This window comes from Medicago sativa, chromosome 6 (assembly GCF_051527215.1).
Source record: "Medicago sativa cultivar Bolivia chromosome 6, Bolivia_mono, whole genome shotgun sequence".
In the NCBI taxonomy this organism is placed as follows: domain Eukaryota; kingdom Viridiplantae; phylum Streptophyta; class Magnoliopsida; order Fabales; family Fabaceae; genus Medicago; species Medicago sativa.
Window position 1 is genome coordinate 59,192,838 of NC_140754.1, and position 72,089 is coordinate 59,264,926.

At 33.0% G+C, this 72,089-nt stretch overlaps 6 protein-coding genes and 1 long non-coding RNA gene across 7 annotated transcripts; 4 read left to right on the top strand and 3 right to left on the bottom strand.

Annotated features, from left to right (window-relative positions):
- Positions 1-888: 888 nt before the first annotated feature.
- Positions 889-2,315, bottom strand: LOC146915959 (uncharacterized). The gene is made up of 3 exons (XR_015013635.1): positions 2,277-2,315; positions 2,107-2,183; positions 889-1,541 (listed from the first exon to the last, which is right to left on the bottom strand). It is a non-coding gene; the product is annotated as an uncharacterized LOC146915959 (long non-coding RNA).
- Positions 2,316-19,272: 16,957 nt separating this feature from the next.
- On the top strand, positions 19,273-20,167 carry LOC146915960 (heavy metal-associated isoprenylated plant protein 39-like). Its single transcript, XM_085718179.1, has 3 exons — positions 19,273-19,411; positions 19,604-19,682; positions 19,788-20,167. The coding sequence occupies exons 1-3, from the start codon at positions 19,403-19,405 to the stop codon at positions 20,027-20,029; spliced, it is 330 nt and encodes a 109-aa protein (XP_085574305.1). The 5' UTR covers positions 19,273-19,402; the 3' UTR covers positions 20,030-20,167.
- A 4,392-nt stretch (positions 20,168-24,559) lies between these two features.
- LOC146915961 (uncharacterized) lies at positions 24,560-28,908 on the bottom strand. Its single transcript, XM_085718178.1, has 2 exons — positions 26,878-28,908; positions 24,560-25,432 (listed from the first exon to the last, which is right to left on the bottom strand). Exon 1 carries the CDS (start codon positions 28,596-28,598, stop codon positions 26,994-26,996), a length of 1,605 nt encoding a protein of 534 aa, XP_085574304.1. The 5' UTR covers positions 28,599-28,908; the 3' UTR covers positions 24,560-25,432; positions 26,878-26,993.
- A 1,483-nt stretch (positions 28,909-30,391) lies between these two features.
- Positions 30,392-33,343, top strand: LOC146915962 (uncharacterized). Its single transcript, XM_085718180.1, has 3 exons — positions 30,392-30,521; positions 32,746-32,932; positions 33,019-33,343. Exons 2-3 carry the CDS (start codon positions 32,834-32,836, stop codon positions 33,241-33,243), a joined length of 324 nt encoding a protein of 107 aa, XP_085574306.1. The 5' UTR covers positions 30,392-30,521; positions 32,746-32,833; the 3' UTR covers positions 33,244-33,343.
- A 5,679-nt stretch (positions 33,344-39,022) lies between these two features.
- LOC146915963 (uncharacterized) lies at positions 39,023-41,334 on the top strand. Its single transcript, XM_085721501.1, has 7 exons — positions 39,023-39,085; positions 39,139-39,406; positions 39,540-39,636; positions 40,574-40,640; positions 40,778-40,830; positions 40,901-40,967; positions 41,050-41,334. Exons 1-7 carry the CDS (start codon positions 39,023-39,025, stop codon positions 41,332-41,334), a joined length of 900 nt encoding a protein of 299 aa, XP_085577627.1.
- A 4,030-nt stretch (positions 41,335-45,364) lies between these two features.
- Positions 45,365-46,123, top strand: LOC146915964 (uncharacterized). Its single transcript, XM_085721502.1, has one exon. It carries the CDS (start codon positions 45,365-45,367, stop codon positions 46,121-46,123), a length of 759 nt encoding a protein of 252 aa, XP_085577628.1.
- Positions 46,124-55,430: 9,307 nt separating this feature from the next.
- On the bottom strand, positions 55,431-64,359 carry LOC146915965 (uncharacterized). Its single transcript, XM_085718181.1, has 5 exons — positions 64,192-64,359; positions 63,610-63,843; positions 59,850-60,146; positions 56,421-59,036; positions 55,431-55,749 (listed from the first exon to the last, which is right to left on the bottom strand). The coding sequence occupies exons 1-5, from the start codon at positions 64,235-64,237 to the stop codon at positions 55,658-55,660; spliced, it is 3,285 nt and encodes a 1,094-aa protein (XP_085574307.1). The 5' UTR covers positions 64,238-64,359; the 3' UTR covers positions 55,431-55,657.
- Between the last annotated feature and the right edge of the window lie 7,730 nt (positions 64,360-72,089).

The following is a 72,089-nucleotide window of genomic DNA, read 5'->3' on the forward strand; positions in this document are numbered from 1 at the left end:
GTCCCTTTTTAATCAAATTGAGATTCTAATCTTGGACAGAATTCACTTTTATTTAATTGGGATTGAATTGTGATAATTGGCTTTGATGATGATGAAGAGGGAAAATATGCAGAGATTGATGAACATGATGATTTTTTTTTTCTTCATGTTTTTAATAATTTCAAATTATTTTTCAATAATAGAAAATACAAGTGGGACCAAAGTTAACGTTTTTTTTAAATCTAACGGAAGGGACCATTTTGGTAAACGGAGAATTACTTATGGGACCAAATTGAGACAGTTTAAAGTTAAGGGACCAAAATGAAACGCAAAAATAAGTTAAGGGACCAAAGTCTGTATTTACCCTTTCTTTTTAGGATAAACAGGTTCTAAGTCCAGAAAATGATCCCTCTATTTCCATATTTCTAACCATTGGTAAAATGATTTACTCCCAAATATTAAGCATCCTTAATAAGCATGATTGCGGAAATCGATAGGAAAAATAACATTGACAGTCCTAAATGTGTAAAACAATTTATGTATTTATTTTGTCAAATAGTCTAATGACTTGAACATCATATTTAAAGATGAATAAGTGGGGAGTCTCGAATCAAAGCCCGAACTCTCCATATATATTTCAATACATTGTCCTTATAACTTAGTTGTGCTCAGGGCATACACTAATTTCTATTAAGCAACACTATGCCTATATACACAATAAAAGCACATAGAACCTACAATTTCCATATTCTCACCAAATAAACAAAACTAAAGAAATTCATATTGTATCCTTGAAATCAAATAAACAAAACTAGGAAAATTTCTGGAAAGATTGTGACCACTGTCAAACCAGTACACCTTTTTTTTTCTTTTCCAAATGCCACAATTCAGGCATTTAATAAACTGAAATGAATTTAATGCAAAAATATTTCTAACTAACAAAACTAATAACGTTAAAAAAAAAAGAGATAATTCTTTCCTGGCCTACTCTTCATCTTATTCCTTAAACAGACAATTAAAGAACTCATCACCTGGATTCATGTTGGACTGATCAGTAAAATTATTGGCGAATGTCGATGAATGTTGTGGTGCATGAGAATTATTGTCACATTGTATGACTGAATTCATAACATTAGACTGAGCAGTAAAATTGTTGGTAAATGTCGGTGAATGTTGTAGTGCATGATAATTATTGTCACATTGTATGATCAAATTCAAAACATTAGACTGATCAGGAAAAATGTTGGCCAATTTTGATGAATGTTGTGGAGCATGAGAGTTATTGTCACATTGTATGATTGAATTCTGAACATCAGACTGATCAGTAAAAAGGTTTGCAAATATCGATGAATGTTGTGGTGAATGGAAATTATTGTCACATTGTATGACAGGATTTTTAACATTTTGATCAAGTTCTGGCGTTGACTTAACAGCTTCAAGACCTAATTGTGTTTCAGTAGGAAGATGACATTGATCCTGATTTGATTTTTTCCACTTACCTTTTGGCTTTTCATTCTTTAATTGTGTCACTTTATCTGCCTCTTTAAAGTAAGTCTCAATTTCTGCGAATCAATATTCAAATCATAATATTAAATATAAATTACAATTTAAAATCACACAAAATAAATTACTATATAATAATCTACAAATATTCTTAAAAAAAAAAAAAAAAACAGTACGGGTTAGTAAATTGCATTATTTAAAAAAATATCATAAACCTCTCTTTATCAATATATGAGCCACCAATTCTTTTGGTGTATCAAATTTTCCAATCAATATTTCCTAGACTGATTGATGTGCATTCTTATTTTATTTTTTTACATTAATAAAAGAATGTAGAGTGCCTTAGTACACAACTAAATCATGTTTTAAATATTTTGGTAAAAAAATATATTTTTTAACAAATTTATCCTTTGCTAATAACATACATTCATGATATTTCAAACATAAAAACATACATTCATGATTGAATGCAAACATTTGTGTATAATAAGTATATGCATAATTTTTTACACCCAAAATCTATCAAATTTTCAATTAGTAAACTATATGTTATAAGAAAATTTATCACATCTTCAATCATGAGAAAGTATAACAGAATCAACCAAATTAATCTAAAAAACAAACCTGTAAATGGCTAGCAATATGCTCTCTTGTCAAACCAGGAACATTCATCACTTGAATAATTTTTTTTGGTTTTGCATCTGAAATATAAGGGAGGGGGAAAAATGCACACAAGTTGAGTTTCTTGAATTATACAATAAAAGAAAAGAAAAATAAGTGGCAAAGAATCTTACTATCAAGGCCAAACTGATTCACAGCCCTTAGAAATTCTTAAACGGTTCTTTTTTGTTGGGGGTTCATAATTATTCTCTTCAACCATATCAACATGAGTTTCTTTTGTGCCATTATCAACATGAATTTGATCTTGTTTATTTTCATTCAAAACTTTCCTTGGAACATGTTTGCACATGTTTTTGATTAGGTCATCACTCAAAGGCTTAACACAATACTCACAAGCCCCGTTTGCAATAGCCTTCATAGCTGCACTTGTTGATCCATCAACACCCATCACTGCATATGACACATATATTTATAATTTATATATATAATGTTACACATAAGTGTGTGTATAATAATATAATTAATTATGTATATATGTTCTTACTAATGACAGGAATATTGATTTGTTGGGTAATTTGTTGGAGAAAATCATAGGAATTCATGTCTGAGATTTGTTCTTCAATTAGTATCACATCAAAACAACCCTTTGCTTCCCTCAAAAGAGTCAATGCAAAAGAAGCATTAGAGCATGTGGTAACTGGAACAAACAAGCATAAAAAAAATTACATAAAATTAAGAATTGTTACAAAAAGTTAAAGACTTTCACATGTTAACAAAATTTAATTTATAATTGAGTATGTATCATAAATTAATTTACAAATCTTTGAAATCCCATCCAATTGATTTTTCAACGATGGCATTATGGATAGTGGCGTCATGATCAATCACAAGAACCTTTAGGCCGTCTAAGAATTGTTGGGGAAGTGCCTCCATCTCAGTTGAAAGAGCCAAAGGGAAGAAAGCAAGAGTGAAACTCAAGAAACTAAAAAGGTTATATAGAAACCAAAGCTTGAATAAAAAAAAAAAAAAAAAAACGATATCAATTATGATTGATTGTAAATCTTTTTTAAGATATTATCACAAAAAATTCAATTTAAGATATCTATTTTTTTTCCTTGAAATTTGATTAAGTAAAAAAAAGTAATGAGGGGAAAAATATTATTCTATCTTTAATTTGGAGAACGTTTGTAATAAAAAAAAAAACTTTATTTTGGAGTACAATTGAATAATCCTCTTAAATTTTAAAATTAATGGAATGAAAATTTGCTATTATAGTTATATATATTTTTTGAAGAATAAAATAGCTATATTAGATAAATGGAACCTTACACTACCAAAAAAAGATAAATGGAACCTTGAGTCATGACTGAAATAAATCTATTATTTTGTTAAACGTCATGAACATAAATCTACATTTGCAATTGAGTATGAAACTTATATTACTTGAATAACATATTAGTGGAGGACACATTTCGTACACTTGTCAAAAGTTCCATAATTTTTTTTTTACGCTGCTAACGGGGATTGTTCATCTTTTTCAACAAGTAAATTTCACTTTACTTAATTTCAATATATATATATATATATATATATATATATATATATATATATATATATATATTATTTTTAAGTAATTTATTTCTATCAAATATTATAAAAATACCAAAAAGATTTTAAATTTTTATATTTGTTGATTTATTTTTCTATCAAATATTCTCAAAATTCCATATATATATATATATATATATATATATATATATATATATATATATATATTGCACTCAAATATTCTCAAAACACGAAAAATATTTCTTTTTATTTTGGTTTCAGCACTATGATGATAGATTATTGTAATAGCCCGTTTTTCGCTAGAATTACTTATTTATTATGTGTGTTTATATGTGCATGTATGTGATTATTTGTCTCTGTGTGTATTTTATTCGGGATTAGTGGATTTTGACTTGAGAAGGGTATTTTAGTCATATTAGACTCAGGAGTATTTTGGTCATTTGACAAGCAAGGATTATTTATATAGTGCTTTAAGTGGGAATAATTATTTTTTTCACTAAGTTACTAGTGAGTGGTTGTAATTATTTTAGAGACGGTAACTATTCGTTATTTTGACACTTTAAGTGAGTAGTAACTATGGTGAATTAGTCTATCATATATTTCACTCAATTATTCTCAAAACACGAAAAAGATTTCTTTTTATTTTGGTTTCAGCACTATGATGATAGACTATTTTAACAGCCCGTTTATCGCTAGAATTACTTTATTTATTTATTATGTGCGTCTATATGTGTTTGTATGTGATTATTTGACTCTGTGTGTATTTTATTCGGGATTAGTGGATTTTGACTTAAGAAGGGTATTTTAGTCATTTTAGACTCAGGAGTATTTTGGTCATTTGACAAGCAAGGGTAAATTATGTCATTTGGTTATGAGAGTTATTTATATAGTGCTTCAAGTGGGAATAATTTTTTTTTGACTAAGTTACTAGTGAGTGGTGGTTATTATTTTAGAGACGGTAACTATTCGTTATTTTGACGGTTTAAGTGAGTAGTAACTATGGTGAATTAGTTGGTAAGAATATTTAGTAGATTAGGACAACTTGGGACTAAACTCATTTGTGTCGTGACTATATAAACACTAGTCTTAGGAGAAATTTAGGTCATTACCTTCATTCACTCATTTTTACAAAACATTTTGAGATAGAGATAGAGAGAAAGGGGATCTAGAGGAGAAAGAAATAGTTAGAGAGAGAAAGCCTAGGATTGGTGGCTAGGAGCTAAATTGAAGCTAGGAATTGGATTCTTGAATATTATAGTAAGGGTGATAGTCTCCGTTCACTAAGTAAGTTATAATCTCTTAATTTCACTTATGGGTTTAAGTGCTTTTGTGATAATTGTAACTTTTTGTGGTTTTGAATGATAAAATCAATGCTCCTATTTCATGTGAAATTATGTTTATGATAAACTTCATGAAATTGATGTGTTATGTGCTTAAAACTCATAGTTGTTGTTCTTGATAAGTTACTTTGATGTTTTTTACTTAAAATGGTGAAAATGAAGTTGTTGTTGTTGATTGTTAATGAATTCATGAAATTATGCTTTGAGTGATGTTGTGTTGTGTTGTTGATGAAGATTTATGCCTTGGGTGTCTCTAATGGTGTTGTTGTGATGAAAGTTGTTGTTGTTTGTTGAGTTTAGTGAAAATGGGTAAAAATAGAGAAAATGTGATTTTGATGATGATGTTGTTAGCTTGAGTTAGAGTACTTAAAATTTCTGTTTTTCACTATAAGTTTTGGGTGTTGGATCAATTGGGATAAAATGGGATTTTTGGATCAAACACTAACCTTTTCTTCTTTGTCCTTTTCCTCAAACCACCGTTCTCAACCCTGTCTTTCACCATGTCCGCCGCTCCACCACCAATCAAAACCGTCATTAACAATTGGCCATGCCTTCAATCTCCACCAAATTCACCATCCAAATCTTCTCCCAAGACTGCTTTCAATCAAACCAAACAACAAAAAACTTTTGCACAGGCTGTTAACAATATCTGTGATATTCCTCTGAGTCAGTTACCTAAACCATGTCTCAAAGGTGAGGATAGAGCTATTCAGATTCCTGATGATGAGTATGAAGCTGGATTAGAGACATGTAAGCATAACCTACAAGGCAGAATCATTTGGCCAAAGGGCTCAAACCCTGTTACGGTTGATTCCTTGAGATCTAAACTCGCTGCCCTGTGGAAAACCATAGGAAGGTGGGGTGTCACTTCGATTGGGAAAGGATTCTATGAGTTTTCTTTCTCCTCAGTGGAAGATATGAGAAGAGTCAGAACAATTGGCTCGTGGAATTTGAACCCGGGTATTTTGAAGCTGTTTGCTTGGAATAAAGACTTCAATCCTAATTATCAGTATCAAACTACAACCCAGGTCTGGATCAGAATCTATGGCCTTTCACAAGAGTATTGGCGACAGAAAATTCTCTTTGCTATAGCTAATGGGGTTGGAACTCCAATTTGTACTGATAGCATCACAGGTAAATCTATGATTGAGAGATCTTTTGGACACTATGCTAGGGTGTTAATAGATTTAAATCTTAATGAAGCCCTGTGTCATAGAATTCTAGTTGAAAGAACAGGCTTTGCATTCTTTGTTGACATTGAATATGAGAATTTACCTGACTTTTGTAGCTATTGTAAGTGTACTGGCCATTATTATGAGATTTGTAAAAGAAAACCGGTGATGAAAAAAGCAGAGGAGCAGAATGTTAAGAAAAATGGACCGGTTGCTCAGGTTTATGCGCCTAAGAAAAGCAAGGTACCTGAAGTGGTGAATTTATCAGATACTGGTACTAAGGGTCAGATTCAAAACGATGTTAATTTGGAAATAGAAATTAATGTTGAAAATTCAAAAAACCAAGAAGTTCAAACAACTCAGATTGGAGGGAATAATGAAGAGGAGATCAAGACACCAGAGATTAATCAATCAGTGGATGAAGAGGTTAGTAGTGATTCTGGTTCTTTTGTTGCGGCAACACAAGCTAATAATGAAGATTCTGCCGGTCAGAATTTGCAGCAGAACAATGATTCTCAATATTGTAGCAGCGAAACTGGAAATGACATTGTGAAACAAGACATTCGTTTTTTGAAACAATCTTGGGCCAATCATGATGAACTGGAGCCTAATGATGGAAGGATGGAGCGTAATGTGCAACCTGAAGTTAACTTGCTTATTAATGATGGTCATGAAGTGTTAGGATCAGATGCTCCTACTGCTCCTATTGTTAATGTGATCACTAATCAAGCAGAAGCTGCTAATCCTTTCGTTGATGATCAAGGTTTTCAAATGGTTACCAGCAAAGCTACAAAGAAGAACGTGAAGAAAGCTAGCTCTCCTTCAAAGCAGAAACCATATACCAGATCAAAGGTTGGCTCTTCCACACCTTTGAAATGAAGTGCTTCTTCTGGAATCTTAGAGGTTTGGCTAATTCTCCTACAAAATTAGCGTTAAAAAAGTTAATTCTCAAGTTTAAACCTGATTTATGTTTTATTGCTGAACCATGGATGTCTATCTCAAACCTTTCCTCTAGGTGGTTACATAACCTTGGTCTTAAAGTTTGTGCAGTTAATAATAGAGGGAGCCTCACTCCTAACTTGTGGTGTCTTTGTTCCATTAATATTTCACCCATAGTAATTAACATTGATAACCAGCAAATTTCTCTTCAAATTGATGTTAATAATAAACCTTTTGGTATCACAGCAGTGTATGCTTCTACTTGTTATATTACTAGACGTCACCTGTGGTCAGCCTTATCCCTTATCCAGTCCCAGCACATTATGCCTTGGAGTTGCATTGGTGACTTTAATACTATTTTAGGGTCCCATGAACATCAGGGCCAGCATGAACCAGCCAGATTACCTATGTCTGATTTTCAAACCTGGTCAGATTCCAATAACCTTATTCACTTGCATACTAAAGGTTCTTTCTTAACTTGGTCAAATGGTAGAAGAGGTAGGAAAAACACCCAAAAAAGATTAGATAGAGTCATTGTTAATCATGATTGGATAAATGCTTGTGGTTCCATTAATGTTTGTACCTTAACCAAGTTAAGATCTGATCATTTTCCTATCCTTTTTGAATTCCAAACCCATAACCCTCAGTTCACATCATCTTTCAAATTCATGAAAATGTGGATCTCCCACCCGGATTGCATTAACATAGTGAAACAAGCTTGGAACAATCATATTTCTGGCTGCCCAATGTTTGTTTTATCTCAAAAGTTGAAGCTTCTAAAGGAGGCCCTGAAACTGTGGAACAAAAATACTTTTGGTAATGTGCATTCTCAAGTTACATCTGCTTACAAAGAACTGGATGAAATTCAAATGAAAATCGATAACTCTGGCATCTCTGATTTGCTTATGGATCAAGAAAAAGCTGCTCAGATAAATTTAGAAAATTCTTTGAATGTTGAAGAAATGTTTTGGCATGAAAAATCTAAAGTGAAGTGGCATTGTGAAGGTGATAGAAATACATCTTATTTCCATAGAGTTGCCAAAATTAGAAATGTCTCCAGTCACATTACAACCATGAAGAGTGGTGATATCACACTGAATGATCCTGATCTAATTTCAGCACATGTTGTTAACCATTTCACAAATATGTTTACTAGTAACTCAAACACCATTCAAAATGGCTTGATTGAAGAAGTGGTTCCAAATTTGATCACAGATAGAATCAACAATATGTTGACTTTGTTACCAACTCATGAAGAGATTTCAAAAGCTGTTTTTGATTTAAACAAAAATAGTGCTCCAGGGCCTGATGGTTTTGGAGCAATCTTTTTTCAAACATATTGGGAAATAATCAAACATGATGTGTTTAAGGCTGTTATACAGTTTTTTACTTTTGGTTGGTTATTGCCCAATTATAATGCTAATATTATTGCTCTTATTCCAAAAGCTAACAATGCAGATTCAGTGGAGCAGTTCAGACCAATTGCCATTGCTAATTTCAAATTCAAGGTGATTACAAAAATTTTAGCTGACAGGCTCTCAGCTATAATGCCAGCTATCACATCTATTCAACAAAGAGGCTTCATAAAAGGGAGGAGTATTAAAGATTGCATTTGTCTCACCTCTGAGGTCATTAATGTGTTGCATAAGAAGACTTTTGGTGGTAATTTGGCTATGAAAGTTGATATGGCTAAAGCTTTTGACACTATTGATTGGAATTTCCTGCTGAAGGTGTTGAAGACTTTTGGTTTTAATGATTTGTTCTGCAGTTGGATAAAAACCATTTTAGAATCTGCCAAGATGTCTATTGCTATCAATGGGAAACTTCATGGTTATTTCTCTTGTTCTAGAGGAGTCAGACAAGGTGACCCATTGTCTCCTCTTCTCTTTTATCTTGCAGAAAAAGTTTTAAGCAGAAGCCTCACAAAATTGGTCCGAGATGGGGACCTTACTCTCATTCAAGGCTCTAGAAATAATCCAGCACCTTCTCATATATTGTACGCAGATGACATTATGGTGTTCTGCAAGGGATCTTCCTCCAACATCAACAACCTCATTGATATCTTTTTAAGATATGCTCAGGAATCTGGCCAACATGTTAATCCTCAGAAATCCTCTATTTTTTCTGGTTCCATTTCTCATCAGAGGTTAACTCAAATTTCCAATTTGACTGGTTTTAACATTGGTTCATTGCCTTTCACTTATTTAGGGGTGCCAATTTTCAAAGGGAAAGCAAAGTCAGCTTACTTTCAACCGATTGCAGATAAAGTGAAACTTAAGCTTTCAGCTTGGAAAGCTTCTCTCCTCTCTCTTGCTGGAAGAGTGCAATTAGTAAAGAGCGTGATCCAGAGCATGCTTATTCATTGTATTTCAATATACTCATGGCCAGTACAGCTGATTAAGGACTTAGAAAGATTTATGAGGAACTTTATTTGGAGTGGTGATGTTAATAAGAGAAAGCTGGTTACAGTTTCTTGGCATACGGTGTGCACTCCTGTTAAGGAGGGGGGACTGGGCATTCGATCTCTTTCAATGATCAATGAAGGGGCAAATCTGAAACTTTGCTGGGAAATGACTCAATCAAATCTTCCTTGGGCTCTTTTCTTGAGGAATAGAGTGTTGAAACATAAAACTCCAATCAAGTACCATATCACATCTTCAGTTTGGAGTAGTATCAAGCACAAATTCAATGAGGTTTCTTCTAATTCTACCTGGTTGTTAGGTAATGGCTTGGACATTAATTTCTGGCTAGATTCTTGGAGTGGTGACCCTTTGGTGAAATCCTTGAACATTCCAGATTACATTCATTCTTCCCTAAAAGCTACAGTCAATCTTTTCATCAACAACAAAGCTTGGAGTATTCCTCAAACTCTGCAGCAATTATTTCCAACATTACAAGGTATCATTCAGTCTATCTCAATTCCTGTGGTTGAAAAAGATGATCAATTTATTTGGGCAAAATCTCATGATGGCAGTCTCTCTTTTAAAGAGGCATTTCAGCATCACTGTCACATAGGCCAAAACTTTTCTTGGGCAAGCTATATTTGGAACCCATCCATTCCACCCTCGAAATCAATGTTGATTTGGAGAGGCTTGCACAACAAATTACCAACTGATGATAATATGATTTTAAGAGGTTGCCAAATCCCCTCTATGTGCAGCATTTGTTGTTTGAGCCATGAATCAGCCAGACATTTATTCATAGATGTCCTTTTGCTATATCTTTATGGAACTGGTTACAGTCAATTGTGCATTTGCAATGTAATTTTACTTCAATTGAAGAAGCCATTCAGTTAAGCAACAGAGGCTGGTCTCCTCTCTGCAAAGTGGTGATTGTAGCGGCAGTGATTAATATTATCAATACCATATGGTATTGTAGGAATCAGCAAAGGTTCAACAACAAGAAGATCTCTGTGAGATCAGCCATAAATCTCATTATCTCTGGCACAGCAATGACAGGTAATCACTCAAATTGTGCTGCAAACTCCTCTATTGCTGATTTTGTTCTTCTCAGAGCCTTCTCTTGTAAAATAAATTACGGTAAAGCTCCAACAATAAAAGAAATTTTATGGCAACCTCCAATTTTCAATTGGATAAAATGCAATGTTGATGGTGCTTCAGTGGGCAATCCAGGCCTTTCTTCCTGTGGTGGCATTTTCAGAGACTCAAAGGGTGAATTTCTTGGTGCTTTTGCTTATAACTTGGGCAACTCAACTTCCTTAATTGCTGAGTTAAATGGTGCAATGTATGCTATTGAGATAGCAGCTCAAAGAGGTTGGTCTTACTTATGGTTGGAAACAGATTCTATGTTAGTCACTCTAGCATTCAAATCTAAAAATATAGTGCCATGGCACTTGAAAAACAGATGGGAAAACTGTATGCACTTAACTTCCTCTATGTCTTTTTTTGTTACTCATATTTATAGGGAAGGTAATCACTGTGCTGACCAAATTGCTAATGTGGGCCTTAATTTGAATTCCTCTTTCTGGTGGGATCATGTTCCGAATCAAATAAGGGAAGCTTATGCTAGAAATAGGATAGGCTTGCCATACTTTAGATTTTCTTAAGCTCTTTTTTGTTTGGAGGGTTTCGGTTGTTTGTCCCCCCTCTTTTCTTTGTATCTGTTTTTCTTCCTAATATATTTTAGGTGCTTGCGTGAGCGAGTATCCGTTTGCTTAAAAAAAAAAAAATAAGTGATCTTGAAATGAGAAATGTGGTTTGGGTGTGTTCTAAGTGTTCGTTATAAGAGGTTAAATTCTGGGTTTAGTGAAAATTCGCACTTGAAAAATTCGAAAAACAGATTTTTGTGTATCCTGAACTGGTGTAATCAATTACACCATATGTGTAATCGATTACACAAACCTTCTGCCCCCAGATTTTGCCTGCTGGAAGGGGTAATCGATTACGCCTTATTAATAATCGATTACGCCCTGTTCTAAACTTCCAAAACACGTTTTTCTTCGTTCCAAATGCTACCAAACTTATTCCTAAGTGTAGGACTTTATCCTAACCATCAAGGGGTGTATTTATGAAAGAAATAACTTTTCATAAAGGGTCTAATGGGGTCTTGTATTGTTTGAATTTGAATGGAATTCTTTTGAAAAATGATAATGAGACGAACTTAGGTGAATTTTGAAATTTATCTGAATTGGCCTATGAAACGTATATGTATATGCTACTGCACTCATATGTGATTGGTGTGTATGTCCGGTTAAGGCGTTTGAATTCGTTTACTTTGGTTTTGGAGAATTTGTCGGAAAATGCTAGTTTTCATAAAATTAGACGAACTTTGTCAAACTAATGTTTTAGGGTCGGATAACTTGTAGGAGACTTTGAATTCATGTTTATATGATAGAATGATAATGAATTGATGATGATTGGGTGTCTAATATGTGGAACGCGTTAAGATTTGGATAATAATCCGTCTTTGGTGTTAAATGTGATTTTGCACTTGTTAATTTTTGAGTTGAATGTTGTTGATGATCATGATGAATTGTGTTGTTAGGAAATTAAGTTATTGTCATGGTTCACCTTTTCATTTTGGTTGTAATAGACTACTGGTTGGGTTTGTGCTTATAAGGTTAGTAATATGTTTCCTAAACTGGTGTTTTTTCTTGGATAGCTATGGATTTATGAATTATTAACTCTTATAAGTCTTTGTTCTTTTATTTTATATATCAAGGTATTTCTGTAGTATAACCTGAAGAGGGTTCTTGATGCTCTTATCAATGTCGTTCTATTTTTGTTTGTTGGCTATAAACAAAATAATAGATCTCTCTGTTATTATTCTTACCTTAATGCTAAACCTTGCAACTTTTTGTTTGTTGTTGATTTGTTTTTGCAGGGTAGTACAATATATACGTGTTCCGTTTGGCAATATATACGCCATTTTAAATCATTGATATTGTATACTCGCTGCTAAATCCTTCTGTCAATATCAAGGACGTGATATATATTGGTATGTTCAATTATATTGTGCACATTTCAGTTCCTCGCATGTTAAAATTAAGTTATATTAATGACATCATACACTGCCTCTACATTTTGCTGCCTTTTTTATTCTTGGCATGTTAATTGGAAGAAAATATTGAATCTTGACAAACCATTATCATTGTTTGACCATTATTGTCGATGCTAATTGTTGATCCTAATTGTGTGATGCATTATTGTATGGTCCAGTTTAGACTGCTGATGACTAATATTACTGCGATCATCTTCAGTTGAGACTATTGATGACTAATATTGTTACGGAAATTACCACCAAGTTGTATTTTGGTTATGTGTTTGATGACATTGTTGTTGCATTAGTTTATGCTCCATTAGTGGTTGCGTATGTGTACTTTTGCCAAGTGCATGGTTAACGTCTTCCAATCCATTCGATTATTATAAGAGATTAAAAATAACTTAATCGTAGTGCTTTATCATTAAATTTATGTATATTATATAATTCATTGAATTATGTTTTTAACTATGTATGACCCGTACGGCACTATGGGTAGATGATCTAGTATAAACTCTAGTCTTAAGATAAATTAGGTCATTTTTACATTCATTCACACATTGCAAAACATTTTGGAGGAAGAGGTAGAAAGAGAAAGTGAGGCAACAAGGGTTAGAAGAAGATCTAGAGAGGAAAAACTTGGATTGGAGCATTGGTGCAAAAATTGAGGCTAGGATTCAAATTCTTGGAGGTTTAAGGTAAGGGGGATAGTGCTCTTTCATGAATAAGCCATAATCTATTTTTCTACTTAATTGAATAAGTGCTTATTTGTGAGTAGTTATTATTTTTGTGAAATTTTAATTTCAATTTTGTGTCCCTTCTTTGATGATAAGTTTGGGTATGCTAAATTGATGTTAAACTTGTTGTTGTTGATTTTGCATGATCAAAGTGTGTTGATAAGTTACTTTGTTGACTTTTGCTTAAATGAGTGAAAATGAAGTTGTTGTTGTTATTTGTTGATGAAATTGTGAGATTATGCTTTGAATGATAATGTGTTGTGTTGTTGATGAAGATTCATGTCTTGGGTATCTCTAATTGTGTTGTTGTGATGAAGGTTGTTGTTGTTGTTTGTTGAGTTTTGTGAAAATGGGTTGGAAATTAATAAGTTGATTTTGTTGAGTAAAATTAAGGTGATTGTGGTGGGATTAATGGATAAGTGATTAGGTGATATTAGTATGATGATTTGGGTGTGATTGAGATAAATTTGGAACCTTAGAAGGGCTTAAAATGGTGGAACACGCACTTTTGAAAAACTGATTTTTGGACCTGATGTTGTCAAAATCGTGCCGCGATTTTTGCAGTCGTAACAGGATTTTCCTTGTAGAATGTTCAGTGGTTCCTAGACATAAAATCGTGTCGCGTTTTCCAAAATCTTAACACGATTCCTATGAACCATCTTCTTCCTAATTCACTATTTTTCACACCTTTCCATTCCAAATTGGATTCGGTGTAAACATGAAAGTTGTAGGCATGGGTGTTAGGGTTCCAATGGCTTTGGTTTTAATTAAATATGATTTTTAGATTTTGAGTTATGGTGAAAATACTACAAGTAGGTCTTGATGCATTTTTATAAAAATTCAGCCTAACTAGTTTTTAAGTGAAACCCAAAGTCATGGTTTGGTCCCTAACCTTAAAACTTGAGTACTAGGAGTCTAATTAGGATGTTTAAGAGTATTTAACCTATGACATTAGATCTAACTTGGTTTCATTTTGAAAAGGAATTGGTTTTGCAAAATGATAAAATGATACGAGCTTAGGTGAATTTTCGTATTTGTCGGCTTTGGCCTATGAAATGTATGTGTACACACTACTGCACTTATATGTGATTTGTGTGTATACCCGATTGAGACGTCGCTTACTTTAGTTTTGAGAGATTTGTCGGAAAAAGCTAGTTTTCATAAACTTAGGCGAACTTTGTCAAATTAGGAGACTTTGAAATCATGTTAGTGTGATTTAATGCGAATGAATTGTTAAGGATTGGGTGTTTATTTTGATTGATGTCAAGATGCGGCTAAATGTCCATCTTTATGTGAAAGGTGAATTTGAAACTATATTATTTATTTGAAGTGTTAGATGATGATTATGGTGTCGATTCTTTTGATGACTATGAATAAATGAATTGATGATGACTTGTTGATTGTATGGATGTAAGTATTTAATAATGCAATTGTTGGTGAATAACATAATTGGTGGTGATTATTATGTTAGTGTCTATGCTGGTGAGTTGTGCATTGTCGAGTCCTTACTTGAAATTCATGCATTCATAGTCGTAATTAGGTGATTTGAAGAATGTAATTGGTGTTGTTTATTACATAGCTTTTGCAGAACATAATTGGTGGTGTTTATTATGATGGTGGATTTATTGACGGCAAAATTATCTCTGGAATCCTATGATACCACATGCATCTAGAAGAGTCTGGAACATTGCATACATTGTGCATTTGGTGAGTCGAGTCATACTTGATTATGTGAATTGGTGTATACGTGCATTGGTGAACTTGATGAACCTATGAATATGTGGTGAATTTATATATTTGTGTACTTTTGGAATCTTAATGTTGTTGAGTTGTTTAATCAATTTAATTTAATTTGTAGCATTTATGTTCATTGATTATGTTTAATTGTGAATTATGAACTAACCTCAGTGGTCGTTTGGTTGCCCGCCTTCCTTATCTGTATGGATGAGTAGACGGTGTGCAGGAATAGATTGTTTTGGAGAGTTGATTGAGGATAGCTTGGAGCTACCTTGTTTATTGCTTTTTGGAATTTAGTGTGTCGGCTCTGATTAGGATGTCTTTTTGTTTTGAGTCTTATGACTATTTTTTATTTCTATGATTTAGTTGTTGAGATGAGAATTTATATTGATGATGTATTATGATATTGAGACATGGCTACTTGGAGACTTATTTATGTTGGATGGTTGTTGAGATATTTTATTTAGGTGTTGATGTTATGATGTATTATTTCGCTGCGATGATTTGAGGAAACTATTATCTATGCATGCTTGGTGATTTATTGAAGATGTAACATCTAAATTCTTGATATGTCGTATCATTAGCGTAACTTATCGCTTTTAGAGTTTAGGGTGTTACAATATCCACCCTCATTAGTCGACCAAAATCAAAACCACATAGTCTAAAAAACTTCTCATTCCAATCTTGCAACAAATTCCAAAAAGACGGATCCACGCACCTCTTTCAAATTTAACACAATCTTTATTCCACGCAACCTGTTAAAATTGAATACACATATGAATCACCTGAACCCACTCCCATAGAAATAATGTCTAAACTTTCAAACCCAAAATAAAGGATACGCTGTTGAACTAAAGGAATGGACTCGCCATTTATCACTATTGCCACTGCACCTTTACGCGCCCAATTCACATCTTTCTCATCGGGCCTATTCTTGATGATATGTCTTTTAGCAAGAGCATGAACACCCTTATCTTTCCATTGCAAATCACGCAACTGAACCACTACTACAATCCGACTTCGGATCGCTGGTAAGACTTCCCTCTCCTTCACCTTCCCCTCATCTGACACCTTAGACACTCCTTTCTTGTCTATCCCAACTTCCACGGGTTTCCTTTCATTCTCCCCTCCACCCGAACAAACCACCTTCCCCACCACAATTCTCACTCCCCCCATCAGCACATGACTGATCCTTATCTCCCTCAACCCTGTTCCTCACCTTCACCAACTCTCTCCCCCTCTTTATGCACTTTCCTCAACCTCTGTTTATCGGTGTTTTTGGTAAACAAATACCGACTGGTTTTGATTATAACAAGAAGGACCGAACCAGAGATCCTAGGACATGTTGTGCATTTTGTTGTTGTGCGTTCATCGAGTTCGTAGGTTGCTTAACGAACGGGACGAGACCATGTGGCATCTTTCGACAAGTTTTAAATGCAATAAAGGTGCATTAAGTTTAAATTGCAGAAACTTAAAGAAAAGAAAAAAATACAAATGCAAGTGCATTAAAAATAAAGGTGGTTTGAAAAATCATTTACTTACATTCTTTATGACTATTTTCTCTCGTGCCGGTACTTCAAGTGTTTTAGAATTATGTATAGGTGATTTGTGACCCGTTTTCCATATGAAAAACTACTATTTATACATAGACAATAAGTGGAAAGAAATTGATCCTACGATCAGCACTCCTTCCATGTAGACAACCACTTGTCTCCCACGTTCTCCCTAAAGGAAACTGTTTCTCTTTTAAAATTTGAATCTTCCCGCTTCAAAGGCAGTAGCTTGACTTCGACGGGTTTGCCTCTTGCTTTATATCTTGTCAAACTTCAATGCAAGAGTAAAAGTCTTTCATTGAAAAAACTCCTTTGATTGAAGAAAAGACTTTGATTCCTGCAAGAGTAAAAGTCAACTAATGTTGACCACATTAAATGATGCTGGTGAAAATACCAGCTAACACCCTCACACTTTTTTTGTCCCTCAACAACATGCCTCGCCTCACCCTTCCCTCGCACCTCCATTGAGTTCACACATCGATCGAACCTAGCTACCTATACAAAGACCCGGAGCATACCAAAACTCACATCAGTCAAAGCTTTCGTTAACTTGCCCAATTCTCAACATTATTGTAATGTACAAATCTATAAACCTTCCCTTGTGCATTATACTTCTTTGCCACATACAAGTCCTCTAAAATCCAACAGGCTTCAAAACTTTGACGTAAATAGAAATAGGGAATGAGTCCAGGTACGTTAGTGAAGTAAAAGGACACAAATTATTTCAACTATGACCCTGCAGTAACCTCCTTATCGTCTGAAACCCTGTTGTCTGACCTGACCTGTCGACTCTGTCTGAACACTTTCCGACGTCACCGACTCGCCTTGTACCAAGGTCCCCTATCCCCCCCTCCCCAACAACAAGCCTAGGTTTACTGTCTCTCTCTACCTCTCATAATTTTGAAGTAAGTTGGCCACTTCATCCTCATTCGAGCATACAATATAGTATATGTAGATTTTTTTTCCTAAGAAGTTATCAATCGAAGAATATTATTCTTCAAAAAAAAAAAAAATTATGCATGTTATTTTTTCAAGTCTGTCGCGAATTGACAATGATTTTCTTCATGCAGGTTTCATACACAATATTTTTGTCTTGATAAGGAAATATTGGTTGGAGCCAGCCTTACTGGCAATAGTATATAAAAATTATTTTAAAATGATGCGTGTGTTTATTAAGGTTTATCATATGCATATGTACGTACGCCAAGTAGGGTTGTGCATTTTTGTTTTTATTTATAACATAATGCTTTTCTTAGCTAGATCTTGTGGAAAATTACATCAGATCTAAAGAAAATATTCGAACTTGTGCTAATAAAACAGAAGAAGAGAGGAATGAAACTAGACACGCATGCATTTGACCATGATTTTACCATTTTTTATTGGATATGCTATTATATTTATATGAAAATAAACAAGGAAAAGCTTGAGGATGAAACGTTTAAAATATTAAAAAGTGCATAACCAAACTAAAGCACTGATTTAGCTTCGTTTTTTTTCTTTTTAAAGAATGAAGTCTATTTCATTTCAACAAAGAGAATCCTCACAAGAAATATCTGAGAAATACATAAATGTGAAGACAAACATTACATAGTTCTTTTTTTTTTTTTTTTGTAAACACAAACTTTAGACAGTGATTTATCTTGATCTTTAAGAATTGTCATACACATTCGTTTAAAAAAAAATTGACATAAACATATTCAGTTGTAATTATTGATTTAACTTTGTTAATTATTAATATTATCATACAATGTTTTCAATCTATTGTACATTAAACAGTAAAACAAGGAAAAAAATTATTGTGACTTTTTTATAAATAAATATATAAAATCACTAAAAGATAATCAAAAATTATGCTGTAGATAAAATTAAATTAATTTTTCATATAAAACTGACATTAGAAAATGATAAAAAAAAAAAAAAAAAAGTCAAAATAGACGGGCCCTAGTATTTCTTCTACTTATGCTACATCTACCATTCAAAATATACTCCTGAAAGATTATTAATTCCAAGTTACAACATGGTCCAACTTCTTTAAAATCATGAAACTAATTCCGTGTACAATTGAGAGTTTACACAATTTCGGAGAGTAAACAATTCTTTTATAGGAGATGTTAAAGAGTATCCTTGTGACGTTGGTTAAGAGAACATAAATAGAAATAATTTGTTGAAAAATGGTCAAAATTGTTGAATTCAACTTTTTAAAAGACATAAAGTTATAATTTTCAATGCAAAATTACTACTTTTAGTTTTTTTAACCATTGTCTTAAAGACACCGGTTAGCAAGACCCTTCTTTAATACTTATTCAAACTATGACCTATATAATATATATCATGCTAAATGAAGATTTAGAAGCCAATATTGCTGTGTTTGTAATGCTTGAACCGTCACAAACCATTGTTGCAAGTTGAGGTAATCTAACACTATTTAACTTTCAATATGGCTTACAAGATGGCACCACAATGTCAAGCCCTCATAACAATTTTCCTTTGTGTTGTTCATAAATTGCACAATGCATTTGACCAAAATAAAATTGAATTCCACAATGCGGCACGGAAAAAAAAGTTGCATTAATAAGGGTCCATCTGTTTTGATGTGACTCACACAGTCACACGCACAAATAAAAGAAAAATCAATTCCAAAACCTCAATCCCTTTACCCACTCACTACTATATAGGTACTACAAAAGCCTCATCAAAATTCTCTAGCCTTCATTTTATTTCTTGTTTTCACACTCCTTATAACTCCTCTTCAAATGGCTCAGGTATTGCCTCTTTCATATCCTATCCTATTTATTTAATTTTGTTCTTAGATTCCTTATGTAAATCCTCATGATTTAGCTATATAAATATGTTTAAAAGAAATAATTTTAAATATTTTTATTTACTAATTTTGATTGTTTATATACCATTTTTTTTCCATCCTCTTATTCTTTCATTGGATTGATTCAAAGCAGAAGGTTGTGTTAAAGGTGTTAACTATGACAGATGACAAAACAAAGCAAAAAGCTATAGAAGCTGCTGCAGATATTTATGGTAAGAATTCATATTTTTAATGCAAAGAATTAATATTTATAGAAAAAATGTTATTTAATAAATCAAAGGCTGATCTATTGAATTGTTGTTGATTTTGATGAATAGGGGTTGATTCAATTGTAGCAGATGTAAAGGAGCAAAAGTTGACAGTGATTGGTTCAATGGATACAGTGAAAATTGTGAAGAAGCTGAAAAAAGTAGGAAAAGTTGATATTGTATCTGTTGGTCCTGCAAAAGAAGAGAAGAAAGAAGAAAAGAAAGAAGAGAAGAAGGAAGAGAAAAAAGAAGAGAAAAAGGAAGAGAAGAAAGAAGAGAAGAAGGAGGAAAAGAAAGAAGAGAAGAAATAAAAGGAAATAATTATTATTATTATTATTATTATTATTATGTTTTTTTTAAATAACTCTTCATTTTATTTTATTTTTCTAATTTTTGTTTGCCATATTTTTCTATATTGATTATTGAGAAGCCAGTGTAAGCTGCAAAAATTGTCTATAATTTTTTTTGGTTGCCTTTTAGTATTTACTTTCTGTAATATAAATTCAAATATGATGTTCAAGATCTTTTTTAAGCATTGATTAATCATCAATTACCAAGATGAAAATTGGTTTTAAATAGATGAGAAGAATTCACAACAATTAATAATTGAGTCTTCTATTTTTTTCTATAACTCTTAGTTTTTAATCTAGAGAAGCAATTGGTAATTAAGCTTCAAGATTGCTATTCATAATACACAAATAAAACATTTATCTTAGTAATTTTGTTGTACGAATGATTATAATCTTCACTCTATTTCAGTGCAGTATTAGTTTGTTTTTTTCCTTTTGTTTTACTATTACTCAAATGGTTCATGTGACTGTGACAATATAGACGCCAGTTGTTATTGCTCGTGAATTGTAAATTTTGACAGAGGTTGGTAGTAAACGATAAACGGATCAAATGGCTTTTGGTATTTTTTAAAATAAAAAAGTAGTACTTTATGTGAAATATAAATAAATAAATAAATATAAAAACATTAATAACAATACATTGTAATATAAGTCTTAGAAATTGATGTTACCCAAAAAAAAATAAGTCTTAGAAATTGTGGTTGAATCTAACACAATCTCATAAAACCGACTTGTGAGGTGATGATTGCCTCTACTAATAACATGTCCAGACCATATTTTATCTTAGAAATTAGAAGTGTGGCAATGCGGAATTCCAACGGTGGATCTTGGATAGGCTCAGATACCATATTGAAATTTGAGGCCTAACTCACTCCTACTAAACCGACATATCTAACCGATGTGGGACTAAATCCACCCTTTCAAAGCCAATACAAGGCAAGCCAACATGAGGCAATTCAAATGTCGCAATTTCGTGACTAGGGGCAGATCGCAACATATGTGAAATTTCCAACACACCCCTCACGCTCGGACCTAATTAATGGGCATGAAGCGTTGCAATACAGAATTCCAACGGTAGATCTTAGATAGGATCTAATACCATGTTGGAATTTGGACTAACACATCCTTATAAAACTGTCTTGTAAGGTGGGGATTGCCCCCACTTATAAACATATGTCCAAACCATATTTTATCTAACGTGGAACTCTTTAACAATAGGTTGATCAAGTTGGTAAAAATACTACTCATATTTCATAAATATATGGTTTGAATCTTGATGAGAGAATTTCATTGATTGGTAATATGTAAGTACTATCTCTCTCTCGAAACAGCTTTCATAAATATATGGTTTGAATCTTCATGGGAAAATTTCGTTGGTTTATAATATGTAAGTACTATACTATATCTTTCCAAACAACTTTTAGGATAAAATATTCGTACATGTAAATCATGTTTCAAATTACTAGCTATATTTATTACTATTATTATTATTATTATTATTATTATTATTATTATTATTATTATTATTATTATTATTATTATTATTATTATAATAACTTATTTTAAAATATGAAAAGTTAGAATTAGGTACATCTATATACAAAATAATATTTTAGTAAATAATCATACCCAAGACAAACATGCTTTGATGATCTGAGTCATACCCAACATTCTAATGAGACCTCATATCTCGAATATCAAAGAGTGTTGGTCTGACAATAGTGACTCAATTTAGGCTCTTTGCTTTGTGTAATGTGACTTATAAATTGGTGATGAACGTTGTGGTCAATGCCTGAATATTTTTCAATTTAGGTGCTAATTTCATTTTATCCTCTTCCAACCTTAACGAGGGCTTCTCCACCACAAAATCGTTATAAGATTAATTTAGGTGAGTCTCATAAAAGGTTAAAAAGTTATCAGAGATGTCTATTTATGTGGGATTGATTAGAGATTCTCATGGTAATGGTAGATCCATTTTGGCTTCCATAATAGTCATGGCACCTACCTACTGTCTGGGTCAAACTCTGGGCACTTCCCATTGGAAAAGATATGTTGATTTTGTTAGACATCTATAACATCGTTTTTGAGATAGATTTTCTAGCAGTTCTTAACATGGTTATATCACTAAATATTTTCCTTCAACCTTTTTTCAAGAGGTGAGCTCTAGTTTAATTTATAGTCTTCCTAATTTGATATCATAATTTAATTTATTTTCTTTTAAAAAAGGTGGCATATACTACCATGGTCCCTATTTATAAGTAAATTTTAGATGTCCACGATGCAAATGCTCCGCCGACTCAAATGGGTCCTCACAAAAAAACACACCTGCTACACGTGATCAAGTTTTGTTTGGTTGATTGTCGACACTATCTAATGTGCTATAATGACTTAATTAAAAATCATCTCTCATAAAACAAGTGATTCAGCTCAAATGGTTAATTAGTTTGATGAATCGCTTTAGATAATCTGAATTGAATTGAACAATTGTTAATATTATACTTACCTCAAGGTCGAATACCGAGACATTCTTCCTTAAAAAAGGATTAACAAAAAAATCCTTAAACCACGTCATGAAATTCCTTCTATTCGCTGGTGGGTCATATTCATTTCCTTGTTGTCAGTGGCTCCAAAGTTCAAAAGAGATGGCAAACTCAAACTTCCTAAAAAGAGAGATGTAATTTGTGCAGATACAAATTGTTGTCAAAAGTATTATTATGAGAGGGACAGGAGATGACTAGTGTACAACTTTGCTTGATCAGCAAACCATTATTTAATTATATGAATCAGCAAAGCATTTTAGTCACTCCTCTTTGTTTATTGAAATACTTCATGTTACACATTCTACCTACTTTAAATATTATTTATTTTTCTTAATAAGGAAAGCTGGTTTTTTAATTGAGTTTAATATAAACATCTTTTTTAGTGCTAAAATTGTTTTTCTAGACAAGATCACTTTGTGATGGTCCAACTTTAGAAGCAGGTCTTGGACGAGGAGTATTTACCTAAAATCTTGAGACAAAACCATGACACCCTTGACATGTGGGTCTAAATTAGAATGGAAATTTGGAAAGGAACAGAAAATGGAGGGGTAGGTTAGCAATATCATCAATCTTATTCTCTAGCAATATCAGAAGCTTAATCAATAATATGATATCGAATCTCCAAAGATTTTTCGGAATAGATATTGGATAGATAAGTAGTTGATCTGTCTCTACTCTCCTATTGCGCTATAACTGCATTGATGATTTATGCCTTGGCTGTCAATAAATGAATTGGAGATTATTTGCTTTATCTTTTGGGAGTACAAAGGGAATAAGGGATATTCTATGGTGGACCATTCTGAATCCACACTTAAAACGGTTCAAAACTCAAATGACTATATGCATGACTTTATAAAAATAAAAGTTCATGACGATCCTTCTCATCCTTATGACCAAGACACCAACTTAATCAATGTTGGTTTGATAAAAAAAAAATATTTAAAAACTCAGCTTACATTGGTTTCTCTTTGTGGTTGTCGAAGAACTAACATTGATAAAGTCACCCTCTCAGCTATAAAGATAAGAATGACGATGATAATTATGTTTTTTAAGTCAAATTAACCCACCGAAATTAACTCAAAAAAGAATCAAACGTAAGACCTTGCAAGAAACTCCAAGATCCTAACACAACACCACCAGACCAACTAAGTGCGTTGACAATGATAAACTTATGAGAGACGTCGTCTAGCCAACCACCATTAAAGTTTCAAGTAATTTTTAAATGCAAATTCACCACAAATCATATATGATGGGCCACGGTAGAACCCGTCATGAAATAATTACATGTGCCTAGACAACTTTACTCAGAAATTAATGCCTCCAACGAAGACATTATTCTTTGTATGTATAGAGGAATGCATATCTTGCCGCTAGAGCATAAATATCCTAATGCTCAATTTAATCAAGAAAATAATACACGATTAACTTAAAATTACATATTAAATCATGCAATCAAGTAAATGATCAAGTCCATAATGTGTCAATCAGCTTTAGTGGTAACTGGTAAGAGCTTAAACTCATATATTCACATGGTATAGTTCAAATCCTCTCGGAAATAGTTGTAAGGTCAATAGTATCACCTTCATTAATAATTTCCCCTTCCCCTAATTATTTTTAAAGTAAACGATCAAGATCTAAGGATACATATAAAATCCAAGATGTGTGAGATAAATAAGGGAATAATGAGTTTTTTCTTGGTACAAAAGAATAACAAGAATTCCATACAAATTTGGGTTTTAGAGTATAATTCATATTCTGCAAACCTCAAATGGACTTGCTTCCTAGTATTTCAAGAAAACTGAGGAAAATATGGAATGGAGTAGTTTATAGAATTCTGTGACAGTAAAAATGTTAGAATAAACATCTTTCTAGAGAGACAAGAGAATCACATAGAACTAGGAGAATGCACATAAATTAATTATAATGTGGAAAAAACAGATATCAGCAACCCTTGAGACAAATAATTGATAACTATAGCAAACCATAAAATTACATAAAAGTCATCTCGAGGGATCAATGAATTGTTTGTCAGCTTCTACCTAGGAAATTTTGAAACAAATGCTAAGTAATGGAAGTTGGTGTTAAACAAGAACAAAAGAAATAACTTGTCAAAGTTAAAGCTTACACTACAAAGATTAAAAGAATTATCAGGGATGATAAGTGTCAACCTCTTCGTACCTTTGAAGCCATTGGCATTTATTTAACAAAAAACAATGCTTTCTCGTATTTGAGGCCAAAAGCATATGTTATCTTGCAACAAACTTTAATATGTCCAACATCAAATTCGTCTGTGATGGATCATGTACAATATTTGCATATTGCACAGGCAATGGCATTCATGAAGTCTGGAATAGCATCCAAAGAGCAGGTAGATGAGGCATATACTGCATTGTGCATGGACAATACTAAAATGCAATAGCATTTATGTATGTCAATGATAGCATGTAGCTACTCAGAATCAATATCACGACATTCTGCATGATGATGGATTTTAGCTATCAAATGTTAACTCAGCAAAAAAATATCTAGCCAACGAATGAGCCAGCTAAACAAATAATCTGACAGTAAAGGGACACTCTTCTTGATAACCATCTTGAACATGAAAGCAGACCAATTGCTGCCATTGAAACCCCAGAAGCAGCAAAGCAACTGGCTTCAGCATGAGTTGGAAGCAATAAAAAAACGCTTCACATCTAACTCTTGGCAATAGCTTATTGTAAATTAATGCTCACATTGATTGCTTCAGAAGTATAAGGAGATTATCCAATAAACCAGGTGACCAAAAACTCATTGCCCCCATTGCTTTCAATTTTAGTTCCAACATCTGCAAGCAAAAATGTGGAAGTGAGTATAGCAAACATGATTCTCATGTTTTTATTTTTATTAGGATCAAGATCCCCTGCAACCGGGATACTCCAAATTCACAGTCAGCACATCCGTGATTGTTTGATCAAGATACTTTGGATTTAGAAAAAATTCAAAATCTGTATATTTTGCAAATTGTTTGATCAGGATCGAACAACCACCAATGTATTGACTCTGTGAACGCACAGGTATCCCAACTACAGGGAGCTGTGAATCCATTTTCCTTGTCATCAAACTAGAGTCAGCAGACTAAACAATAATATAATGAATGATTGACATTTGACAATCATAACAAGCAATATTGGTAACACATGTAAAAAAAAAAAAAAAAAAAAAAAAAAAAGGCTAACAGGTGTACATGTAACAAACTATTATAGATTGAATAAAATGTGTTGGAAGCTATGTAGTCAGTAGCAGAGAAGCTGACCCCCAAAACACCATAGTGGGGTAGCGGTACAGCCGCTATGTCGGATACTAAGGAAATAATATAAAGACTATATACTATACATACACATATAACGTCTAAAAGAGAATAATGCACAAAACTAGAGAATAATAATGCACAAAACTAAACACATCAATAACTAATCATCAAAGTACATTGCTACTAGTATTTAAACATAGCTATGTAGTTAATCCCAGATACGGCGCATAGCGCCAAACCCCAAAAATGTTATAGCGGTATAACGGATAGCGGGATGGCCGCTATTGTGAAGACTAATGAACAATTTACAAATTAAACATAAATTCCAACAAGATACATAAATAGTCAAAAGAAAAACACAATTAAAGGAACATTCATACTTAATAACTATAACCAACTTTGTCATTTTCCATCAAACATAGTTTTAAATGTAATCAGAATGACATCCCATCAAAATGACAATCTAGTTCTAAAAGTAAACAAAATGACAAGCCGTTAAAATGAAGTTCTATAAGTAATCAAAACCATGCTTCCGAATCTGTGGATGCCTCATATTCACTTCTAAGTTACACCACATCAATATTATCTTGTTCATCCCTTGGTTCAAACTCTTGTTCTTTAACCTCCAACTCCATTAGGCACAACTTTAGTGAGTCTAGATTGCTATAGCGGTATAGCGAACAGCAGGATTGCCGCATTTCGCGGCTGCTAACACCGACATTGCTGAAGGCGGCTTGCAGGGAGATGGTGCCACGCAGAACCCTATCACTGATACGCTATTATGCTATAGTGCGCTATTGACAACATAGAAACATAATATAAAAAGCACTAGCCTCTAAGAGGCTCAAACTAAAACTGAGCACAGAGCACAGCAGAAAAACAGAGCACGGCGAGTGTTTAAAAAAAAAAAAAAAAAAACAGAGCACAGAGAAAGTTGGTGCATACAAGAAAGGAACAGAGAGAAGAGAAAATTTACATACTTTGTATCTCCAGCTTCTACAACAGCTCAGCAAACCAGAAGGAAATTGGTCCTGGTTGACCAGATCAATAAGTCGATGCACCACAGGTTTTATCAGCAACCAGACAATCTGTTATCTCATTTCCTATATCGTCTCGCTCTTAACTTGGGAAGATGGTGGACATTCCTCCCCTTCTCCATCATCTGCCGTAACACTTTTCGAGCTCTAGAAAGCTTTCCAGCCTTTCGTAGACTAGTGACTAATGTACTATAGACAACAAAATTGGGACTACAACCTTTAGTCTCCATTTCCTTAAGCATTGAGCATGCTTCATCAAACTTTCCTGCCATACAAAATCCACGAATCATGGAATTGTAGGTAAATACATTTGGGATTTGTCCTCTAGAAATCATCTCATCAAACATTTCCTGAGCTTTCTCGAACTCAAGAGCCACCACATATCCGGTGATCATCACAGTGTATGCTACCACATCTGGGATGCAGCCAATCCTCACCATTTCATCAAAAATATATTCACAGTCATCCAAACGTCCTGATCTACTCAGTCCATCTATGAGTGTTGTGAAATGCACAACAGTTGGCTCTATACCTCTTTCTCTCATGTGATTCAAAAGTTCAACAGCTTTACACAGTTCACCCCCTCTACCGAGAACATGAAGAATAATATTATAGGTATGAAAATCCGGAGAAAGACCATTTCCTCCCATCTCATGAAACAACCTGTATAACTGATTTAACTTCCCAAGTCTGTATTTCGCAACCATGACAATATTATAAGTCAAAACATCCGACAAAAAACCCTCGAACAACATTTGGTCATAAACCCACTCAATCAACTTGTACCGATTCAACACAAGAAGACAATGTAAAATTGCATTATAAGAATGTCTATAAGGCCGGTAGTTAAACGACCTCGACTTTATAAACTTCACAACCAAATTCCTAGCAAAACCCGCCTCACCGCTAGTACAAATCAAAATATTGAAAGTACGAGCCGTGACAGGAAAACCCTTCTCAATCATCTCATCAACAAGTCTCCACATCGCCTTAAACTCCTCACACTCAGCAAATATCTGCATAATCAAATGATAAGAGTTAACTGTATGACAATAACCCTCCTTCTGACCACACCACACAAAGAACTTATACGCCAATCTTCCAATCGTAGCCTTGTTTTCACAACTCACCTCTCTCAACACCGCATACAAAACCTCTCTAACCAAAATCCACGTCGGCCTTATACCTAACTCATCTAAAACAACTCTAAAATCAAAATCCGATTCCAACCCGTCTCTTCTTAGAACCTCGAGAACCCTCTCAACATTCTTCCTAACATTTCCTAACAAACAATCTCTAACTAAAACCCTTCTTTGCTTATATCCAACACCATTTTTATCATCATCATCATTGTTATTCAAATCCGAATTTTCCCTCTCGAAATCAACCCTCCTAAAATCTCCTAACAAACTATCTCTACCAAAAACCCTTCTTTGATTATTATAACCAAAACCCTTTTCCTCATTATTATTCAAATTCAAATCAAAATTTTCACATGAACCCACATACATTTTCTTCAAAGGCTCCTCAACAAACTCAAACCCATTTCTAACAACATCGTTATCTCCGCGAAACGGTTGATCACAAAGCATTCTAATAAAATTCAAACAATGTGAAATTTTATGAACCATTCTATGACCTAATAGGGTAATTGAATTCATCATTCGAATCCATCATCGTCTTCGAAACAACGACGACGTTTTAAATCTAAGCGGAATCGATTCTATTGATGATAACAGAATGCATTTTTTGATTCCGATAAGAAGAAGAAGATTCGAGAAGGTCATTGCGAGATGAGAAAATGAAAAGAGAAATTGTACCTTTGGGGATGAGAAATTGGAGGGAGGGATGAGAAATTGAGGTGGGTGATGAGAAATTGAGTCATTGCGAGGAAGAGTGCATTGTTGGGTAGTGGGAACTGGGAAGTGTGGTGGTGATGGATATTGCGAATCTGAAAAAACCCTAGAATGAAATGAAAGAGGAAGATGGAGCTCAACGCAGCGTTTTAGGAACAAAATGGGTTTTAAAAAAAAAAAAAAATAGTGCGATTAAAAATGACGACTAAATTACGAGTTATTTAATTTTCCTTAAAAAAATTATTTAATTTAACAAATCGAGTTTAACTCAGTTGGTAGAAATAATGTATGATATATGTAAGTTCTGAGGTTTCAAATCCGGTCACCACAGGCGAAAAAAAAAAGATAGTTAACTAATGGTAACAATTTGGTTTTAAGTTTTTTTTACCAATTAAATTGATAAGTTATTTAACCGTAATTTTAGATTTTACTATGTAAGTTATTTGGCATTTAAAAATTACAATTAAATTTACTAAAAAAAAATACCATTAAATAACTAAAAGATTTAAGTGATACAAATAGTACTAACTAAACTAACTTGATACAATTAAATAACTTAAAAGAAAAAAATGTATAAAAAAAACTTAAAACGAACTTGTTATAATTAAATAACTTAAAAGACATCTAGTGTAAGTTGATTGAAAATGAACAACCAACAAATTTGGTTATGTCTTTGTAAATCCCTCTCAAATTTTGACTATGTTAATATTTCAAAATAGTCTCTCTCTTTATCAAAAGTTTTTCAATAGATCTTCTGTGATGTAACAAAGACAAAAACATAAAATAAACCCTTAATTGAGAAACAATTGACAAAAACAAAAGGATTAGTTTGAAATATTAATAAAGTAGATGACTAAATTGAGAGTGACTTAGAAAAACATGAACTAATCTCGTGGTTTACTCAATTGAAAATGTATCAATTATGTGTCCAATAAATAAAGTTTAATGAGAATATTGTGTATGAGAATATTGTGTTTGTTTACGGTCATTTTACACATGCATTCAATCACATATTATCACGTCAGTTATTAAACATGCCAGCTCATATGTTTTCATAATCACCATTACTTGACGTGGCAATATATTATTGAAGCAATCATAATCATCGTCGACAGTAATGGAGAGAGAAAGGTAGAGAGAGGCGGCGGTCTTAGGCACCGCCTATAACAACCCGATTTTCGCTAGAATTATTTTAATTAATTATTATGTGTGTTTATGTGTGTTTGTATGTGATTAATTGTCTCTGTGTGTTTTATTCGGGATTAGTCGATTTTGGCTTAAGAAGGGTATTTTAGTATCAGGGGTATTTTGGTCATTTTATGAGTCAGGGTAAATTAGTAATTTCACTGTGAGGATTATTTTTAGTGTTTTGGTGGCAACAATTATTTTTACTAAATTACTATTGAGTTGGGGTAATTAATGAAGAGATGGTAACTATTCGTTATTTTTATCCGTTAAGTGAGTAGAAACTTGATGAATTAGTTAGTGTAAACTTTGAGCCCATTAAGACAGTTGAGGGTTGAGCCCATTAATGTAGAGCTTATATAAACTTTAGTCTTAAGAGAAACTATGTCATTTTACACTCATTCACACATTACAAAACATTTTGCTGAAAGAGGTAGAAAGAGAAAGTGAGGCAACAAGGGTTAGAAGAAGATCTAGAGAGGGAAAGCTTGGATTGGATCTTTGGAGCAAAATTGAAGCTAGGAATTGGAGTGTTGAAGCCTTGAGGTAAGGGGGATAGTCTCTTTTCACCAATTAAGTTATAATCACTTTTCTAATTGTGGGTTTAAGTGTTTTTATTATAATTATGACTCTTTGTGGTTTTAAATGATAAAATTTGTGCTCCTTTTTCATGTGAAATTGGGGGTATGATAAACTTCATAGAATTGATGGATTATGTACTTAAAACTCATGGTTGTTGTTGTTGATAAGATGTTTTGGTGATTTTTGCTTAAATTGGTAAAAATGAAGTTGTTGTAGTTGATTGTTGATGAAATTGTGAAATTATGTCTTGATTGATGTTATGTTGTGTTGTTGGTGATAATGTATACCTTGGGCGTTGTTATTGGTGGAGTTATGGTTAAGTTGTTGTCGTTTTAATGAGTTTTGAAGGAAATTGGACATTAATGGTGAATTGTGAATTTTTATGATTTAAGGTGAATTGTTGATGTTGTTGTTCTTGATTATGAGTCTTGGTTGTGAAAGATTTTGGGAAAAAACTTGAGTTTTTATACGAAAAGCTAGTTTAAGTGATTTTGGAAGATAAGTGGTCATAAATGATTTTGGGCAAATTATTTTGGGATGGGAGAAACTTGAATTTTTCTCTAGAATGTGATAGAGCTAAGTGTAACGAACGCGTAGGCAAAAACGGCATAGAAAACCGATTAACGATTTGAATTTTATGCGCGAAATGGTGAAAACGGAAAAATCAGATAATCTGTGTTGTCAGACAAGCACGACCGTGCGCCCTACAGGCACGGACCGTGTGTGTGTTTAGACATTGAGCTGCACGACAGTGCGTGCTGCCAGACCTTCGGTTTTCACGTTTATGTACATTTCTCACCCTTTTCTGCTTTAAATTGGCCTTTGGTGTGAACATGAAAGTTTTAGATAAAGATGTTAGCTTTCTAATGGTTTTTGTTTGGATTAAAAATGATTTTTATTTTTTGAGTTATGGTGAAAATACTTAAAGTAGGTCTTGGTGAAATTTTACGAAAATTCAACATAACTATTTTTGAGCAAACCCAAAAGCTATGGTTTGATTCCAAACCTCAAAAGTTGAGTATTAGGAGTCTAATTAGGATGTTTAAGAGTATTTAACCTATGGCATGATGGATCTAACTTGGTTTCGTTTTGAAATTGAATTGGTTTTGCAAAATGACAAAAATGATATGAACTTAGGTGAATTTTGGTATTTGTCGGCTTTAGCCTATGAAACGTATGTCTACACACTACTGCACTTATATGGGATTTGTGTGTAGACTCGGTTGAGGCGTTTGAATTTGTTTACTTTTGTTTTGGGATATTTATTAGAAAATGCTAGTTTTCATAAACTTAGACGAACTTTGTCGAATTAGTGTTTTATGGTCGGATAACTTGTAGTAGAATTTGAATTCATGTTATTATGATAGAATGTGAATGAATTGATGATGTTTGGGTGTTTGATATGATGAATATCTTAATGTGGATAGTTGTTCGTCTTTTATGTGAAGGGTGACCTGGAAACTTGTTGTTCCTTAAGGTGTTGTTGTTGTTGATAATAATGATGACGGTTATGTTGATGTTTGTTGACAATTATGATGATGATTATGTTGATGATAATATGGTGATGAATCTTATTTGAATTATGACTTGTTGATTGTGTGGACGTAAATACTTGATAATGCAATTGTTGGTGAACTAATCAATGTAAATGGAGGTGTACTTTTACATTGTTGTTGGTGAATACATATGCTAGGTGATTCTGCATTGTCGAGTCTTTGCTTGTACGTCCATGCATCATAGTCATATTGAGTCATATGAGAAATGTAAAAGGAGATGTACTTTTACATAGGTGAATTGTAAGAGGATGTGTACTCTTACATAGGTGAAATACGTAAAAGGAGATGTACTTTTACGTGGGTGTGGATTCATACAGTAAAATTATCTCTGAAATCCTTTGGCATCACATGCATCTAGAAGAGTCTAGAACATTGCATGCACTTATTATTTGGTGAGTCGTGTCATAGTTGAAAATGGGACATGGTGAATTTGTGCACTGGTTAAATTTGGTGAATGCTGTGATTATGTGAATTGGTGCATATGTGCGTTGGTGGATTTTGTTAATGGTTGTGAATAATTGAACGAGGCTCTAACTGTATGCCTTACTTGTTTGTGCTTATATACTTGGTGAATCTATTTGATGATATTTACCTTTGTTCTTTTTTCATCCTTTTTGATGTTGAATCCTTAGCTACGAAAAGCTTGGGTTTCGTTCATATACTCCAGATCTGCATGGAAATCTGTCAGATCCATTTACAATTGAAGACTTTGGTGAATGGATGAAAGTTTTCTCTATAATGTCCTCTAAGGAATTTTTTATTTTAAGTACCTGGCAAAAAATGGTCACAAAAACGGATAAGAAGGCGAAGAGTATCCTGGTAGGTTTTATATGAAGATTAATTTTATTTATTTTCTTCAAAAAAAATTGTTGCACTTGCTTATTCCATTTCTTATTTGCTTGTAGTATATTCCTGAATCCGTTTCAACTCATTCAACCCTCTTCAAGAGAGATTCGGTCATTTTGGTTGACCTTCATAACAAGAAAAAGTTTACTTGTCCCCTTCTAGAGAACGAGAAGAATGAAAAGAAAATCAGGATCTCTTCTGGCTGGGTTGATTATCTTAACCAAGCAAATCTAAAGGTTAACTATAAAATGCTGCTCTGGGCTTCCTTCCCTCTGTTGGAGTAAGCCCTAATAGTCAATCTATGTTGATTAGGTTTGGCTTTGTATCATGATATTGATATAAGTATATATTGTGAATATATAATAATAAGGCTTTCTTTATTGATTTTGTTCTGTTTCAAAATAATAAAGTCCCTAGAATAGCTAGTCCGTTTAATGGAACATTAAGTACAACTTAATTGTGAGACCCCGTTAAACATAAGGAAACTATTCTTAAAATATCCATAGTCAAGCTTTATTGAGAAGTGGGATATCATTAAAGCATAGAGACTATTATGTGAGTAGACTGATGATCACATCTCACAGATCATGGTTAAAGAGTTATCAAGTCTTCACATAGATATAAATATTAGGAGTAATATTTATATTGGATTGACCCGCCATGAGAATACTACATAGCAAAAGTTATGAAAAGTGTCATAAGATATTCTCATAGTGATAGTGGTGTATTCCACCCTTCGACCTGAAACCACTATGTACCCTAGATGTTGGAGTCGAGTGCTTTGTCACCATTCAAACGTTGTCCGTAACAGGATGACTATAAAGTTGGTTGATGGGTACTCCATGAATCATGCTGAGGGACATGAGTGACCTGGATGGAATTTGCCCCTCCTACATAACAGGAGAAATGTCTACGGGCCCAATATTGAACTAGACAAGGATGACACGGTCTATGCCTTGTGTTCAATATAGACATGAGGGCAAAAGGGTAATTATACACATAATCATTATCACAGAAAAGTTTCGTCAGATCACATGACATTCTCGTCACTTGGGTAGCAGTGATGTGTTGCTAGATACCTCTCACTGTTTATAATATTAAATATGTGATTTAATATTATCGCCAACGTTACGGGAACCTATAGGGTCACACAAAAAGGACAGATAGATGAGAGAAATAAATAAGTAAGACTTATTTATAAAATAATAAGTAAGACTTTATTTATAAAATAATATGTAGGACTTATTAGTAATTAAATAATTAAATATGATTTATTATTTAATTTACCAAAAATAGAGAAACGCGGTCCACCGTAAGGTACGGTGTGTTTAAGTGAAATATGGTGCACCGTGAGGTACGGTGTACTTAAGTGCTTGTCTTGCTGACCACACAAGTGATTCTATAAATAGAACCCTTGTGTTGAAGCATGACTAACTTTTGGTTGAAACACTTAACCTAATTCTAAAAGTTAGAAACCCTAGCCGCCGCTCTCTAAACCTAGTCTCTCTGAATCTCCGTTGGAAATGGCTAGCACCGGTCATCGGAGAAGTTCTGTTCGTGTGGACTGAGTAGAGGCATCGCTGCTTTGCTTTGCTCGTGATTACAAATATTTCTTCTACAAAGCTTCTTCTCTTCAAGAGGTAATCTTAAAGTGTTTAAGTTTCAGTTTGATTTGTGATTAATAATTTAATCAAGATCCGTTTTCATTGGGATTTGTTCCGCTAAGAGGATTAAATTTTTGAAAAACCCTCTCAAAATCCCTTCACCCTCCGCATATATTAACTGTTGAGGTTATCAAGAATAAAGTTTAAATTTCGTCCTTGAACTTGGTTTTCGTTTGTTTGTCATTTTAGTTATGAACAAGTAATGTTTATTAAGTGTTCTGTAATTTTCGTTCTTCGTAATCTTGTTATCTATGTTTTGTTGTATTGTATCCGAAAACTTTATGGTTTGTTACTGGTTGTTGCCTCTTTTGTTAGATATTATGTAGTCCCAGCTTTTATGTTAATGTAGTTGACATAGTTACAAGGTTTGCATTATCTCCCTCTTAGATTTTGCCCAGGTTGTTTTTCTTCTGAAGAATAACAAGTGGTTTCTGTAAATCTAAGTAACGACTAATATTTTTTAACTATTTATTTCAAGATTATTTCTAAATAACCAACTTTTTCCTTTATAATGTAAAATTTAAATGGGTTTTTAATATTTTAGTTGAGAATGTTGTTTTCTTTTATTTATTATATACTATATAAATGACCTTTTATTTACATAGGATTAGAGTAAAGTGATATGTAAAAAATGTATTTAACAAATTAATTAATTATTGTGTAAATGGCGAGGTAATTTAATCAATTTATGTCTCTATGATAATTTACCTTTTTTTTTTTTTTAGGGAATGATAATTTACCTTTTTAATCTCTGTTAAATGCGTCATATACATTTTTTCTAAGTTGCTAATTTTCCATTTTGAGGTAATTTTTTTAATGTACTTGAAATTTTTCGCAGAAAGTTAAGTGATAAGAGAAAAAATTAAAAAATAATAAAGAGTAACATAAATATGGTTTTTTAAAATAACTAATTTTCTAGGCATTCTCATGCGTCATCATTACCTAATATAGGTCTTTTACTGTATGATCAGTATCTACTGTCATGCACATGTAGCCTTTGTGGTGTGGACAGATTTTTCTTTTCTTTCCCAATGTATATATTGCATTCAACTTACCTTTCCCAATGTATATTGTATCCAAGTTTCTTTAGTGTACAGTCTTGTCTTGTCTTATCTATCAATTTTGGTTTGAATAGTGGATGTACACACTTGTACGATTTTTGTTTGAGTGGAGTATTGCATGATGGTTATCTTGGATAATGGATATATTCGGTATATATAAATAAATTAATTATAAAGTAGGTGAAACATATTTCATCAATTTATTACTTTATTGGTGTAAATTTTACTTGTCAATTAATTTTCGAGTGATTTTTGATCGCTGTTGATTTTTGTCAAAGAATGTTACCGTATATTTTTTTTAAGCAAAATGTTACCGTATATTTATATTTCGTATGATGTATATGTATAAAATGATAGAGTTTAACTTCTAAATTTATTTCTTCCTCGCACGTTTACTTCTTTTGGAATCAAACACTTGTTGAGTTCAAACCAAAACCACTAATTTGAATGGACAATAAGGGAAGCAACGAAGGACTGCACACTGATTCCTTTTTGGCTTAAAATGAATAGATTTTATTCAACCTTTTTCTGATTACTTTGTTCAAGAAACCCAATTTTCTTTATTCTTCTGACCCACCTTTGACTTGATGTTTAGTTTCCTTCCCAAAGTTTTTAAGTTTCTTTACCAATGTTTTTTATCTTAGATTAAGAGATTACTCTACAGTGAAAAGAGAGAAAAGTAAGAAAGCTTTTAAAAAGCAAATATACCATTAATAATCGCAAAAAATTAATTGCTAACCAACATGGAAGAAAAGACCAGAGGAATCCAAATGAAAGTAACTAATATATTTAGTTCGTAGTATAATATTCCTGTAATATCAACTAATATGAAGTATTATTGAACATTGTGCAAGTAAAATTTGAAGTGAAAATATTAAACTTAACACATCATTTTAAAATGATATCATATATTTATTATATACTATGAAAATTTAAAGGCCAAATACAATATTTTTTTTTGAACAAGCTAAAATGATGTATATATTAACTTTGGATAACCCCACACAACATGTGCAAAGGATAAAACAATCAAAAGTATTTACAGAGTCACAGCGCCACATAAACAAGAATCACTAACAAAATAATCAAAACTAATGGACCACCATACATTGTAATGAGTGTTTCCACCAGTCATGATAATTATAAGAAAAAGCAATCTGCTTTAATTTTAACCACAGAAAAGAATTTAGATTAACTTTTTTTAGGCGCACGGAAGGGTTCAAAGCCACATTGTTGAAAACACGGTTGTTCCTTTCTTTCCAAATCACCCAAACATATGCAAACCAGATAAAACGTAAATAAAGATAAGAGAATAATGATAATTTGTTATGAGATTAATGATAATTCAAAATTAATTTTAACTATTCTCTAATTAATTAGTCTAAATGAGAAAAATTGATTAAGTGAATTTATTACACCCAATGTTTTTATTCATTTGAAAAATGTGTTATATTTGCTAATAATCCATCATCATTACTAATACCGATGGATGGATTCATTTTCATTTAACTATACTTGTCTTTCTCTATTGCATAGTTGAATCTCTTCTCATCTGCCTTGCATTTGGTGATTGCTAATCGTTTGTCAAGATGAGTGCTCCAGATCTTGTGTATGCGCTTGAGTGAGTAAATTGTTTTTTTTTTAAATTGCTATCTTTTATTAATAACATGGTCATCTTTTGATTCTTTTTTCTACTTTTAGATTATTCTTTTTACTTTTTGATCTGCAGTGAGGAGGATGCATCCCTTGTTCAAAGATACCGTCACCTTATTACGAAATCAACCCTCGAAGATGAAGATCAATCGAGTAACTTACTACATGTTATTGTTTCAGATGCTTTTATTAAAGAGATGACTTGGGAGAAAGAAGTTATAGTCTCTCTCAAAAAGACAAATAATGTTCTGGTTTGTATCTTCTTGGGCTTTTATTTATAATTAATCATCTATGATGTTTAACTTATTTATTTATGTTTCAATTTATAATAATTTATTTAATTTTTCTTCTATATAGCATATACCATAACGAGTTTATATTGGTGCCGCATTGGACAAGAAGAATTTTGTTCAGTTGGTTGACTTTGAAAAAGAGAAAAATTTTCTATGTCCTCTTGTCAAAAATTCAACCATGTCTTCTAAGATTTGTTTGTATAAAGGCTGGATTGATTATCTTGATCAGGAAAGGGCAAATTTAAGGGTAAAAGACAAGCTTCGCTTTCAATTTCATTATCTCACTTCCTGTTTCTCGGTTGAAATTATAAGGAAAAAACCCTAATAAACTAAGGTATTTAACTGTAACTATTTCATTGTAAAAAGGGTACTGTTTGAATTTGTTATAAATTTATTTATAATAATTTGTTTTTTCTTTCAGGTTCGACGTTTTCGTTGGGCTATTTTATGATATTCTTGTAACGTATTTAAATGAGTATTGGATGTTCTCTTAGGCCTTGTCATGTTTTATCTGAAATAGGTTTTTCAAAAATACTTTTGGTTTTTTATGATATATCTTGTCGGGTAATTGTGTTGCTGTTGTATATTTCCTTATAATTAATTGGTTAATAATATAGAAATTATCTTAAATTTAATGTTTGTTAATTTTTATAAATTGTTTCTGATATCGTTTCGTAAATAATGATTATTTATGTTTAGCTCAAATGCTGGAATAGCGATGTGGTTAATTTATACTGATCAAAGGTTACAAAGAAAAATTTGAAAGACAAAACAATAAAATCTTTTTATTTATTAAGTAGTCTATTCAGACTTGTTAATTTTATTGATTCTGCTGTCTTGGAACTTAAATAATCTTGCCATTTCTATTTCTTAGTAACTCTGTTTGGTATAATAAATTTATTTGTTCAAAAAAAAATGATTAAGTTCTAACTAATCTTAATTATCTGATTTTGGAGACCACATTCAGTGCATTTTATAAAGAGTAGATAAAAGTTTCACTTAATCTATTAAAAAAAAAGTTTCATTTAATTTGGTATACCTATCTCTTAATTTGTTTTTTGATATAATTTGTGCAACTTCCAAGAATTGAATAGTTCAGGGATTAGATGGTTTTAGTTTCCCGAGGTAGTTCAGAATGGGAAATTGGTTTAATAGCACTGTTTTATGTGACAATTGATTGGATTGATGCGCAAAAATAAAATGATGAATATCTTTATGCATATTTTGTTGAGGAATGGTATGTTTTCCTTGGTAAGATTCAATTATATTCAATTACTCAATTTAATTATATTCAATTATATAAGACCATTTAGTTGTGTAATCAGAATATATATCTATATCCATTTATGAAATCTTTCCACACAATTGCTCTTTGTATTATCTCTTTATATCATGGATCCAGTGATTGATTGTATTTCTGATGTTAAAACTGGAAGACAATCTAGGAGTCTCAAGGTTCGTGTTTTAAGATTATGGAGATTACCATCCGTTACATGTTTTGTGTATAGGATGTGTGCATTCATGCTACGATAGAGGCACACCTTGTTGACCTTTTTCAACAGAGAATAATGCAAGGTGTTGCTTACGTGATCTCTTTCTTTGGTGTTGATCAAAATACTGGCATTTATCGCACTAACCCTCATGAGTTCAAGATCCTTTTTCAGCTGAACACTGTAATTCAGGAGATACATGCTTCGAACATACCTCATTATGTTTTATCTCTTTTCAAATCATCTCATGTTAAGTCCATCAAGGATGATGCATTTCATTTAATTGGTATGTATTTTTCCTGAATTCGTAGCATTGTATGTTAAGTTGTTACTCATTCGTTGACATCTTTATTGTTAATTCTGTTAGTATATTACATGTAAAGTACATGTAAATTTGAATATCGTGTATTTATTATTAGATATAATTGGGCTCTTGAGCGCGATGTCTACTCCGAAGGAATGCATAAGAGAGGGGAAGACTATTAGGATGGTTGTTATTGAGATAACTGATGTCAGGTTTGAATTAAATCTCCAAAATTTTATACTTATATATATGTTACTATTAATTAACCTTAGTTTTACGTTGGTTTTTTTGATTAATAAATATATAACATTTGACAGTCGTAAGGTTTAATGTGCATTATTCGATGAGTACATTGACATGTTAAAGAAACTTGTGGAGAAGTGTGATGATACCCTACCAATAATTGTTATTCAATATGCTAAAGTTAAAAATTTTAGAGGTAATTTCAATTATCTATTTCCTATATTTTGTTTTGTCCATTTCAAAGCTTCCAATTATGTTTTGATGTTATATCTTGATATTGATCTGGTAATCTATTTATTTTTAATTTATCTATTTTAATATTTTAATATACCTTGGTATCAGGAAACTCTTCTTTGCAAAGTGTCAGGAAAGTCACAAGATTGCTGATTAATCTTCAAATTCCTGAAGTTCTTAGCTTTAAAGAAGGGTGAAACTTGGATATAATGTTTTTTATTCAATTAAAGTTTATTTGATTAAATTTTTTACTCTTAGAAGGGTGAAACATGGAATTGAATCAAACTTTCCTATCAAAATCATACAAGACTTGTCTACTGTATCAAAAAGGGATCAGTTTCTTCGCTTGTTTTCCCGGAAAACCATCATTGAGCTAAAGAATCATACTAAAAGTGGTGTTTTTAGAGTATGTGCATATATAGATGGATTAATTGAGGGTGATTACTCCTATCTTTCTTGCAAGTGCTATAGGAAATCATTTCGGGGATTTGGTGATTACTATTGTAGTGGTTGTGATCGATATTTTTTTTAGACCTGTTCAAAGATAGTGATATATGTCTTTTGTACAATTTCTCTGTTCCTTGTTTTTGTTTATTAACAATGGTTCCAATATATTTTTAAAATTGTAATAATTATTTCAGTTTTAATTTTAAATGTGTAAATAAACATTAGGTTTGAGGTGAAGGTTAGAGTTAAAGATGCTTATGGAGAAGGTCTATTTGTATTGTTTGATCATGATGTTCGTTACCTTGTTGGAAAGACTTGTGCTTGACTAATTAAAAATTCCAAGGTTCTTTAACATACTTTAGTTATATTTGTTTTTTCTGGATTCCTTGCTCTGTTATAAAATAACTTGTTCCTGTTTATATGCTTTAGGTAAACAATTGTGTTGGCCATCCTCATGAGCATGAAGCTTTTGTTGGTAAAAGGTTCCTTTTCAAGGTTGAACGAAGGGCTGACAACAACTCTTGCATTGATCCTTTTTTTTAATGTGATTAGAACATGCAAAGAGATGGATATTATTAAAGCATTCATGGGTTATGAAAGGAGTTTTACTTCTACTAAGGTAGTTCTGTTTGGTTCTTGAAGTTAATTAACCTTTGGGTGTTTTTAATTTTATTTGATCCGTTTTTTAATCTTCTATGTAGGTCATTAAGGATGATATATTCAATCTGCCAGTTGATTTTGATAATAGTTTTAAATCTACGGATAATATGCCCGGTGATGACTTTATTTGTTCAGGTGATTCTATTGTTGGAAAACAATCGACAAGTTTAGGTGAAGGGACAAGTTACTCTAAAAGAAATTTGTTGGATGTCTTTGATGAGGTTGATGATTTTAATGTTGGAATTTCTTATAAGATGTTCAGGCTTGAAGGTGTTGTGAATATGTTGGTCCATCCTATGTTTTGGGTACCACCGTTGTTGTATTAAGAACAAATGGTCCTTTGATTATTAGCTTATTTCTCTTTAAGACATGTAAATATAATTTACCTAGAGATATTCCTTTTTCTAATCACTTAAGCTTTATTTCTTCTAAATATTACTGCTGTTTCATAGGTTTTTTTTTTTGAAGATCTTGATTATTCTAATGATGGAATTTCTTCCAAGTTGTTTAGATTGGAAAAAAAGAGGTATTGTTGTATTGGTTCTTTTGCTATGTTGCTGGTATTGAGTTATCGTATTACAACAATTGTTGCTTTACCTATTAACTTATTTCCTTTAACAATTCAATATTATTTTTGTTGCATTAGAGGTAAGTGTACCTATTTAGTATTTTCGACTCCGGATTTAGCCATTTTAGAATACGTGATCTGCATCTGCTCATCAAGTGGATTAGCGCCTTATTATGTGTATTTCTTATGTATTCTTCATAATTATGACTTTAGAGGGCATCTTTTTCCTTTTAATAGTTAATTTACATCTTTTTTACCTTTTGTCCGATCACTCAAACTTCAATTCTTCTAAATCTTATATTCAATTTTCATATAATTTCATCAAATGATATGCCTTTGTTTTATTACCCAAACCTTAGTGCATATCGATCTTATTTTCATTCTTGTAGTAATAAATTAAAACATTACATAAATATTTTTGATTTTGACATTGATTCGTATAATTCAATCAAGCGTAGTCTTAGTCGTTCAACGCACGGGTAACGGTATCCTAGTGTGTGTGTGTGTGTGTGTGTGTGTATGATTTGGTGATTCCTTTGATAACGATGATTGTTTTGCCTACATTTTGAAATGATGAATTGTATTTGTTGAGTTGATTAGGTAAGAGTTTATGTGACTTATATGATTTATGTTGTTAAGTGATGAGCTTATGTTGATGACTTGATTAGAGATTGAATATGCTTACTATGCTATGATAGAACTGTGATAGCATGATGTGTATGGAATAAGGGATAATATTCATGTGATGTTAGTATTCTAGGAGGGATGGGTATGTATATGTGTTATGCATGAAATCCTTGAATGCTTATGTTTGATTATGTTTTATTGTGAATTATGAACTAACACCCAGTGGTCGTTTGGTTGACCGCCTTCCTTATCCGTATGGATGGGTAGACGGTGTGCAGGAATAGTTGCTTTTCTTTGATGAGTTGCTTGAGGATAGCTCGGAGCTACCTCGTTATCGCTTTTGGTGTCTTAGTTTTAGGGCTTTGATTAGGGGTCGGTCTTTAATGTCTATCTTTATTATGTCGATTGAATATTTTGAGAATATGTATTGATGATGACATGAGTTGTATGATGACATGGCTACTTGGAGATATATTATATTTGGATGACTTTTGAAATATTTTATTTAGGTGTCGATGTTCTGATGTTTTATGCCTCTGCAATGTTTTTGAGAAAGTTGTTATTTATGCATGCTTGGTGATTTAATTGAAGATGTAACATTTAGATTCTTGATATGCCGTATCATTAGCGTAATTTATCGCTTTTAGAGTTTAGGGTGTTACACCACCTACGCCAACTGCACCGTTATTCTTCTTTGTAGGAGGTGAAGTATTTTAGGGGGAAGGGGTCCAAGAAGGGTGCCACAAATAAGGGAATAGGGGAGATTGGTTTGATGTGAGATGTAACGCCCGTTCAAATTATTTAATTATTTTAATGAGTTTTAGATTATATTTATGTGATTTATGTGAGATGTCGTGACTTATTTTATTATTTAATAAAATAAGATTCGAAAATAAAATAAATATTGAGATTGGGGTTATTTTGTGAAATTAGAAAGTTTAGTGGTAGAAAGAGGAATAAGATAAATTAGATGAGGGGTTATAAATAAGAGAAGTTAGGTTTAGAAAGACATTTGTACGTGCGACCAGTTTTTGGTGAAAAGGGAGAAAAAGTCAAGAGAAGAGGAGAAGACAAGAGAGGCTGCGATTTTATCATTCTAAGGAAAGGGTGAGACTAACATTCAGTATTATTAAGTCTGTAATTCTGATAATTAGATTTAACATGTCGTAGGTTGAGTTTGTGAGAATTTGAGAATTAGGGTTGCAGTCGTTATAAGTTGTTAGTTGAATAGGAGTCTATCAAATTCATGTCCAGTTGGTGTTCAGTTCATAGAATAATCATAGGTAGAGTTTTCGATCAATTTTGGAATTTGGGTTGATGAAAATTGGGATTTAAGAGTGATTCTTAAGTGAAAAACGCCTTGTTAAACTGATTTTTGAACTGCTGAGAAGCCCGAAATCGGCCACCGAATTGTCAAAATTGGCCACCAATTTCTGATCTAAATTTCCGGTTTTAGTTCTGCAAAAATCGGCCCCCGATTTGTCAAAATCGGCCACCGATTTTATGTCAGGCCAATCTAGAAAACATTCACATTTTTTACCCTTTTCCATTTTGAATTTGCCTTCGGTGTAAACATGAAAGTTTTAGATAATTGTATTAGCTTTCTAATGGTCTTGGTTTGGCTCAAAAATGATTTTTAGATTTTGAGTTATGATGAAAATACTCCAAGTGGGTCTTAGTAAAACCTTATGAAAATTCAGCATAACTATTTCTAAGTTAAACCAAAACTTATGGATTGTCTCCAAACTTCAAAGCTTGTGTACTATGAGTTCAATTAAGGTGTTTAAGAGTACTTAACCAATGTTGTGATGAGTCTAACTAGTGGTAGGTTGCCTTGAATTGTTGCCTTGCGAACCTTTCGCACGTGTAATCATGAGACGACCTTGGGGTAGGAATGAAAGTTATTTATGATGTTAGAAGTTGTCCAGAAAATCTGAATTAAGATGATTAAGATTAATAGTAGTGAGATATTGTTATATATGCACTTTATGTATTGTTTACGATGCTTATGATGATGTGATTCATTCTTTAATGTTGATATGATATATAAGAGCTGTTTATATGCTGCATATGTTGTTGTTTTGCTGCTGTTGACCATTAATGTCATAAAGTTGTAAATTTATAAGATGTTGTCCAAATTATTGGAGTCATATAAGATGTTCATGATGTTCAAGATGTTTAAGATGTAAGATGTTGAGTCCATGCATACTCATTCATGTTGGGGGCTTGATGCCCTGGAGCTTGTGCTCAACTACGCTGGGGGCTTGATGCCCTGGAGCTTTTGCTCAATTATGTTGGGGGCTTGATGCCCTGGAATTTGTACCACATGCATTTGCATTATTGAGATGATTTAAGATGATAAGAGTCGCATAGTCGAGTTGAAGTTGCATAGTCGAGTCAAAGTCGTCAAGTTGATTAAGTTGATTTATGAAGTTGATGTTGATGAATGATTATGAAGTTGTTTATGATGATGCTATAATGCTACATGATTATTATTAGGATATGTTGATGATGTTTATGATGATGCTATGATGTTACATGATTATTATTATGATATTTTGATGATGTTTATGTTGTTAAATGTGATTGATGAATTATGTGCTTAATATTGTTGTTTGTGAAATCTCACCCCTTCTGCTTGAAAATGTTGCTCTTCGTATGGGTAACTTGCAGGTAACCAAGATTAGTTGCGGTCGTGAGTGGACTCCTCACAAGTGCGTGTCTTAGGTGCTCTGATACGTAATGGGATGAGAATTTTATCATTGTTTTCTACTTACGTATTATCTTATGAAACTTTTAAGAATTGTTGTTGAACTAAGATATTATGAGATTTTATGTTGATGCCCTTGTGCCAAAGACTATTTAAGATGTTGAATTAATTCCGCTGCGAAGTTTTAATTATTATGTTGTTGGATTTTTGAAGGATTAATATTTATTTATTCAGTTTATGATTTTTAAGAAAAGAATGTGACACTCCGTTTATGATTGAGAAACTCTGATTTATTTAACGAAATTTTTATGTTGGGAAAACGGGGTGTTACAATTGGTATCAGAGCAGGTCGATCCATCCGGCCAAGTAGTTGAGTCGAGTAGTGTCATTTAATAGTTGGAATATCATTATTATGTTATTCTGATTGTTGTATGTTGTGTAGAGAACTAAGATGGCTGGAAGAAATAATGCTGCTGCGTTAGAAGCTGTAGCTCAAGCTGTGGGACATCAGCCTAATGCTGGTGCTAATGATGGAGTTAGGATGCTGGAAACTTTTCTGAGGAATCGTCCACCTACTTTCAAGGGAAGGTATGATCCTGATGGAGCTCAGACGTGGCTCAAAGAAGTTGAAAGAATTTTTCGGGTTATGCAATGCAGTGAAGTTCAGATGGTGCGCTTTCGCACACACATGTTAGCTGAGGAAGCTGATGATTGGTGGTTGAGTGTTCAACCAATCCTAGAGAATGGAGATGGAGCTATTACTTGGGCTGTGTTTAGGAGGGACTTCCTAAACAGATACTTTCCGGAAGATGTTCGCGGGAAGAAAGAGATTGAGTTTCTTGAGTTGAAGCAAGGTGAAATGTCGGTGACTGAGTATGCTGCTAAGTTTGTGGAATTGGCTAAGCTTTATCCACAGTACACTGCTGAGACTGCTGAATTTTCTAAGTGTATTAAGTTTGAGAATGGCTTGCGTCCTGAGATCAAGCGGGCCATTGGATATCAGAAGATCCGTAACTTTTCCGAGCTGGTGAGCAGTTGCAGAATTTATGAAGAAGATACTAAAGCCCATTACAAGATCAGGAATGAGCGGAAGAGTAAGAACCAACAGAATCGTCATAAGCCTTACAGTGCCCTTGCTGATCAAGGTAGTCAAAAAGGGAATGATGAGAGGAGACCTGGAAAGAAAGATACTACTGCTGTGGTTGTTTGATACACTTGTGGTGAGAAAGGCCATAAGAGTAATGCTTGTACTGAAGAGGTGAAACAGTGTTTCCGTTGTGGTAAGAAGGGACATACTATTACGGAATGTAAGCATGATGATGTGGTGTGTTTTAATTGCAATGAAGAAGGACACATGTGTTCACAATGCAAGAAACCTAAGAAGGCTCAGGCTAGTGGGAAGGTGTTTGCTTTATCTGGTACTCAGACAGAGGATGAGGATCATCTGATCTGAGGTAAATTTTCGAGGACGAAAATTCTATAAGTTGGGGAGAGTTGTAACTCCCGTTCTAATTATTTAATTATTTTAATGAGTTTTAGATTATATTTATGTGATTTATGTGATTTATATGATTTATGTGCGATGTCGTGACTTATTTTATTATTTAACAAAATAAGATTCGAAAATAAAATAAATATTGAGATGTGGGGTTATTTTGTGAAATTAGAAAGTTTAGTGGTAGAAAGAGGAATAAGATAAATTAGATGAGGGGTTATAAATAAGAGAAGTTAGGTTTAGAAAGACATTTGTACGTACAATCAGTTTTTGGTGAAAAGGGAGAAAAAGTCAAGATAAGAGGAGAAGACAAGAGAGGCTGCGATTTTATCATTCTAAGGTAAGGGTGAGACTAACATTCAGTATTATTAAGTCTGTAATTCTGATAATTAGATTTAACATGTTGTAGGTTGAGTTTGTGAGAATTTGAGAATTAGGGTTGAAGTCGTTTTAAGTTGTTAGTTGAATAGGAGTCTATCAAATTCATGTCCAGTTGGTGTTCAGTTCATAGAATAATCATAGGTAGAGTTTTCGATCAATTTTGGAATTTGGGTTGATGAAAATTGGGATTTAAGAGTGATTCTTAAGTGAAAAACGCCTTGTTAAACTGAGTTTTGAACTGCTGAGAAGCCCGAAATTGGCCACCGAATTGTCAAAATTGGCCACCAATTTCTGATCTGAATTTCCGGTTTTAGTTCTGCAAAAATCGGCCCCCGATTTGTCAAAATCAGCCCCCGATTTTCTGTCAGGCCAATCTAGAAAACATTCACATTTTTCACCCTTTTCCGTTTTGAATTTGCCTTCGGTGTAAACATGAAAGTTTTAGATACTTGTGTTAGCTTTCTAATGGTGTTGGTTTGGCTCAAAAATGATTTTTAGATTTTGAGTTATGATGAAAATATTCCAAGTGGGTCTTAATAAAACTTTATGAAAATTCAGCATAACTATTTCTAAGTTAAACCAAAACTTATGGATTGTCTCCAAACTTCAAAGCTAGTGTACTATGAGTTTAATTAAGGTGTTTAAGAGTACTTAACCTATGCTGTGATGAGTCTAACTAGTGGTAGGCTGCCTTGAATTGTTGCCTTGCGAACCTTTCGCACGTGTAATCATGAGACGACCTTGGGGTAGGAATGAAAGTTATTTATGATGTTAGAAGCTGTCCAAAAAATCTGAATTAAGATGATTAAGATTAATAGTAGTGAGATATTATAATATATGCAATTTATGTATTGTTCACGATGCTTATGATGATGTGATTCATTCTTTAATGTTGATATGATATATAAGAGCTGTTTATATGTTGCATATGTTGCTGTTTTGCTGTTGTTGACCATTAATGTCATAAAGTTGTAATTATCGGTCTAAGTTGTAAATTTGTAAGATGTTGTCCAAATTATTTGAGTTATATAAGATGTTCATGATGTTCAAGATGTTTAAGATGTAAGTTGTTGAGTCCATGCATACTCAACTACGTTGGGGGCTTGATGCCCTGGAGCTTTTGCTCAACTACGTTGGGGGCTTCATGCCCTGGAGCTTTTGCTCAATTATGTTGGGGGCTTGATGCCCTGGAGCCTTTTTACGCTCAATTAAGTTGAGGGCTTGATGCCCTGGAATTGGTACCACATGCATTTGCATTATTGAGATGATTTAAGATGATAAGAGTCGCATAGTCGAGTTGAAGTTGCATAGTCGAGTCAAAGTCGTCAAGTTGATTAAGTTGATTTATGAAGTTGATGTTGATGAATGATTATGAAGTTGTTTATGATGATGCTATAATGCTACATGATTATTATTATGATATGTTGATGATGTTTATGATGATGCTATGATGTTACATGATTATTATTATGATATTTCGATGATGTTTATGTTGTTAAATGTGATTGATGAACTATATGCTTAATATTGTTGTTTGTGAAATCTCACCCCTTCTGCTTGAAAATGTTGCTCCTCGTATGGGTAACTTGCAGGTAACCAAGTTTAGTTGCGGTCGTGAGTGGACTCCTCACAAGTGTGTGTCTTAGGTGCTCTGATACGTAACGGGATGGGAATTTTGTCATTGTTTTCTATTCCTTACGTATTACCTTATGAAACTTTTAAGAATTGTTGTTGAACTAAGATATTATGAGATTTTACGTTGAGGCCCTTGTGCCAAAGACTATTTAAGATGTTGAATTAATTCCGGTGCGAAGTTTTAATTATTATGTTGTTGGACTTTTGAAGGATTAATATTTATTTATTCAGTTTATGATTTTTAAGAAAAGAATGTGACACTCCGTTTATGATTGAGAAACTCTGATTTATTTTACGAAATTTTTATGTTGGGAAAACGGGGTGTTACATGAGACCGCGACGTCGGAAAAACATTGCAATAGGATAATCGAGGTCAGGACAGGCAGCGGGAGAGCTTGCGGCATTGAGGTAGGGATGGTTTTGGGACATAGCAGTCTAAGGTTAGGGATGTTTCACAAGAGGATTGGTACTACATGGATCGTTCTATGGAGCGGGATCACCATCAGTCTAGGGCTCGACAATCACGCAGGGAGGAAGAGAGTCAATGCGCGGTTGCTGCTATTCCAAAACAGCGATCGCGTGCGGCTTCCATGGCCAGACAAGAGGATCCGATCAGTTTAGAATACAAACGGTTCATCACTTTCTATTTTATAAACTTTTCGGCACAATTACCGCATTTTTATTTGAGGAAAGGTTTTGAAGTATGTGGAATGCTAGAGGATGTGTATGTTGCTAGAAACCGGAATGTTAATGGAGATGTTTATGGATTTGTGAGATTTTCCAAAGTCCGAGATGCTGATAAACTGTTGAGAGTGGGGTCATTTCCGTGTTCGGGTAAATCGGTCAAGCTCTTTGTATCCTATATCGTCGAAAGTTTGGCACAAAACGGTCCCGTTAAAAGTTTCTTATCTAGTTTGAAGATGATTTCATAATAGGTTAGCGACAAGGGATAATCTACATAGAAGAGGTAGTCTTGACCAAAGTTCATTACAATGTGTGGTATAGTGCGAGGCTGAAGAATCGATAACTCATTTGTTTTTCAGGTGTTTGGTTTGGTATATGTCAATGACTTGGGAATATCATCTTCTTTACAAAAAGAAGGATATTTGCATCTTGAGCAGTTTGGATGCTTGCTAAGTAACGGAAAAGAAATCTCATCGCGCGTAAGTGTAATTTGGTTTGGCTGCACTTGGAGTATTTAGATAATAAGGAACGATAAATGTTTTCATAATAAAGGAGTGAGCACTGAAAAAAAAAAAGGATTTTTTTTTTGTCTGACTTATAATGAATTTTTTTTTCCATTTCTGCCCTACATGAAATTTTTTTGTTGCAAAACTACCCTACTTTTTCTCTTTCCATTTGTTCCCCGCAAACCCCACTTGAAGGGTATGTTTCCCAGCAGTTTTCTTTTTCCGGGAAGGGACCATTTGCTTTGTTTTTTGTTGTTTCTGGGCCCTCGCAAAACTGACTTGCGGGGTGCACTTTGCAGATTTTTTTTTTGTTTTTTATGCCTCATTTGCGAGGCACACCCCCCTTTTTTCGTTTATGTATTATTTTTATTTTAGAGTTATAATAAAAAAATATTATTCCTTTCAAAAACAATAAAATTTTTATTAGAAACAACAATTTATTTAATAAACATGTAAATTACATAAAATGGAAATACATCTCTAATTACATAAAATGAAAATACATCTCTATAAATAATACATCTCTAATTACTCACCAAGTCACTCAGTTCGACCGAAATAGGTATACCTTCTCCGTCCATGAAACTATCGAACATAAAGAAGGATTGCCAAAGGGAGAATACAAGGTCGACCTACAAAATAAATGGCGTGACTGTGGAAAATTTCAGGCATTACATCATGTCATTGTCGATTGTTCTAGCTTTAGTCATGACTATAAAAGCCTTGTACATGAAAAGTTTCGAAATGAGAGTGTATAATTTGTATACAACATCCATTTCGATGTGGTTCACCACCAACAGTATTGGCCCATTTATCAAGGCGCAAAGCTTGTTCACAATCCAGTCATGCGAAGAGCAAAGAAAGGTTGTCCAGCAATTACTCACATTAGGACTGAGATGGATGTCGAGGAAAGGACTGCTAGAAAATGCGGTATATGTAGGATGACAGGTCATTCCCGCAAAAATTGTATTAATACTGACCATCATTAGTAATCTTAGCGTATTTTATTTTATTTTATGTTGTTTATATTTTATTAATGAAATTATTATTATTATTATTATTTACGCTTAATAGCAGTTTTACCCCCCTAACTTTCTCAAAGTTACGATTTTGACCCCCTAAGACAAAACCGCCCCCTAAGTTTTGCAGCTGTGCCAGTTTTGGCCCCCAAGGCAAATTTTGACTCTGTCTACGCTGACGTGACACCCTAAGTGAGGTGCCACGTGTTATTTTTTTATTTTATTTTTGCCTTGGGGGCCAAAACTGCTACAATTGCAAATCTTAGGGGGCGATTTTGTAGTTTTTTTTTAGGGTGTCAAAATCACAACTTCGTGAAAGTTAGTGGGCTAAAGCTGCCATTAAGCCTATTATTGATTAGAGATGTATTTTCATTTTATGTAATTAGAGAAGTATTTCCATTTTATGTAATTCACTTGTTTTATTAAATAAATTGTTGTTTCAAATAATTTTTTTATTGTTTTTGAAATGAATAATATTTTTTTATTATAATTCTAAAATAAAAATAATTAAAAAAACGGAAAAATTCAAAAAAGGGTGGAGAACGCGAAGGTATTGTCTTGAAATTGGATGAGTTTTAGTTAAAGACCTTAGAGTAACATCAATCAACATCCGAGGGCATGTATGGGAGTTTTACGTGACATGAAGCTTCAGAGCAGTTCTTTTTATAACGTTCTGTATCTAGGATCAGGTTCTGGTGTTGTTTTGGTGTCAAAGAGAAGCGTCTAAGGTGGAAATGCAAGTGGATTTGGTGCTAGAATAGCAGAATCCTTTGAGGTAAGTCTTTGCAAGTGTTGTGTTGTCATAGTTGTATCTCAATATCCCTGCTCTGCTGGCTGCAATTAAAGAATGTGCTTTTTTTTTCTATTTTCTTCGTAAGCTCGTTAACTATTTGTGGCATGGAACGAGATCCTAAGGCTTTGTTTGCGAGTTTTGAGGGGAAGGAAAGGAAAGGATTAGGAGGGGAAGGGAAGGAAAGGGAGGGAAGGGAGAAAGGAGGAAAACCTTCCCCTTGTTTGGGAGTTAAAAAACCAACAAGGAAAGGAAATGGAGGGCTTATGTTATAATTTTACTATTTTACCCTTTTTTCTCTTAAAAACAATACATTGTGTTATACTTTCTAATTTATCTTGAAATTTATTCAAAACAACTTATCTCATTAAAAGTAAATTATTACGATCTATTTTTAAAAAACAGCTTATTTATAAAAAAAAAATAACTTATTCAAAACAGCTTATTTATACAAATCAGCTTAATACGATCTCTTTTTCAAAAACAACTTATTCAAAACAGCTTATTTATACAAAACTGCTTAATAAGATCTCTTTTTCAAAAACAACTTATTCAAAACAACTTATTTATACAAAACTGCTTAAAAAGATCTCTTTTTCAAAAACAACTTTTTAAACTAGTTTATTTATACAAAACTGCTTAATAAGATCTCTTTTTCAAAAATAACTTATTCAATACAACTTATTTATACAAAACAGCTTATTACAACCTCTTTTCGAAAAACAGCTTATTCAAAACAGCTTATTTATGCAAAACAGCTTAATAAGATCTCTTTTTCAAAAACAACTTATTCAAAACAACTTATTTATACAAAACTGCTTAATAAGATCTCTTTTTCAAAAACAACTTATTCAAAACAGCTTATTTATCCAAAACAGCTTATTACAACCTCTTTTCATAAAACAACTTATTCAAAAGAGCTTATTTATACAAAACAGCTTATTACGACCTCTTTTCAAAAAATAGCTTATTCAAAACAGCTTATTTATGCAAAACAGCTTAATAAGATCTCTTTTTCAAAAACAACTTATTCAAAACAACTTATTTATACAAAACTACTTAATAAGATCTCTTTTTCAAAAACAACTTATTCAAAACAGCTTATTTATCCAAAACAGCTTATTACAACCTCTTTTCATAAAACAACTTATTCAAAAGAGCTTATTTATACAAAACAGCTTATTACGACCTCTTTTCAAAAAATAGCTTATTCAAAACAGCTTATTTATGCAAAACAGCTTATTACCACGTCGTTTTGCATAAATAAGCTGTTTTGAATAAGCTATTTTTTGAAAAGAGGTCGTAATAAGCTGTTTTGGATAAATAAGCTGTTTTGAATAAGTTGTTCTTGAAAAAGAGATTGTATTAAGCTGTTTTGGATGAATAAGCTGTTTTCAATAATTTGTTTTTAAAAAAGAGATCGTAATAAGCTGTTTTTTGATGAATAAGCTGTTTTGAATAAGCTGATTTTGAAAAAGAGGTCGTTAAAAGCTGATTTGCATAAATAAGCTGTTTTGAATAAGCTGTTTTTAAAAAAGACGTGGTAATAAGTTGTTTTTGCATAAATAAGCTGTTTTGAATAAGCTATTTTTTTAAAAGAGGTCGTAATAAGCTGTTTTGGATAAATAAGCTGTTCTGAATAAGTTGTTTTTGAAAAAGAGATTGTAATAAGTTGTTTTGGATGAATAAGCTGTTTTTTATAAGTTGTTTATGAAAAAGAGTTCGTCATAAGCTGTTTTGAACAAGTTGATTTTGAAAAAGAGGTCGTTAAAAGTTGATTTGCATAAATAAGCGGTTTTGAATAAGCTGTTTTTTGAAAAGAGATCGTATTAAGCTAATTTGTATAAATAAGTTGTTTTGAATAAGTTGATTTTGAAAAAGAGATCGTATTAAGCTGTTTTGTATAAATAAGCTGTTTTGAATAAGTTTTTTTTTGAAAAAGAGATTGTAATAAGCTGTTTTGGATGAATAAGCTATTTTCAATAAGCTGTTTTTGAAAAAGAGGTCGTAATAAGCTGTTTTGGATGAATAAGCTGTTTTGAATAAGCTGATTTTGAAAAAGAGGTCGTAATAAGCTGTTTTGGATGAATAGACTGTTTTGAATAAGCTGATTTTGAAAAAGAGGTCGTTAAAAGCTGATTTGCATAAATAAGTTGTTTTGAATAAGCTGTTTTTTGAAAAGAGGTTGTAATAAGCTGTTTTGGATAAATAAGCTGTTTTGAATAAGGTGTTTTTGAAAAAGACGTGGTAATAAGCTGTTTTGCATAAATAAGCTGTTTTGGATAAATAAGCTGTTTTGAATAAGGTGTTTTTGAAAAAGACGTGATAATAAGCTGTTTTGCATAAATAAGTTGTTTTGAATAAGCTATTTTTTGAAAAGAGGTCGTAATAAGCTGTTTTGGATAAATAAGCTGTTTTGAATAAGGTGTTTTTGAAAAAGACGTGGTAATAAGCTGTTTTGCATAAATAAGCTGTTTTGAATAAGCTATTTTTTGAAAAGAGGTTGTAATAAGCTGTTTTGGATAAATAAGCTATTTTGAATAAGGTGTTTTTGAAAAAGACGTGGTAATAAGCTGTTTTGCATAAATAAGTTGTTTTGAATAAGCTATTTTTTGAAAAGAGGTCGTAATAAGCTGTTTTGGATAAATAAGCTGTTTTGAATAAGTTGTTTTTTGAAAAAGAGATTGTAATAAGCTGTATTGGATGAATAAGCTGTTTTCAATAAGTTGTTTTTTGAAAAATAGATCGTAATAAGCTGTTTTTGATGAATAAGCTGATTTTGAAAAAGAGGTCGTTAAAAGCTAATTTGCATAAATAAGTTGTTTTTTGAAAAGAGTTTGTAATAAGCTGTTTTTGATAAATAAGCTGTTTAGAAAAAGTTGTTTTGAAAAGAGATCGTAATAATTAGGTGATATCTAAAATTGTCAATTTGAATTATTATGAGGGCAAAATTGTCAATTTGTATGCTTAACCCCCCAAAACCCCCCAATTTGGGGGAACTTTAAAATTGAACAAATGAAGCCCTTCTAAACCCCCCAAAACCTTTCCCTTGTTTTTTAAAACTCGCAAACAAGGGTTTACCTCTCCATAAGTCTTTCCTTCCCCTCCCTTCCCCTCCAAAACCCAACTCGCAAACAAAGCCTAAGAGGACTTTCTCGTCTCAAAGGATTAATCGGCGCCTGGAGACTGGAGTTCTGTGTCAGTCAAAGAGTCTGCTTATGTGGCATACATTCCTATTTTTGGTTCTGTCATCATTTTTGGTTCTCATGTTGGTGTAGGTGCTGAATTTGGGATTGATTGGATTATATTTAATGATATGTTGACAGCTCTCTTAGTCTCTTTCTGTTTATTGTGGACTACTATAGGTTTTTCCTGTTTGGCGTGGTTGAGGTCTACTTTTATCTGTGTTTGTGACTTTTTTATTGGTGTTCATTCTTGTACATTGTAATAATCATTTCTATTTGTTCATTCTGTACTAATCTTATATAAGCATTTATCGCTGCCTTTTCAAAAAAAAAAAAACTCCAAACATACACACGTTTAAATACCCAATTCTCACGGCCAGTTTCCCCCCCATTTCACAATTTCACTCCTTCCCAAGAAGGAGCAATAGCTCAATTGTCTCTTCCCTCTTGTTTTACTTTTGGTACAACTTGGTTTAATTTAATTTACCTAAAAGAAGTTTACTTAGAAGTTCACTAGTGACTTAATTTAGTTCAATTATAGTTCAATAACGAATTCCACATCCATCCCTCACTAGTGACCTAATGTACTTTTTTGGCTACACAAAAACATGTTGCTTTAATGTTTAAAGGATGGTAACTGTTTGGTTATTGGTGGCTAGCCATGTTAAATTCAGAATCCCTCCACTGATTTATGGCCCATGTACTAAGATTGAGTTAATTATCACAATCAAATACCAAGTACCTATTATTTGAAAATTAACTATTATACAATATGAATACAGATTCCAATACACCACATAGGAACATAGAAGTCATTAGATGTAGAAATGTATCAAACCACCTCAGATATACATCCAATAGTCTTGGAATTTAGCTTTGAGACTACAATAAGCATCCAAACATTACAATAAACTTATAGTAACACAGTCTTGTAGTCTCCACAAAACATCATAATAAACATCGAAACATTTAAACAAACACAACTTTAAAGAAGGTACAAAAAACACATAAACATATAATTATGATATTTCACAGAAGAAACCAATTCTTCAATGAGTTGAATCCTGAAGTCTTCTTTCACCTGCAGGTTGATGAACCTGTCCAACCTCTGCATCAGTATTCTTAGACATTCCTCCACTTCCTACAATAACACAAATTAAAAATCAAAGGTCACACTTTTTACCAAAAAAATTTCATAAAAAAAATAAACATCCCTGTTCTATATTTGGACTAAATGATTTAAATATATCAGATTGTGTAAACTGTAATCTATGAATGTATCAAAATCACAGCAAAACACTTTTACAAACTCTTCCTAGTCTATTATTTCTAAAACATATTTTCTAATAGTTAGTTTCATCATCAAATGTATCTTTTTTTTTTTTTTTGGTACAATCATCAAATGTATCTTTAATGTAAAAAGTTATGTACTGACCATAACTAAAAATTATGATTTGTATAATTTTTGAGTTTGATATAATGAAAATCAACCATTTGTATTGTTTGAGTTTAATATGATGAAAGTCAATCATTTTCATGATGAAATTTTTATAATGGACCAACATTAAAACACTTTCACACTAAATTAAAAAAAAAAAAAAAACTATTACACTGTAAGTGTAAATCATCCTTTTATCTATCAGTTTGATCTATAAAATTATACACAAAAGGATTATACTAAACTGACCACAAATTCAAAGACTAAAATGACTGTTTAGTATCTAAAACTACTATAAAGTTCAAAAACCAAAAAAATAAAATAATTTGCAACCATGAATCATAAATAAAGAAATGAAGCAACAAAGTACTAACCTTGAGTTGATTCATTCTCCCCTGGTTTCCCAAACCAAGATCCAACAGTTTCCTTAACCATATCAACCATACCTTTACCAAACTCCCCATCTTTAATCTCATCATCCCAACCTCCTAACCTCCTCTTCACTTCTTCACTCTCAGTCACCTTCCCTCTTGGCCTATGCAATTCCTTTCCTTCATCTCCTCTCTTGTGCACAGCATCAGAAACCACTTTCCTCGCATTTCGTCCTTCTCCTTCATCATAAACATCTTCCACAGCTTCATCTACATTCTTCTTATACAGTCTCTCAGATATTACCTCAGATAGAGCTCTATCATCTTCACCTGGTCTTAACTTTTCTGCGAAATAGTCCTTCATTGATACCCCTTTATCCTGTTCTACACCCCTGGTTACTCTTTCACTTCCTGCACCAGTAACCGGGGATAACTTCTCTGTCAAGGAAACTGCAATGTTAGCAGGTGAGACTCCAGAAGAAACACTTTTCTCTTTGTTATTGTTCTCTCCATAGGTTGTCACTCTTTCAGTCTCAGTGTCACCCTTTTCGCCGAAGCCAAACTTTGAGGCGACTGCGTTTTTAGCTGATGCAGCTTTATCAGCTATTGCAGATGTTGCAGATGAGATTTTCTCTGTATAGCTACTCTGATTTGATGGAGTTTCATTTGTTGTTTCTCCTGTTACGCCGTATCCAAGCTTTGAAGCGACTGCATCTTTAGCTGTTGCGGCTTTGTCAGCGACTGTAGATGTGTAACTTCTTTGGTTCGATGGAGTTTCGCCAGCTGTTGTTTTGCCTTCTCCACCGTATCCAAACTTCGAAGCAACAACGTTTTTAGCCGAGGCAGCTTTGTCAATGACAGAAGCTGTTACAGAAGGGTAACTTGTCTGGTTTGATGGCCTTTCACCTGTTGTTGTTTCTCCTTCTTCACCATATCCAAGCTTCGAAGCGAAAGCGTTTTTAGCCAAGGCGGCTTTGTCGATGACTGCAGCTGTTACAGAGGGGTAACTGGTCTGGTTTGATTGCCTTTCACCAGGTGTTGTTTCATTTGTTTCACCGTATCCAAGCTTTGAAGCAACAGCGTTTTTAGCACCGGCAGCTTTGTCGGTGACCGCAGAAGCTGCATTATAGATTTTATCTGTGTAACTGCTCTGGTTTGTAGGAGTTTCACCAGTAGTTGTTTCACCTCCTTCACCGTATCCAAGCTTCGACGCAACAGCGTTTTTAGCCAAGGCGGCTTTGTCTATGACTGCAGCTGTTACAGATGGGTAACTGACCTGGCTTGTTGGCCTTTCACCTGTTGTTTGCTCACCTGTCTCCTTGCCATATCCAATCTTTGAAGCAACTGCGTTTGTAGCACCGGCAGCTTTGTCGGTGACCGCTGAAGCTGCAGAGTAAATTTTGTTTGTGTAACTACCCTGATTCAATGGTGTTTCAGCAGTAGTTCTTTCCCCTTTCTCACCATATCCAAGCTTCGAAGCCACCGCATTTTTAGCACCGGCGGCTGTATCAGCAATTGCAGAAGTTGCAGAGTAGATTTTGTCTGTGTAACTGTTGTTGTTTTGGTTTGATGAGTTCTCCATTGATTCATGGTGTAGATGAGGATGCTCTCCAAATGTTGTGTTTTTGTTGTACTGTTCATGGCTTCCAGCTGAAGGGTATTGAGTTTTAATTGCACCAGAATGTTGTGGCTGCATATATTGACCATGACTTGCAGCAGAATGGTGTTCAGATGGTAACCCTGCCCTAAACTGATCATGGCTTCCAGAAGACGAGTACGGAGTTTGTACTGCACCTGAATAATGTGGAAATTTTGTAGCGGATTGGCGTTGAGGATCAGGCTCGGTTGCACTAGAATATGGTGGCATATATTGGTCTTGACTTGTGTTTAAAGAGTGATGAGGTCTATGCTCAGTTGGTAACAACTGTGACGCGAAATGATCATGACCTGTAGCAGAAGGTATTACACTTGAATGTTGTGGCAAATTTGTAGCATATTGGTGTTGAGCCTTAGGTTCAGTTGTTAGCAATTCCGGTTTAAACTGATCATGACTACCAGCAGAAGGGTATGCAGATTCCATCGCGCCGGAAGAAAGTGGCAGATGTGGATCATGTCTTATGGCCGACGAGTGTTCAAGTCCAGGTTCAGTTCGTTGTAAATGTGGTGTAAAATGATCGTGGCTTGCAACAGAAGGATATTGAGTTTTTGTCACATTGGAAAAATGTGGCAAGTTTTGATCATGACTTGTTGCAAAATGGTGCTGATTTATAGGTTGAGACGGTAATTGTTGTGGCAAGTTTTGGCGATGAGTAGGGTGTTGAGTTTGTGTTGAAGTGGAAAAAACAGGTGTGAATTGCTCATGGCTTTGGGGATATTGAGTTTTGATTTCACTAGATAGGTGTGGTAAATTTTGGTCATGTGTTATTGTAGATGATGGATAAGGTGTTTTGGTTGCTGTAGAGAGCTCTGAAGAAAATTGGTTATGGATTCCTAAAGAAGGGTTTTGTGTTTCAGCAACAGTTGGAAGAGTATGTGGTTGGTGGGTTGGTATTGGTTCATTGTGAACTGTCATTCTGTCAATTGATTTTGCAATTGGGTTTATATCCATTTCTGCAGCACCTATTAGCAATTATTTGTCAATAACAAAATATTAGGAAAATACACCGAAATTTGATTAGTTAAAAGTTAAAATTGTAAGTGTTTCCATACTACCACATTCCATTCAACCATTTCAAATGACACGTGTGTCTATACTGAAACATAATGTCCTTGTCAATTTTTCGTGTCTGTGTCACTCATTTTGTGTATGTGCGAGTTCATAATTCATTGAATATTAGTCATGAATCATGTCAATTATTTATCAACACTATGCTGATATAAAAGTCCTTCTACAATGTATTCAATTTGCTATATGGATATGCTTATGCACAACACTAGTCATATATAGTACTTTATAGAATCAAATGGCACACTATTTTTAGTAAAAAAAAAAAAAGACCGAAGTTATGTTACGACATCAACACATGTAATTACATTCAATCAATTCCATTTTATAATTTTTTTTTCTTCAAATTATTACCAATATCTACTTTTCCTGCTCAAATTATTGTTAAGTGTTGGTGTGGTGTCTAGTATCCGTGCTTCATAGAAGATTAGTCATGACCATGTCAAATATTTGTCCATACTAAGTTGATAGTACCTCTTTCTACAATGTATTCAATTTGCTACTTTGAATGCATGTGCACAACACTAACTTTCAAGCCAAAAAAGACTATACAAAATATCAATTTCAAAAATCATGTATATGAATAACAACATGTTATTAAATTATTAAATAGGATTTTGAAGATGTTTTACAACATATATAACATAAAAAAATTGGAAATAAATGAATTTTGCAACTTCGTTCAACAGTCCTACTTAATTAGTTACCTGCCCCAGTTGGATCAGTGACTTTGGTTTGATAATTGGCTGGAGCATGTGCATCAAATCTACTTCCTGGTGCATGAGGATCTTCCACCAAATTAACCTTAGGTTGCAGCATTGTTCTAGCTGGCTCAGTGAATTTACTTTGATTAATATTTTCAGTAGTTGGTTTAACAACTAATACTCTTGGCTCATGATGATGTTCTTCTCCCATTATAGTTGTACCTCCAAAATTCACTCCTTGCCCTGTATTTTTTACTTGCCCTTGTGGTGTCACATTTCTAGCTGGAGCACTATCATAAACTGTAAGATAAAATAAAATGGTAAGCATACATGTACGAAATCAAAATTATTTCATGATCCCTTTACAAAGTGTTGTTTTAAAATTGGTTCCAAGATTTGATTTATTATAACTATTATTGAAATTTGATAGACCCTCATTTAGTCCCTTTGGTAAACACTAATTCAAAATTTTCTTAAAACTACAAAATAGTCTCTGCGATACCACTCAAATAATAATATTAAAATTACATTAAAAATTTTATAAATCTAAAATTATTTTAAAATATTAATACTAAATTGATTTCAATTATTAAGTGTTAATAATTAACCGAATATTTTTAATTTCAAATATGTTGTCTTATGACCAAATTGTTTGATCAGTTTTCAGAAACCAACTAAATCATTTAGTGAGTATTAAAAACAATTTTTTTATTTAATTTTAAAAGGCTCCAATCTTCTTCCATCTTGCATTAAAATGCTACAATCTTCTTCCAACATGCATCTATACCTATTAATAAAGGCAATACATTGTTTTGGTGTAGCCTATTTTACTTTCCATGTTTGCCCTTGGTTTAACACTTAAATCACCCAATAAAACTTAACTGCAAATTATGGTTATCACAAACTAAACACGTTGCAACTAACAAAAAACAAACGTTAATTGACTCCTAATGATATATTAAACCGCTGCCGTGCATATAAAAAACTGCAACAAATATAGGTCACTCAAAACTACCCATGAGCATAAAAACATAGTCATTCTTTCAAAAAGCACGGCAGGCACTTCCATGAAGGTTGTTTCTAATTCCACTATTTATGATCATCATTTGTTTCGTTTTTATTTTTGAGGGAATCATCATTTCTTTCATGTTCTCACAATATTCCATGATCTTTTTTTTTTACACTTTGTTGTTTTTCTCTAACCAATGGTTGCTGTTAAAAATTGTGAATGAAACATTTGTGATTAGAGAGGTTACACCTTTTTTCACTCCCTATTTGTTCTTCTTCTCTGCCTGAATCTATTTTTGTTACTTTTTTTTCTCATTAATTGATTTTTACTCTTTATTTCATTTTTGCTTTTACTATTTCCTTATAAGTTTTAATCACATTCTTTTTTATCTATCGCAGGGTGTGAACATAAGAAGAGTACGTAGAGAAAGGGGCTGCATTTTTGTGATAGTAATTAGAGTAACTAAGTTGTATAGAACAAGAATATTATTCATTTATTTAGTTTTTTCTTCTTAAAATCGGTTGAAGTTATGTTAATATCTTTCTATATTACTACTTTCAGTATAAATAACGTGTTTGGAGGACACCCTCTAGGATCTTAGGTGAGTATCTCAATTTCAATTTGGATTTTACACCCTCAATTTCGTTCATGTTTTTGGATACCCATAAATTTATGTCATTTTTTTTCAATTTTTATAATCAAATTTAGATAACCATTGTTATGTGTTGTGGACCTTAAAAATTTGGAGCAACTATTACAAGTAAATCTCATGGTATAATAAATAATATTGATCAGTGCACTTTTAAAAAAAAAAAAATTAAGATGAATGCACTTCAATTGAGATTACACTTTATTTTTTTAATATATATATATATATGGTGTCATACTTGGTTTAAATAATTCCAGTCCAGTCATTGATTTAAAAAAGTAGCACTAGGTCTCATGATATAATATCATGCATTACCCAGTTCAAAAAGTTCCATACATTTTGAAATGGACTAAAAGGCTTAAAAATATGGCTTCTAACATATGACTTTTACTTTTTACATTCCTTCTCTGGTTTGTTGTAGTTACATATTCAAATTGATCAAACTATATCAACAGTTTTACTACATGGGTATGGCTGCACATAGTCAAACAAATAAATAGAACATGAAGGGGAGATTGAAATTGTGGATCTCTAGAAGGAAACACTTCATAACTTTCAGAACCATTCCCTCAATAAAGAAAGAAAACTTCTAGAACCAAGCTTACTTCTTCAATAATTAACTTCTGTTTTGCTTGAATTTGTTTTTCTTCTGATTGATTGTTTGCAAAATTCTATTTTCTATAGAATAGGAAGAGGGAAAGCATAAGCGGTGGAGAAATAAAAGATGGCATTTTTAGGAGCTGATGTGCGAACGGAAGATTGGGACTTCACGGTGGTGATGCAATATCGACTACTCTGTGGTGGTCGTAGCAAGTAAATAATCCACTGTAATGGTGGTATGTTACTTGCTACAAAGTGTTGTCAAATAATGGCTATGGCGCCCCTATATAGCACTATAGCATAATAGAATTTAAACAAACCTCTATAGTATAACATTGTAGATTTTGAAAAAAGTCACGCAAAATTTTCTTCTCATATTTTTCTCTACTGCTTTTGCATTGCAGCATTCTATATATTTTAATGTTGTTGTGTGTGTGCGTTGTGTATAGAGGATGTGTGGAAGGCCAATATTTGAAATGTCTTGGGAGACCACTTCATGAATTTGAATTTGTGTGAGAGAAATTTTAGAGGGAGATGAAATACATGTGTAGAGGTATGGAGGAATAAAGCAATTTAAGGGATGGGTTAGAAAAAGGAAACAATCATTCTCGACTACCAGATGTAAATGCGGCGCGTTGTTGGTATCAATAAGTCCCAAATTACAATGGTATTATGAGCACTATGGTTCAATTCTTCCTTTTTTTATTTTATTTATTGTGTTATTTTTTTAGGAGATTTATTGTATTATTTTTTAGTCCTAATTTTTCTTTATGTATTGTATTATGTATTGTATTATTCTTTTTTTATTAACTTCTATTTTTGGATATAGACCAATGGACCAGTGAGAATAGATGGAGAAAGAAGGGAGAATACAAAGTGTTTTGATGTTCTTTATTCTCAAAAGTTTTAAGAATGAGAAACAAACATACAGATATACACACAAAGGACATGTGGAATGCATACGTTTGATCTATGATTTTTATTTATGTTCATAATTTGTACAAAAAAGTTTTTTTTGGGAGATTGTACAAACATGTTTTGGCTAACCTTAACACTAAACATATATATTTACATCTTTTAGTTTAACAATTTATATCCTCAACTGTGTAATCTATAAATAAATGTTAAATTAAAACCAAATTATACAAAGAAAAATAATTAAATGCATGCATACGTTAGTGCAGTAGAAAAAGCGGACAGACGGGCACGATAGTGCCCGTCTGGACGCTAGTATATAGAAAGGGAAATACTAATGAATGTTCTAAGAGTAATTTTTAAGGAGTATAAATGGTAAATTTATATGGTGTGCATCCAATGCATCAGAAATTGAAGTGTTAAATTTTTTCAAAAAATAATTGAGAAATCTTAAAGAGTGTCCTTAGAAGAAATCCATATACATAAAAAAATGTAGTTCCTATTTCTCTAGATAAATAAAGAACAAAACAGTTATTAATGATTAATGATACTTCTTGTGTGTTAGAGGAAATAAAAGAGAGAAAAAATACTTGGTGCTCCATGGATTTCTGGGTCTTGATCTTCCTCATCATCTTCCTCATCCAAGTCATGATCATCAGGGATATGTTGATTTTCATAGTGATAATGATCATGACCATGCTCATGATCATCATGGTGACCATGTTTCGTGATTGTGTCCTTAATTTTCTTAGCCTTTGCCTTCACTTTCTTTAGAACCGATTTTTTCTCATGTTCATCATGATGTTCCACCGTACCATGTGCCACTATATACATGCATCCAAAATTTAACAAAAGATAACAAGTTAACAATAAGAAAACAAATGCATGCCCATTTAGAAAAAAACATCTAGAATTATAATGTTCCTTTAAACTAAATCAAAGATCATGGCATTGGACCATTTAAACAAAATCACAAGTTCAAATTTTATAGACATAAAAAAAACAAAATCTCAAGTTCGAATTTTATAGATATAAAAAACATGGTTGAAATGTGAAGTGCCACTAAATCTATACCAACTTCATACCACCCAAATTCTTTAAAAAAAAATAAAAAAAAAACTTGATTAAACCAAACAACACCAATGAATTAAATTCATAAATAATATTAATACCTTGTTGTGTGGCAGAACTATGGGGATGACGATGTTCTTCTTGCATTGCTCTTGAGTCTAGTCTATGTTTTGTTTTTTTTTTTTTTGACAAAGTTTTGGTTTTGATTTTGATAAGAAAAGAAATAGTAACTATAGTTAATTCAATTGTTGTTCTTGTTGAGTAAGCACGAGAGAATGTTAAAGACAATGGTTTATGGTTTTTATAGAGAAAAGAGCAAAAGAACATGATACTATGCTTTGCCACCTTTGCATGGTTGTGGCTTCTCAAAGTAGTGACACGTGTGATGTAACCAATTGTGCCTTTGTAATTTGACACGTGTCAACTAGTTTTATTTACGTGTCTCGTTCTCATACACCAAGACGAACATAATCTCAGTCTTTTGGAAATTGAAAATAAGCTTCAAAAAAGACAATGTGTACATTAAATGATTAAATGCTATTTTTAGATGTACACAAGTAAACCGACATGTGAAATTCTTGTTTTTTCGTTTTGAATCTTGAAGCTAAGTTTTCAAAGTGATATAATTTAGGGTTAATAGGTTTTTACCCCGGTAATATGGGTCATTTTCGGTTTTCCCTCTGTAAATTTTTTTTTTTGATTTACTCCATGTAAAAAAATTGTTTTGATTTACCCCTAATAGACTAAACAAAAACCAATTTTATTTTTTTTAAAGAAATTTTCGTTTTTGTTTGGCCTATTAGGGGGGTAAATCAAAACAAATTTCTTTTACAGGGGGTAAATAAAAAAAAAAATTTACAGGAAAAAAACCGAAAATGACCTATGTTACAAGGGGTAAAGACCTATTAAACCTATAATTTATTTTCCCGTAGTTTACTTATATTGAACCAAGATTTTTTTTTTGTTGTTGAGGAATTGAACCAAGAATATAGTGCAAGTTCCTTAAAAAAAAAAAATTAAGCAACTGGATATGGTCAATCATTGTTGTCTCTATAGCCTCCACAACTTCGATAACGAGTGTTTGTGTATTCTTCGACCCTTAACTAAGGGTGTGTTGAGAATCATGGAATCATAAAGAGAAAAATAATAGATGTAAGCAAGATAGCAAACATAAGAGTATTTATGTGCGAGATACTCATAGAAACTTATTGTAGAAATGAATAGATTAAAAAAGATGTAAATTGAGTACATACTAATCCATATTTATAGGATTTATTGGACTAACCAATTGTGTAACCAACCTCACTAACTAACTTGTAACTAAGTATTAACTAATCCTAATTAACACACTAAATCCTAAGAATCTTAACCGCCTCCCTCAAACTTAAAATGGGGAAATTCACCAATTTGAGTTTGGAATACAATGAATTACAATTGAAATTTGCATACTACAAGAACTAAGTAAAACAAGGGGTGTAAACTAGTAAAATTAGAAAAACTAATTTGATATGAAAAGGAAGCCCAATAATGTGGAGGATGCCCAAGCCCAATCAGTGAGATAGCAAATTGCCTGCTTCTGAACACAGAACTACAAAACACCCTTCTTCTTCTTCTTCTTCTTCTTCTTCTTCTTCTTCTTCTTCTTCTTCTTCTTCTTCTTCTTCTTCTTCACAATGACAACCTCTTATGGAAGTAGCTTCCTGCAAACACAATTTTGACCAAAATAGTTTTTCAAAACGCGCTTCTGAGAAGTGAATATGCAAATAGGACAAAATCAAATTGGAACCAAAAATCAATTTTCCCAAAATGCACTTCTGTCTTGTATCACCGTTCCATATGTTTGGAAAGCCAGAATATCAAAACTTCGAAATTGACTTATCCCAAACGTGATTTTGAAAATGAGATTATGCAAAGGCACTCTCTAATTCTTCGAAACGGACGACTGAAACCATTTTGGACCAAAACAGCTTTTCCCATTGTTAGCCTGTAAATTTAGCAGGCTCAATTTATATGGTCAACATTTGTTTGACCTTTTTACTGTGCAGGAATCAAAGAGCTTTCTTATAGAAATTGAAGAATCTCGACGAAACATCAAGCCTAAGGCGCGTAGTAAAAGTCTCGACAAAGTGGCTGAAAGAGTAATAAAGGGCGGGAAGGCACGATTTTAAGCAATGAAACGGTTTCCAAGTAGTGGAGACGTGGGACAGGTAGTTGTCCAAGATGGAGAAAGTGCTGATCATGGAGTTAGTGGTTCGCCATCTAGGTTTTAGTATAAATAAGAGTTTCCAAGCCAGAAAATGGGTCGCAAATCATATACAAAATTCTACAACACTCAAACTACCAGCATTTAGGGAAATGAGTTATATAGAATGTATGTAAACTGATTTGTACACCACCCCTTTTATTTTAATGCAATGCATTTTACCTTTTCTTTGAGTTTACGTGCGTAAACTTACTTTTATCTTTCTTTTATTTGCTTTGTTTTAAGCTATTAATTGCAATCTCAAACCTGTCGAGAGACAATGTCTTTTACTATCAAACCCATCCTATTCTCTAAGCAACCTCAGTGCATTTCGTGGCTTTTTTTTCAAACCTTTATTCCTATAATAACCTTTGCACAACGGTCTTGAGATTTCTAGTTCGATCTCGCTTGTAATAATAAAAACTAGCCCCCGTTTGCCAAAATTGCAGGCAAACAAATTGGCACGCCTAGTGGGACCCAGTTTGTGCAATTGATTTTCAAAAACTTTTTTCAAAATCAAAAACCTTTTTCAAAAACTTTTTAAAAAATTCATCTCTTTGAAGAGACCCGTTTTTAGAATTTTGTTACTATTTTCGGGTAACTTTATTGCTAAAAACACCAATATTGTTTGTGTATGCATTTGAGAAGTGGTGAATCTATGGCTCGTGTAATGCCCTATTTCTATTAAAGCGATAAAATGCACGAATATAACGAATATTCAAGAAATAGACGCTACGTCTCAGCAATAACCAAAACAACATGCATATATATATATATATATATGTCATACCCTAATTTTGGACCTAAAAATACTAGCTCAAAATGATTTTCCTCTTCTCTGAGATGGGTCTTTGACTCTTGAGAGATTGTAATTGACTGCTGTTTTACTCTGATATTTTACTCTACTTTATCTGAAATTTACTGTTGTTACTTGAAAATGTTTAATTGTGATTTTCTTGCATTTCAAACCATCCAAAAGGTTTTCTTGCAGTCCAAGTCATTTGGAAATATCTTTGATTAACTGCACTTTATTTCAATGTTATTTGCAAAAATTCATGAAAAAGGGCATTTTAGTCATTTCCTGCATTCAAACTCTTTTTAATCCCTGAAAATTGTCTCTGAGTCTTTTCAATTGGTTTGTATAACTTCTTGCTTTAATTCCATGTTAAAATTCATTTCAAAAATTGCATTTGAGTTCATTTTGGGTCAATTTAGTCCCCAGGGGCATTTTGGTCATTTCACTCAAAATTTTGGCAGAGAGGTTACTTTAAAGTACCTCATTTTGTAATTGGTTCATTTTAGTCCTTTTGTTGATTTTAAAATGTGTTTCACTTTACTTTTATTCCATTTTACCAATTTTATTCCATTTTTATTTTATTTTCATTTCAGTCCTTTAATAGTTTTACATTTCGGTCCTCTAATATTTTTAATGCTTTTAAGTCCTTTTTCTGTTATTTCATTTTGGGCCCCAAGTTTTGATAAATTGCAAAAAGGTCCTCAAGTGCTAAAACCCAGTAAGGCCGAACCCTTCTTAGTTCAAATCCAGGTGGCAGGATTTCATTGGCTTACAAATCCAAGTGTCAGCTATATAAGAGCCCAATCATCACATTCCCCATTAAGAATTCAACAACTCATCAAATCACAGAAACAGAAAGAGATTTTCTCTCTCTTGGCAGTTAGATCAAAATCTCAGAATTCACCAAGAACACAAAGAACACTATCAAACCCTAGAATTCCAGAAAATCAAATTCATCACCAATTCGATGAATTCATTGCAATTCTCAGAGATTCAAGCTTGAATCATCATCATCGAATCGCTTTCTCTGCAATTCAAGCCCAAATTCATCGCAAAAGCAACGAACCTGGACGATCACAGAGAGAGGTTTTGAGGTGAGAAGAAGAAGGATCGAAGCCAGATTCTAACCGGAGAAGACGAAGAGAAACATCACCGATTTATTTTCGGTTTTAGAAACTTCAAGCACTTACCAGAGGAATTTGAAGTTCTCCGAAGAATTCTTGTTCGAACCTCCAAATCAAACTCAGGTAATCTCTCAAAACTCCCTCGTTTTCATCGCAAAAGCTCAACGAAAGTTCGTAAGCACAAATAAACGGTGAATCGAAGTAGGTTAACAAGTTTTTAGACTTGCTCTTTCACAAAACTTTGAAAAGATTGAAAAGATTTGAAACCGAAACTTCAAAATGTAGATCTACAACGTTTCACCGGTTATTTGTCAATTCTGATGTTTGATTCGTGTTTAGTGTGAAAAATAGAGAAGATTAGGGTTTGATTTGGGTGAAACCGAAGTGTTTAAGCTTCGCCGGAATCTGGAATTCACGGCGGAGTTGATGAAGTTTCCGATGAATCTTCATCTTCTCCGGCCGTTTCATTCCAGAAACCGGCGGGGAAAGATGAACAAGGGAAGAGAGAAGTGAGAGCTTCTCTTACTAGAGTACAAGAAGAGAGAGAAGTGAAAGAAGAAAATGAAATAAACCGGTGTGCTTAGGCTTATATAGAGCACCGAACTGGACTGGTTCAGCGCCGGTCCATCCCCTGTGCGTTCTCAGCCTTTAGATCTAGGTTAGTTTGAATCCGGATAGATTCAACGGTTGTGAGTTCCCCCCTGTGATCCGGATCCATCAGTGTTGGGCCTGGGCTTGGTTTTTTGCTGGATTTCGTTTTTCCCTTTGTTTTCTTGCTATTTGTGACACTGTTTTGTGATCTTTACACCCCTGTGGTGCCAAAAATTGCATGAAAAAATTCTAAAAAAAATTTCATACATGTTTCTTGCTAATCTTGTGATATTTTTGTGATTGATTTCTTTCCTTGTTTCTTGAAATTTTGTGTTAAAGTCTTGTGAAAATTTGCCTATTCTTGTTCCTAATCCTTGATATACATTTATGACCCATGGTGTATGATTTTGTAATGAATCTCTTACTGTTTTGAAGTGTTTTTTTACTGTATGTGAATATGTGGTGTTTGTTTACTTGCTTTACAAGCTTTGTTTGTGAATAAATAAATGAAGAATATGTCTAATTTTTCCTTAAAAAAATGTTTAGTGTGATACATGATTTTAATGCTCTTTGCAAAACCTGAATTTATGCCTTTGAAAATGTGTTGGATTGTGAGGATTATAAGTCATGTGAACTTTGCATTTTTATGATAATTTTAGGCATTTTCTTGATTTATGTCTACTTGTTTTTGTGATAATTTTTTGCTTGCTTCACATCTTGATATTATATCATGTGCTACTAACCCCTTTGTTCCATGTTTCATACATCATAAGCATTCCATATTCCATCTCCTCCTTCCCCTCTTAATTTCTAGCACTTTATTTTGCTTTAATTCATTTTATGCGAGATTAAGTTCTCGCAAGGATAGTAGTGTGTATCTAGGCCAATGATGTAAAAGGACAATGGACTCTAAACATGTACACCGACACTCACCGACACAAGCACACACCTCACATGGATACTTTAGATGTATGTTTAGGGTGTGTATGCTCTAGATGTATGCTTAGGGAATGTATGTTTAGATGTATGGTTAGCTTTTGACACTTAGGCAAAAAATCTATTTTCCAAATAAACATGAACAATCTCACTTGAAAACTTTTTTTTTTCTTCCAAAAAATAGGAGTCAAAACTCCTCCTTTTTCCTTTATTTTCTTAAACAAAAACCATTAATGAATTTTAATCATACTTAGACTTTATTTTGCAAAATGACTAATTCCACCTCACATTTTCCCAATGCTTATGCCCTTGAGGCCTCTCTCTCAATTCTTCAAAATTCCATTTTCAAACTTAAAATCAACCAACAAAAATAAAAACTCTTTTTGGAAGAGAACTACATGGAGTTTGATCCCTTAAAAGGGTATGTAGGCAAGAAGTCAAAACTTCTCCAAGTCCAATAAAACAAAAATTCAAACACATTCTTCTCCCTCCAATTCTTAACCTAGCAAACCCTTAGGTGTAAATAACATTTTCAAATAGCATTTAAAAATAAAGTGCGTGTGTAGAAAGTAAAGACGGTTCCTATAGAATACTATAGTCGTTATAGGTGCCTAACACCTTCCTATAGCGAAAACAACTCCCGGACCTCGATTCTCAAGGGTTTTTCTTATTTTTCCCTTCCCAAGAAAAAAATGAGATATCAAAGGTTAAAAAGGTCCAAGCTTAATCAATGCTTGACACCCGAAAAACCAAGATAAAACAATATATATAAAATATCTCAACAGTCACAGCGGATACAAATCATATATCTCCATCATGTACATGCCATGGTCAAATACATCAAAATATAACAATTCTCCAAGTCCGACACGTGGACAAATTCAACTAAATAAAAACAGACTCCAACAGAAACATAAAGACACCGACCCTAATCAGAGCCTAAACCTACGACTCCAACCGATAGCGGAGATAGCTCCTATCCAAGCACTCACAACAAGCAACTACTCCTGCACAACGTCTACCCATCCATACAGACAGGTAGACGGTCAAAACCACTGGAGGTTAGCTTTACATTAATCATAATCAATAATAATAATTGAAATAAATAAAACAATTTGGTTTTCAAATAGTTTGCATAAACAATTAACCTCCAGATATACATTCATACAACCAATCCAATATCACAACAAGCAACCATCAATGCACTTATCCCAACAAACATTATTCACACTCACAACAAGACTTCATATCATTATGCAATGCGCCTAAACTTGACACATATATGCATGTGGTACCGTAACAACAGTCATTAGATGCCAACCACACATCTATGTAAGAGTACACCTCCTCTTAAATGTAAGAGTACACCTCCTCTTACAACAACTATGTAAAAATACACCTCCTTTTACATTTCAACATATGACTCAATAAGATATGATGCATGGACATACAATGTAACGCCCTCCTTTTATTTATATATTTTTATTAAGTTAGAATCTATTTATGTGATTTATTTATATATATATGAGGTATGAGTATTTTATTATGTGACATTATTCTATTATTTATTAGAATATGAGAATTATTAGTGTAAGTAGAATTGGGGGTTAGAATAGAAAGAAGAATACGTTATTGGGCCTAAATAGATTTAGGAAGAGTGATTGGTATTATAAATAAGGAAGCTTAGGTTAGAAAGAGTTTTTACGTTAGACGCTTTTTTGAGAAAAAGGAGAAAGAGGAGAACTCAGAGAGAGAACCCTAGGAACGAAGAACGCTGCTTTTGATTTCAGAAAAACAATCTAAGGTAAGGGTGAGACTATCTTTCACTAATATTAGGTCTGTGAATCATTAGATTGCATCTAACATGCTTTAGGATGAGTTTGTATGAGGGAAGTTTCATTCAACATAAGGGTTGTGTACTCATGTGGGTAGTGAAGGGTTTATATTATTTCTTCGTTTTCTTCATGATCTTTGATGAACCTATGATTAAATACATGTCCTTTTGTGTTGCTCTGATTATATATTTAATAGTTGTTTCTGAACTGTGATGTTTTGCGTTGATTTCATAATTTATATATGGTTATGTTATATTTTGGAATATACAAGTAAAAGTGAATAAAAACCCTACTGAACCAGATATTATCGTATCAATAAAAGAAAAATAGGGGATTTATATGCAATGAATTCGATTCAGTTTTCCCTATAGTCTATGATTATCTACCTGAACCTTTTTCCGCTTCCAAAATACTTCAAAATATTTTAAGGTATCAAGTTCTTTCGTAACCAAGTCAGTTACACGAACAGATGTGT

What these genes read in the sequence shown, in the direction of transcription:
- LOC146915960 (XM_085718179.1), top strand. An exon ending in AGCTGCTGCAGATATTTATG is followed by an intron (nt 19,683 to 19,787) that starts GTAAGAATTCAT and finishes TTTGATGAATAG; the next exon opens with GGGTTGATTCAATTGTAGCA.
- LOC146915961 (XM_085718178.1), bottom strand. Translation starts at nt 28,598, where the DNA reads ATGATGAATTCAATTACCCTATTAGGTCATAGAATGGTTCATAAAATT.
- LOC146915962 (XM_085718180.1), top strand. Translation starts at nt 32,834, where the DNA reads ATGAAAGTTTTCTCTATAATGTCCTCTAAGGAATTTTTTATTTTAAGT. An exon ending in AGAAGGCGAAGAGTATCCTG is followed by an intron (nt 32,933 to 33,018) that starts GTAGGTTTTATA and finishes ATTTGCTTGTAG; the next exon opens with TATATTCCTGAATCCGTTTC.
- LOC146915963 (XM_085721501.1), top strand. Translation starts at nt 39,023, where the DNA reads ATGGATCCAGTGATTGATTGTATTTCTGATGTTAAAACTGGAAGACAA. An exon ending in TGATGCATTTCATTTAATTG is followed by an intron (nt 39,407 to 39,539) that starts GTATGTATTTTT and finishes ATTTATTATTAG; the next exon opens with ATATAATTGGGCTCTTGAGC. An exon ending in ATTGAGATAACTGATGTCAG is followed by an intron (nt 39,637 to 40,573) that starts GTTTGAATTAAA and finishes AATAAACATTAG; the next exon opens with GTTTGAGGTGAAGGTTAGAG.
- LOC146915964 (XM_085721502.1), top strand. Translation starts at nt 45,365, where the DNA reads ATGGCTGGAAGAAATAATGCTGCTGCGTTAGAAGCTGTAGCTCAAGCT.
- LOC146915965 (XM_085718181.1), bottom strand. Translation starts at nt 64,237, where the DNA reads ATGCAAGAAGAACATCGTCATCCCCATAGTTCTGCCACACAACAAG. An exon ending in AGAAATCCATGGAGCACCAA is followed by an intron (nt 60,147 to 63,609) that starts GTATTTTTTCTC and finishes TTTATCTTACAG; the next exon opens with TTTATGATAGTGCTCCAGCT. An exon ending in CACTGATCCAACTGGGGCAG is followed by an intron (nt 59,037 to 59,849) that starts GTAACTAATTAA and finishes AATTGCTAATAG; the next exon opens with GTGCTGCAGAAATGGATATA.